The 72,089-nt window shown below is 38.4% G+C and overlaps 1 protein-coding gene and 1 pseudogene across 4 annotated transcripts; one reads left to right on the forward strand and one right to left on the reverse strand.

Moving 5' to 3' along the window:
• Positions 1-20,931: 20,931 nt before the first annotated feature.
• Positions 20,932-31,605, reverse strand: ccne1.L (cyclin E1 L homeolog). 4 transcript variants are annotated; one of them, XM_018256524.2, is made up of 12 exons: positions 31,559-31,605; positions 30,421-30,472; positions 30,224-30,311; positions 30,066-30,134; positions 28,932-29,083; positions 26,982-27,117; positions 25,291-25,437; positions 25,115-25,210; positions 24,869-25,003; positions 24,650-24,761; positions 23,201-23,358; positions 20,932-22,547 (listed from the first exon to the last, which is right to left on the reverse strand). In XM_018256524.2, the coding sequence occupies exons 2-12, from the start codon at positions 30,432-30,434 to the stop codon at positions 22,428-22,430; spliced, it is 1,227 nt and encodes a 408-aa protein (XP_018112013.1). In that variant the 5' UTR covers positions 30,435-30,472; positions 31,559-31,605; the 3' UTR covers positions 20,932-22,427.
• Positions 31,606-31,637: 32 nt separating this feature from the next.
• Positions 31,638-58,101, forward strand: LOC108714126 (annotated as a pseudogene).
• Positions 58,102-72,089: the final 13,988 nt, after the last annotated feature.

Raw genomic sequence — 72,089 nt, forward strand, 5'->3', positions numbered from 1 at the left:
GAGCAACATGTTGCTCTCCAACCCCTTGAATGTTGCTCCCAGTGGCCTCAAAGCAGGTGCTTATGAATTCCAGGCTTGGAGGCAAGTTTTGGTTTCATAAAAAACAGATGTACTGCCAAACAGAGCCTTAATGTGGATTGAAAATCCACATAGGGGCTATCAAATGGCCAATCACAGCACTTATTTGGCACCCCAAGAACATTTTTCATGCTAGTGTTGCTCCCCAACTCATTTTACTTCTGAATGTTGCTCACAGGTTCAAAAGGTTGCGGATCCCTGATATAGACCCTAGCAACCAGCTTGCTGAAATTGCAGAAACTCGAAAAACACAAATAATATAGAATGAAAACCAAATGCAAAGTGCCTCAGAATATCAGTCTCTACATCTTACTAAAGGTTAATTTAAAGATGAACAGCCCCTTTTAAAAGTTCCCCCTTGTACTTAAAAGCTCTGATGGGAATATACCAGAAGTGTACAAGATTGGTAGTGCCATATTCTTCTTGTGTGCCCCACACTCCATGCATGCACCTGCTACTAAGGAGTGATTCTGTCAGTCTGTTAACTGACCAAGCTGGTGTTTTATAGCATCATAGCTAGGCATGTGTCCTGTTTAGCACTGGTACCTTTTAGTATAAGGGGGTTATTTACTAAACCACAAATTTGTCTGGCTTTTTGGGGCAAAAACTTGAATCTGAAAATCCATAATCGCAGTCTTGTCAAGGTCATGTATAATACAATTAGAGATGTCCCAATCCCAATTGGAAGTTATCGTAGTTTGCTCTGGGTGTAGCCCGATTTTCCAATATTTTGGGCGAAAACTTGAAATAATTGATCAATTTGGGAAAAAAGTCATAAAAAAACTACGATTTGGGTTTTCGCTCGATTTTATCAGGTTTTTTCCCGATCCGATTTATTCAAGTTATTTTAACAATAAATGAGGCAAAATCAGGGATGGGTGTTTGGTCGAGCTTTTTTCATTTAAATTATGAGATTAAATAAAATATTAGTAAATAACCCCCTAAATGTACAATTTATTTTGTATTTGGTAAGCCACCATACCACTTCGATTAAACCCAATATTGTGGCTATATTTTTTTCATAGGCTGCACCTCCCTGCTTTAGATTATCAAGGGAAATATGTCTCCTGACCAGTGCAGTAGTCTAAAGGCTAATCCTCTATTGCTGTAGCTGTTTATAGGAGAGATCTCCAAGCCTAGCTTGAATAAGTATAGTGTCAACTTTATGCTAATAAACATGTATCTACATTTTTTTTATTTTAAAATGTACAGTATTTAGTAATATATTATTAAATTATTTTTACATATATGCAAGCAGGGCAACGTTGTCTAGTTTGGTTTGCTAGTTCTAGTGTCGCTGATGGCAGTAACATTGTCCCAATTATCTTCCAGACTATCAGGAGTCTAATAGTCTTCCTAGCATTATATAAAAAAAAAAAAAAAACCCTGACAGAATAATGCTAGTGCCTATAAAGCATACAAATGGGTTGGAAACAACACAAAAAAATGTGGTTCGGCAGCAAGTATAACAGGCTCTCTTGAGCAACAAAAACCAACAAGAGAGATCAGGTATTTAAAAAGCGTTAATGAGCTAGGTGTCAGAGCGAGGCTGCATCACAACACAAAGCACCTGCACATGTTTATTTATAGGAAAACTGGAAATTGGAATGCATCCAATGTAATATTTAATAATAATTATATGAAGAATAAGATAAAAAATAAAGGATAGACATTTGAATACATGAACATGAACAAAGGATAAAACATAAAGCCATGTGCAGGACTCAAGCCACCCAAGCCCTGTGCATAAGGCACACCTAAAGGTCACAGATTGCATGTCTAGATATTTCTTTAGAGCCGCAAGTGGAGCTTTCTACAAAAACCTGTTGTACTCAGCTGCTTCCATGATACAGCACATCAGACCATTTTCTGTCTCTTGGGAAGGCTAGATGAGAGAATGCATTCTTGCCTGCATTCTTTATGGTATGATTGCATTTTATAAACTTTATGGTATGATTTCACAAATATCAGGGGCCCAGTTACTCTATTTCCCCTGGCAAACTGAAAATGTGTATGCTTAGGGAAATTAAACATATTTTCCAGGAAGCTATAAGCAATTATTGGTTGGATTAGTAAATCTAACTGACAGCTTCCCTTTAACGTAGGTCCTCAATTGCTTGCTTGCATGTTGGATTTCCTTCAAGTGTACTTTCACCTATGTCTGTGGCCAAACTGTATTTATATTCAGTTAATGCTATTTAGGAACTGAACTTGTTCTTGCTTTAAACACACTGACTTTTTCCTCAGCACAATGGCTTATTTGTGGCTCACAGTAGACCATGCATTACCCATTACAGTCCCTTGTGCATTTTGGTGCCACCTGACTGGTATTTCACAAGCCTAAGTAGTAAAATACCAGCCACGGTAAAGGCCAGTACAGGTAAGGGACCTGTTATCAAGAATGTGTGGGACCTGGGGTTTTCCGGATAATGGATCTTTCCATGACTTGGATCTTCATACTTTAGGTCTGCTAGAAAATTATGTAAACATTTAATACACCCAATTGGCTGTTTTTGCTTTCAATAAGGATTAATTCTATCTTAGTCTCATATACAAGGTACAAAAAATGAAATAATTTTTAAAATTATTTATGATTATTTTGATAAAATGAAGTCTATGGGAGACGGCCTTTCTATAAATCGAAGCTTTCTGGATAACTGATTTCCGGATAATGGACCCTATACCTGTATTACAAACACATACAAGTTCAGAACCCTTGAAAACCCCTAGGGGGTTGAAATAATCTGATTTTAACAATCAATCATTTCCGAATCAAGTTTTCTTATAAATATGCTAGTGATTGAGAAAAAAAAAATCTAATCTAATTAGTTTTTTAATGTATTTTGTGTAAAAAAGAATTGGAATTATTTTTGTCACTAATTTGTCACTAAATATGAGATAGGCTTTTTTTTTACTTCTAAACTTTGCATTTTAAGAGGCACACATTTTTTTTACCATTTGGAAACCAAGGAAATCCTTTATCCAGAAAGCTCCAGATTACAGGCAGGCCATCTCCCATAAACTCTATTTCAAATAAATAATTATATCCAGTAATAATAAAACTGTACATTGTACCTGATGGTAACTAAAATGCATGAATCCATATTGGTGGCAACACAATCCTATTGTTATGTTAGTACTTTCTCCTAAGCTCTACAAACTTAGGAATTGATAAAATAGAAACATGGCTGTTTTCTCTATCATGCTCAACAGTTACGCCTATGAAAATTTTCAAAACTGCTAAATACTACAAGATTACTATGAACTCTAATGTTTAGTGAAAACATTTCTAATTTTTCCATGCAGCACTTGAAAAATGTTTATAGAATTTGTAAATGTTGTTGAAATATCTACAACTTCTTTAGATAAAAGAAAAAGGTACAGCCAATCTCATTTTTATAATTTATGATGATCCCTAAGCTTTACTTCCAAACAAAAGCCCAGACTACACTGAGCATGTGCATAGTCTTGGTCTTGCAAAGATTGTTAACAAAGTTACAAGATGACAGCCTCCTGCTGCCAACTTTGAAAGCATAAATCATTTGTTTAATTAGGCTTCTGGTGCAGTAAGTTCATGTTTATATTTAGTAAACAAAATACAGCATTTCTAGCATATTCTATTTTAGACTTTAGTTCCCCTTTAATATATTGCAGATTTAGGAATGTATATTTCTGAAGTCATAACTGGAATGCACAGACTTTATCGGGGTTATTTATCAAAGGTCGAGTTTTAGAGGTTTTTTATACCTCAAATGTTTTCTGATTTAAGAAAAAACTTAAATGGAAAAAACTTGATGCAATAACAATAAATTTGTACACTTACAGAGCATTTGTTTTTATAGATGGTGTCATTGACCCCCATTTGAAAGCTGGTAAGCGTCAAAAGAAGAAGGCAAATTATTTAAACATTATAAAAAATAAATAATGTCAACCAGTTGATAAGTTGCTTAAAAGGGGACCCATCACCCAAAAAAATTATTCCAAATCCTATTTTATCATGTTAGTCAAGCAAAATTAACTTTACTTACACTGTATAAATGATCTGAAACTCGTTTCCATCAATCTGGGAATTTATAATTATAGCAAGCAGGCAGGAGCCATTTTGTGGACACTGTTAATAGGGCAAGCCTTGCATCATCTCAGAATCTCGTTTGTGCACCAGAATGGGGGACCTGATGTCCATCCCGATGCACTGACTACACAATTAAATGGTTAAGAGAACTGGGGGAATGTGGGGAGAGCAGTGACATCTAGGAAGTGCATAATGGAAAGTGAAAGTAGTTGCCTGCTCCGCCTCTATGCCTAAGGCATAGAGGAGGGGCAGGCAATATTTGATCGACAGCTGAAATTTTTAAATGAGTTTATAACAGCTATGAACACTTTAATAAAAAAAAGAATTTGGATTTTATGTTTAATTTGAAGAGGACTTTTATTATACAGCTTTTATGTCTGGCTGACAGGTCCACTTTAATTCTATTACATACGAAATATTAACTTAAAGGTGTACCACCCCTTTAAATAATTTACTAGTTTTACCAGTGTTGCCATAGCAGCATTCATACACGACTTGCCTTATTTATAAAATCTATAAATACTTTTTATAAACTAGTTAAAATAATGACTAATATCCTAAAGCCTTAAAAATACACCCATTTTAAATTAGGCAACAAAAACAAAGACCGTCTGATATTAAGCCACCATATTTTTCAAGGATAAGTGAAGCGGGAATAAATACTGTATATAAAAAATCTCAAAATATCAGATATCTATCTTATCTTAGATAGATATGTCTTAGATATATTTCAATAAATCAGAGATCATGTGATTTTAAACCACTGCACCCCCATAAATTTAAAGGGGAAGTAAAGGGAGGATATATATACATAAATATCCTAAAACCTTAGAGAGATGTTATACAGTAAAATTTGAACTTAAGGTTCCCTTTAGGATTTCCTTAAGATGAATGTTCATTTAAAAAAATGATCTTAACATTAATGTCAATATGTAATGCTAAGGATGTAAATAATGTTATTTATTGTTTGGAAAGTTCACGCGGACACTGGTAAAACCAAAAGAAAACTGAAAGATATCATTAACGAACATGTTACAAATATTAAAGCTGTAGCCACAAATCATAGTGTCTCCAGCAATGTTAAAGAAAAGCATGTGAAAAGCCCTCAAGGTCTTTTTTGGGGGGCTAGAAATAGTATAGAAAAATAGAGAGGGGGGGATTTAGTTAGAAAACTGGTCACTCTTATATTCCTTTCCCCTCACCTGAGTGATCTTTTTTTTAAAACTTTTACTGCAACCCTACTTGCTTTGCATGGAGCAGTGGGATAAAATCTTTTCCATTCCTCTCTTTCTATCTTCTGTTAAGTTTATAGGAATGAAGCTATGCAACAGTCCCTTTTTTAAGTTTCGTGTTTTTCTAAAAATAACATCTGGTTTTGCTGGAAGGTTATTTCTAAGGTGCTTGGCTGACTCTAATACAAGTCAGTGCTTGACATTATTTTTTAAATTTCACTGGCATGGGATGCAAAGTAGTAACGAACGTACAAGTGTTTCTGGTTTTAGTTTTTTTGGGGGGCTAATTTCCCTTTTATTATATATTCTCTATCCAAATGGGGTACTTTTTCCAATGATTTCTTTATGCATTTATCTTTATAACCCTGTGAATTGATTTGAATATGTTTTTCCAATTCCAGAACACTACTTTTTTTTAATCTGTATAGCTTCCCATATGGTATATTCTTGAGCCATATAGGGTAAATTGGAGGATACATTTCTCCTCCTAATATCCATAAGTCAATTTGCATAGCTAGGTGCAAATCTCGATCCCATTTCTGTCCCACATACCCACATATAAAAGGTATATTCAAACCAATATAAATGACCAATATAAATGACACTTCCTTTAAAACAAATTCTAGTTCTAAGTAATAAGCTGTAGCTTTAGGTCCTTGTGTGTGTTTAATCAATGTGTACAATGAGTTAATGTCCAAACACATAAAAACATCTGAGGAATCCAATTCTCTTCTTGAATACCTGCATTGTTTAGGCTGAATTTCTCAGATTCAAGGGTAGCTTTATGACATATATTTGTAATATTCTGATTTCTGACAGGTTGCAGGTGATTGACTTGCCAGATAGTATGATCCTAACTGGTTGATTTCCAATATCCTTATGTATTTTTGGAAAACTATAAAAGAAACGGTATAATTGTCTCTCTTTGATAGCTCTTTCATTTTCATTTATGATCCCTTCTAATGCTGCTTCGCCTATCATTTTCTTCTTCTTTAAAAACTTTTTTTTAAATTTTCACTCATTTTAAAATTACACATTTCAATATTTATATGGGTGTACATTACTATATGTGACCAAATCATCCAGTAGCACATAGGAATAGTCAGAGTTTTGAATTTAGAAAGCTCCATATAATGATGACCACATTAGGAAGATTGACAAACTGTTGACCAGTCTATATAAAAAGTCCACAAATAAAAAGGATAGTTCTGATCTTGATAGATCATAATAAATGTATGACAAAAATTATATTGCTCTATCTCATGAACTCTGACTTATAAACCACACTTTTTTTACATAAAATATAGTCTGTTGATATTTATGTTCTCTATCAAAAGCTTGGCGTGTACATGAACTCTTGCATAGGCATAGAAAAACCACTGTGCATTAGAATAGGACCCTTTAGCGTATGCAAGTCTGACTGTAAGTCTAAGTAAGCATGTGCAGCAGCATTTATGGCAGAGCAACAAACTGAATAATAACAATATAAACAGGGGCTTGAGTCTATCTATGTAAAAAAAAGATAAATAATAAAGTAGGGGCAATGCTCTGCCCCGGAACTTCTGTGGACTGTGATCAGGTCCAGACTGGTAATCTGTAGATTGTGATAAATGCTCATACATACATACATACATGAGAATGTTTCATATATTATTAGTCTTCCATTTGTTAAAGCATGAAATGAATTCAATAGCATAAAAGTTGCAGAAATGCATAATTATCTTTACATAGTAAAAAAGACAATTTTGTACCTCATGTGTCTGTTCTTATTCGGAATGGTTTAATCTTGCCATGTATATTTTAAGAGGACTCATTAACCTTGCCAGATTTGCAGAGAAAATTAAAGTGCTGTTCATTTGACAAAAGATGTATAGTTTAGGTTCAATGCCCAGAGCATATGGTGCATAAAAATATACAGCAAACTGGAAAAATATTTCTTGTTAGAGAAATGGGAATAATGCTACTGTGTCTCTGTGACTTTCCTGGGAGTAATATCCCAGCATGCCACTCATGCACAGTAACACAAAGAAGCTAAATTGCTAAATTTACTTACCATGAACCTAAAGTGCTAGCAAGGCAGCTATAAATGGAAGGATTAAAAGTACTTCTGGGAGTGGCCATCAATGTCATTCAGGTGTTTCATGAAAAGGCATGCCCTGTCAACAGGTTTTTCAATATATGATTTATATGTATAGGTATATATGTATAAATGGGCACTGGCAGAACTATAAAGTGCCCATTTCATTGTCTCTAAATAATGTATTTTGTTATTTAAATAATACAGGAAAGGAATAATTTTGGTTGTTTTATTAAAACATTAGTATTTTCTGTTATTGCTGGAAATAATTTTAATGGGTTATCCTTTTGAGTGAAAGTTTGAAATGTTTTTGTAGGCAATTTCAACTTGATCCTTTCAAATAATGGACATTTTCCTGAAATGAATTGAATCACAAATGGTTCCCTCTTCCCCACTTTTCTATTAATTCCCCCCTTGTCCCTCATAAGTTGCAACTGGGGCTAAATGCTGGAAATTTAGTTCAGAACCAGAATTGATAACTGTAAGCTTATGATCCCTAGCATAAAGAGGAAATTCAATATTTGAATAAAAAACACATGTTAAGTACCCACAGTCAGCAGATGTAGGGTAGGGGGTCTATGTAGTGTATGGGGTATGTTTTTTTTTATTAAGTATTTTTTTCTCATTTAAAGCACTGTGGCTATAAGCTTTTAATCTATTAAAATTTTTACAGAAAAGCATCTAATTTCAACAATTTATGGCAAATATGTGGGTTTGTTGAAAAGGTAGCACAGTATTTCTACCCATGTAGATTTTGATTGATATTGGAAAATATGTAGAGAATAGGAGTAGTAATAAAGTTAATGGGCCAGACCACTGTTAAATGTCCACATTGAAACAGCTCTTTGTCGTTGTAAACCTTTGAACATTAATTTTACACATACACTTAATTATGTAGCCCTGATAAACTGTTGCTATGATAAATTATTGCAGTGTTACAAAGAAGTTATCTGAAACAATGTATGGATTTGTGAAGTGCGCAAAAGTGTTAGCTCCTTCTCTGGGACTTGTCAATCTTGCAGTGCCAAGAGTGACTTGGAAATGCAGTTTCTATGGTGTACGCAGTCAGCTCACATTACATTCTATCCGACAAGGGAAGAGGGTTTGCAAGTTTTATAGTTTGCGCCAGTTGTCAGTGAATACCCCAAAAGATTATGACACTTTCAAGCATTCTCAAAAGTGGGCAATGCACAAAAAATTTGCAATGCAATAATAGTTTAAGGAAGAGTATTACATTGCAAAATTATAATTTTGGATCTTATTTGTGCAAATTGTTTTGCTCTTTGTGATTTTTATTACATTCCCTCAATATAAGCAGTAAATAATTATGGGGAAAAATGCAACTTTAAATTCGAGTTTTTTGAGGGTAGTTTCAGTTAAAAGTCAATTTTTTTTTAGATTTATTATACCCCTAAGCTGCAAAAAGCTTGAATCTGAAAATACTGTGGCTAAAACCTGCCAAGGTCATGTAGAAGTCAATGGCAGAGGTCCCTTAAAACATTTGAAGTTGTTTTTAGTCTTCGTGGGGTGGGGGGTTTCAGTGGTTTAAGTGGTGGATCAATTCGAACTATTCTAGCTTTTTTTCGCGGATAACTCGTTCCAATCAAGTATTCCAGTTTCCAGGCCCCTCTCATTGAGCAGCAGATGGGATGGGAGGTGCCAGGCAATCAAATGAGATGCGAGAGTTCATGCCCCCTCTTTCTGTGAACAAGAAGCTCCAAGTAGAGGGAAGACAGGTGTGTGTCTCTGTGTGTGTGTGTCTGTGTATGTCTGTGTGTGTGTGTATGTGTGTCTCTGTGTGTGTGCGTGTGTCTGTGTTTCTGTGTGTGTGCGTGTGTCTGTGTTTCTGTGTGTGTGTCTCTGTGTGTGTGTCTCTGTGTGTGTGTGCCTCTGTGTCTGTGTGTGTCTCTGTGTGTGTGTGTGTGTCTGTGCGTGTATCTGTGTGTGTGGGAGTCTGTGTGTGTGTCTCTGTGTGTGTGTCTGTGTTTATCTCTGTGTGTGCGTGTGTCTCTGTATGTGTGTGTCTGTATGTGTGTGTCTGTATGTGCGTGTGTCTGTGTGGGGGTCTGTGTGTGTGTCTGTGTGTGTGTGTCTGTGTGTGTGTGTGTGTATGGGTCTGTGTGTGTGTCTGTGTGTCTCTGTTTGTGTGTGTCTCTGTTTATGTGTGTCTCTGTGTGTGCGTGTCTCTGTGTGTGCGTGTCTCTGTGTGTGCGTGTCTGTGTGTGTCTCTGTGTGTGTTTTGTGTGCCTGTGTGTGTGTTTGCACATGGGCACACATGCCCGGGCTGTTTTTTACTCCCAGTCCGGCTTTGATTGTCTTAATCAATACATAATTGGCAATGCTGCTAAGTAATGGAAAGTGATTATTGACTTTTGCCAAATTGTAATTTGCAACTTTGAAACCATACCATTATCTAGTATAGGTAAATCTAAAAAAAACAAAAACTAAAAACAACTGGACTTGTTGAGTAATCAATGAAGAAATTTCAGTACTCATCCGAGCAGCTTCTTGAGTTCAACCGACTGGTGTGGGAATAACCATCAAGTTCACAAGGGAAAATGTCATGAGACCAAACTTGACTTTTTGGACTGTTTGATATGCATCCAAGAGGGGGTTAACTTGAAGACGGAAGTATACAGGAAACCCACTCATACGGATCAATATCTGTTGTTTGATTCCCACCATCCGCTGGAATCATTAGGACTCTGCACCTCAGGGCGGAATGTGTGGCAACTGATACAAAGTCCAAACACAAACAGCAAAAACATCTTAGAGGAGCTTTGAAAGTGTGTGGCTACCCAGACTGGGCCTTTGTCAAAACAGCAGCAACCAAGCCCAACAGGAACACCAATAGAAATAACTGCCCGGAGACACATAGTAGGCGAAACATAGTCATCCCATATGTAGCTGGAGTGTCAGAGAAACTCAGGAGGATTTTCAACAAACACCACGTCCCTGTGTTCTTTAAACCTAGCAACACACTGAAACAAAAACTGGTACACCCAAAGGAACCAACACCAAAAGAAAAACAAAGCAATGTGGTATACGGAGTCCAGTGTAGTGAGGAGTGCACAGATCTATACATTGGGGAGACAAAACATCTGCTCTCCAAGTGAATGGCTCAGCATAGGAGGGCGAACTCTACAGGGCAAGACGCAGCTGTCTTTCTACACCTAAAAGACAAGGGACATTCCTTTGAAGATAGCAAGGTCCAAATCTTGGATAAAGAAGACTGCTGGTTTGAACGAGGCGTGAAAGAGGCGATTCGTGTCAAGGTGGAGAAACCATCCCTGAACAGAAGCCGGGGCCTTTGACACCACCTGTTTGCTACATACAATACTGTTCTAACATCTGTACCCCGGCGGTTTCAGAACACTTCACACATCCATTCATGCAACTCTCACAAGTAACACCTGTTTCTCGGAGTTGCATGACACATTGGATAATCACAGTAACTACACAGAATCAACACCTCTGTGAATTTCTTCAGATGTCACCTCTTTGAAGAGGTGCCATTGTGATTGGATTAGTGGAAGAGTTTATATGGCGAGAATTTCCCACACCAGTCAGTTGAACTGAAGAAGCTGCTCGGATGAGTAGTAAAATGTCTTCATTGATTACTCAGCAAGTCCAGTTGTTTTTAGATTTACCTATACTAGATATACCATGACCTGGATGAATGAAAATCTTCATAGTCAAACCATACCATTATTGCTGCCAAATAGCTTGGAAGATTCCTGAAACAGAAGTACTTATTGTAGCATAGAAACATGGGTAGGTGAGACTAAATAAATACACATATCCACCAGGAAGGTAAAAAAGAAGAAATCTCTTACTTTAGAACAGAGTTGGACTGAGGTCGTCTGGGCTCACCGGGGGTGCCACATGAATCCCACCACTGGTCCCCCGCCTCCCCTCTGCCAACCACAGGGCCATCAGCAGCAACCCCCTCCCCCCACCCGTCATTGCGTTCTTTCTGAAGCGGCAAACACAATCTAAGACAATGGGTCTGGACCAAGGCCCAACGGGTTTTTTCCAGTGTCAAGCTGGTCCAGACTGACCCTGCTTTATAAAAATGCATACAACTCTTTTTTTTTTTATCTAATGTATCTGCCAGTACAAGCACTTTGGGGAGAGAAGTCAACTGCTTCACAACTATAATCCTAAGAGAATCTCTTGCATCTGCTGGAAGCATCTATTGGATGACCAAAATAATTTGTGTAACGCTAATTTTGGTTACTGTCCCTTTAAATAATAGCTTCCTTGGCAATTCAGGGGCCCTGAGTCCCTTTTGCAAGTCGAAAAGTACTGGGAACTAGGAATCACAGCGCAGTGCCTCCACCTAGGGAGCACTGAGGAACTTACCTCAGAGGAATCCCCTAGGAAATAATAAACACACACTTTGCGGATAACAATATTTAACTTTATATAAACTGTAAAGTAGTAACTAATACACAAGTCACGCCTGTATGGGAATATAAGGGACACCACCTAAATCCTTATTAGGTTTTAACTATCTGTTCAACACAGTTCTTATAGTATCACAGTCCCACTTGTCTGGAAGGGTTAAAAGCACACAGTTCAAATTGCAATGTCCCTTTCCCCAGAGCTCTTATTCCCCTGGTAGCGCTACCTTTCCCAGAGTACCTTTTCCCTTGGAAAATAGCAGCTTCCCACGTAGCAGGCAAAATTACACAAGGCCTGTCTTCCTGTGGCAAATCCTCTCTTCAAGGGATTTACTCAGCGCTTTCTCTCAGAGGCAGATCACATTGGAATCACAAATAACTCTTCTCCAGAATCACTCTCACCAATGGCACTTTCCTCCTCTGAAGCTTTAGCAGCGTGGCAGGGTCAGACAGCCTCTTTCTGCACTCCTACACACCTCACAGATCCAGCAGGGCCTACACACACAGCTTCACAGTCGGGCACACCCTCTCCTCCCAGGATGCACTGCGGTCTCCAGCCAATCAGGTCGCTCTCCAGCCTGTTACTGGGCTGAATGATGTCACAGACAGAAAAGCAGGGGAAGGATTTTTCTTCTCCCCTACATTTGTTATAATTATTATACAGTTACCCTGTTCCTCCCTAAAGTGTTTCTTCTCCAATGGGAACAATCCATTTTGATCAGCCTTTTTTTTAACTGAGACCTTCTATTATCTTTGTCAGCTTAGTCAGTATTCTATTCTAGATGAACCGAGCCACTATAGAAGGTGGTTGAACAATTATCTTAGAGGGCAGTTAAGACAAAACTCTACAAGGATAGAAGATTATATGCACAATAGTAATATATTAGCTGAGCAATTCAAAACAATGGGTTATGATGATAAGATTAATAGGGAAGCAAGACAAACAGTAGATAATATGGATAGAGACATTACGTTGCAGAAAAATTTGTGCAATTTGTAGCTCAATTTAATAAAGATAGTTCTAGGGGCCCATTTACTTAGTTCGAGTGAAGGAATAGAATAAAAAAAAACTTCGAATTTCAAATGTTTTTTTTGGCTACTTCGACCATCGAATTGGCTACTTCGACTACGACTTCGAATCCAACTAAAAATATTCGACCATTCGATAGTCGAAGTACTGTCTCTTTGAAAAAAACTTCGACCCCCTAGTTCGCCACCTAAAACCTACCGAAGTCAATGTTAGCCTATGGGGAAGGTCCCCATAGGCTTTGCAATCTTTTTTTGGTCGAAGAGAAATCGTTCGATCGATGGATTAGAACGATTTTTCGTTCCATCGAATGAATTGCGGTAATTCATTCGACTTCGATATTCGAAGTCGAAGGATTTAACTTTGACAGTCAAATATCGAGGGTTAATTAACCCTCGTTATTCAACCATAAGTAAATTTGCCCCCTAATGTTATAAATATATTAAGAACAAATTGGCAGATTCTGCAAGAGCAGCATTGTGCTCCATCGAGGATCTGTAGCAGGGAGTAGCTACCCAAGGCTCCTAGATTGCCTTTAGTGAAGGGGCCACAGTTGGATAGAGCGCCAGGCTTAGACTCCTTCTCCCTGATCATTCCATGGAGTGGGATCCGGACCACTTAAAGGTATATCTGCCTGGTGATGTTCCTTACTGCTTGACTTCGCCTTTGGGAGTCACATTCTTCAACTGTGTCATCCAACCTGTTTCAACCTGCTCATATATTAACTGAACATTAACTACTTTTGGTCTGCTAGCCCAAGTTAGCTTTACATGAGTATATCGATAAGAGGAGGGAGTAAAATTAATGCCATCTCACATGAATAAATGGGAGAAGGATAGAACATTTTTAGAATCAAACTCAAAAATTTAGTTTAACATTAATTTATTGTAGTTTTAAAGCTCATTAAAGGGGAATGCAGGTCAAATATACATCCTTAATAGTAAATTGCTTACAAGTTTCTGGCAACCTTGTTTGGGTAGAGATAAGTGTGAATTACTTCAAGCTTTTTTATGATTAGCATTTAAATGCAGTCTTCCACTTGTGCTTTTGTACATAAACCGTTTTTTGTGGAGTGGAAGTGGAAAAGAAATACATGTGCCATAGTTGCCACGAGCCATAGTGGTTTGCAAACATCAACTACTAAGCCCATATCATTGGGGTCATAATGATCCAGTCCTGGACATTTGAATACCTAGTTCCTCTAAATACCAACATGAAATAAAGGGCAAATTCCCAAACCGGCGAAAATTCGCCAGCGACGGCTTTGCAGCCACCTGTTCACATCTGCTCCTGTGCATGTCAGGAAGACAAGAATGAAGGCAGACATGATAGAGCAGAACTGACATCCCATACACTTACCATTAATGCAGCAATATGTAGATAAGAAGTACTAACCAATGGGGGTTGGGACTTGGATGCCAGTCAGAAGCTATAGTAGACACTAATGTCAATTGTTTTCTGCTCCAATTCAGTGCCGGCAAATACTAACACAGCTCGGAACAAAGAGGACAGTGTCACAAATGTTGTGGTGTTGCAACTGTGTTCTATACAGACATGCAGCAACTGCTTTTTATATAGCCTTATTTAATACTAGTCTTATACAATCCACATGTACTCGTGTGTGTGTGTGTATTATTATTATTATGTATCAACAGAACAGAGCGAGGATGGTGTGATTTCTGCACAGAATCCTATTTACTTGGCACAAATCAGTTGTGTCTGTGGACTAAAGCCACTAGGTGAACTCGAGAATTACCACCAGGTCCAGGCTAATGGTAGTTCCATTGTACACGTGTGCAGTTTTTAACAATGTGTAACTGCATGTTATGTGGTATGTCATTTTCTTTCTCATTTGACTGTAACTGTAAGGTAATGGGGTGCCTAATTCCATCTCCCTTCAATTGTTCTTTTCTTCAAACCTTCTTTCTAGCCCCCTTACACTTTTAATTGTAAGAAGAATAAATGTATTATACAACATAAATAAATCAGATCAGTTTTAAAGCATAACAATGTTATTAAAGCAAGTGTATTTGGTATAAGGTGAGTATTGTTTTCTCTGAGCTTTCGGGAATCCTTCCACCATTGTTATGTGGCTCCTATTGAAGCTGCAGAGCCCGCCTGCTCAACACAAGTACAAGAGAGCAGTTATTGTAAGTGTGTCTGAGACTCCACCAGTAACAGCTGCCCCACATTCATGTCTCTTGCCATAAAGGGTATCGTTCCCATAGCAACAGTGTCTATACAGAGTTGAATTTTCTGATCTCACTTAGCTATGCAAATAAGATATTAAAATAAGTTGGCTATTCTGCCAATCAGTACTTCCACAAACACTCACTTTGCTTTGGTGCTGCTTTCCATCAACAGGGACTGGGCATCTTCTTAAAACACAAGAGATATACTGCAAGAGAACCTGACTCATTGTGGTTTAAAATGTTGGACAAAAAAAGTTAATCTTCCTGAGATGTTTGAAAAACAATGGAAGAATTCTTCCAAATCCCTCCCAGACAAAGTTCAAGACAAATGCCACACTGGGTTTTCTTCATGGCATCCACCTGTCACACACAAACAAGGTAGAAGTTGGCCAAAAAATGCACATGAGCCTTTTCGGCTAAAACTCTAGTAGACTATATTGGTGTTTCCTAGTCAAGCAGAGGAAAACACCACATGTGACATAACCCTAAAAGCTGTTCTGCAAAAGTTGTTCTATCAAATATTAATTTGTGGAAACTGAATAATTATATAAACAGATATTTTCATCCTGTAAGATTTTTTTCAGTGAAAAGGGTTTTTTTGATATCAGTACTACAAATACTACAGCATAAAAATATCATAGAGAAGAATAATGTGAGATGTGAAAATGAGAAAATGGGCCTAACTGTGTATATTGACAAGGGGACTTGTCACCTGAAAAAAATATTCCAAATCCTATTTTATCAAGTTACTCAAGCTAAATAAACTTTAATTACACTATATAAATTATTTGAATCTTGTTTTCTTCAGTCTGGGAATTCTTAATAATAGCAAGCATAGAAAAGCCATTTGAGAAGCCATTTTGTGGAAACTGTTATTAAAGGACCAGTAACAGTAATTTTGTTTTAAAAAATGTGTTTCTTTTTAATGAAAAAAAACACCAACACAGTTTAAACTTTTAATTTGCAAAGCTTTTATTAAGAAATTACTTACCGATTCTCTGCATGCGCTCCTCTACTGAAACGGTGACAGGGCGGCGATCAATCATGCAGCGCTCGATTTCTCCTCCCAGCCTTCTCTAGGAGATAGCCAGGGAAGAGAAATCGAGCACTGCACAATGGATCGTCGCCCTGTCGGAAGAGGAGCGCATGCAGAGAATCAGTTAGTAATTTCTTAATAAAATCTTTGCTATTTAAGTTTAAACTCTATTGGTGTTTTTTTTTTCGTTAAAAAGAAACAATTTTTTTAAAACAAAATTACGGTTACTCGCCCTTTAAGGCAAGCTTTGCATCATCTCAAAATCTTGCTTGTGCACCAGAATGACGGATCTCATGTCCATCCCCATGCGATGGCTACACAATTAAATGGTAACGAGAAAGGGGGAATGTGCCCTGATCTTTAATGAGATAATGCAGCCTAACTACACCACCCACATCCTGCTGGGAATAATCACTCCTGCTCAATTGCTTTCCCCCATCTATATCCTTACTGCATTAAACTGCAGAAACTCTGCCCTGTAAATAGCAAACTTTGGCAATGTCCATCATGTTCTGCCAATCAAATCTATTTTGATAGGACTTCCAATGCCCCCTGTGTTCAAGAGCATGGTCATTGACAAACTGTAGTTTATGCTATATTTTCTTACTATTTCTCAAGCTTTATATTGTCTACTGTTATTATTGGAGAAGAAGAGGAGCTGGTTTAGACAATGGTTATTCTCTGTGACAACTCCTTGTCACGTAGGGGGTTATTTTTCAAAGGTCAAGTTTTTTTTATACCTTGAATGAACTCACATCTCAAATGATTTAAGAAAAAAAACTAGATTCTGAGAGTTCCAGTTGCGAAACCCAAAAACTCAAATTGATCGAGTTTTCGTGGGAAAAACTCAAATGCTTCATTTGAATTTTTGGGCAAAACCCTCTGAAAAAAACGGACATCATGAAGGCTTTTAACATCTTCAAATGGTTCAAGGGACCTCTGCCACTGAATCCTACATGACATTAACATTTTTTAGATGGTGTATTATCGGAGGGTCGGAGTATAATAAATCTTGAAAAATTAGTGATTTTGTAAACCTAAAAATGTGAGTTTTGACCCAAGATGGCTGCCTTCCTTGTGTCAGAATATAAGTAATGAATAAGTAGTGAAATTTTGTTAGTGACTCAGAGCTTGCGTGTTGAAAGCACATTAAAAGAACATTACATATAAACTGTAACTAAAATATGACTATTTGTGAAACAATTATAAAACATCCACTACTGGTTAATCTTTTTTTTTTTTTTTTTTAATAAACAGAATATCCTCTCGAATAAATATACAGTATGGTTAGACTAATGTTAAAGATGAATTATGTATTCAGATCACAGATGTAGATTTTTGTGATTAAACAATCTCAGGTCTTAAAAAGACAGGCACATTGGTCTTTTATATGACAAATTAATGCCATTTGGGAAAAATTTGGAGATACACAGACAGCAACATCTGATCCATTTTTGTCAAATGAGTAGGTATGTCACATTTTTTTGTTACCAGAAAGCCGGAAAAGTCATTAATTGATGATCTATACAAGGAGGGGTGGTTTAGGCTCTGCTCATTTTTTTTATCCAGAAACTGATATTTTTCTGTCTTTGAATTCAGCACACTAGCTATGTAAATAAATGTCACCATTTAATCCAATCTATCTCCATAATTAAACTGTTCTGCATTTCAGGGTTGCAAAATAAATCTGTATTTTTTCCTATTAAGACCAGGTTAATGGAGGTGTTCACCTACACAACCAAGAAATAATAATCTTTCTGTATTGTTTCTTTGTTAATTACTTTCAGAAAAGAAAAAAGCTTTCATTAAGACTACAGAAAGAAAAATACCAGTGTTGTATAGCTAGACTACATTTGTGAATAGTTATACAGTTGTGAATAGGTTGAAGAAAATACCTCCTATCTTCACATATATCAAAGGCAAAAAAAACACTTTTTCTGCAAGTTACTTAGTTTTGACAGAACATGACACCAGTATATATATACTGTATATATAAATATGTTAGGTTGAATGTCCATACAGGTATGGGGTCCTTTATTCAGAAACACATTATCCAGAAAGCTCTGAATTACAGAATGGCCATCTCTCATAGTCTCCATTGTATCCAAATGTTCACAAATGATTTCCTTTTACTCTGTAATAATAAAACAGTACCTTGTACTTGATCCAAACTAAGATATAATTAATCCTTATTGGAAGCAAAACAATAGTTTGGGTTTGTTTAATGTTTAAATGATTTTTTTTAGTGGTCAAAGTATGAAGATCCAATTTACAGAAAAGATCCATTATCCGGAAAACCTTAGTTTTTTTTTATAGGAGTGTCTGCAAACATTATTACATACAGTTTACCCTGTAATAATAAAACAGTACCTTGTACTTGATCCAAACTAAGATATAATTAATCCTTATTGGAAGCAAAACAATAGTTTGGGTTTGTTTAATGTTTAAATGATTTTTTTTAGTGGTCAAAGTATGAAGATCCAATTTACAGAAAAGATCCATTATCCGGAAAACCTTAGTTTTTTTTTTTTATAGGAGTGTCTGCAAACATTATTACATACAGTTTACCCTGAAGGTGCAATCAGACAATATATTGAATTAGAAAACATTTTCTGTGACTCACTAATAATGTTGTTCGCAAGGTTTAAGAACCATTGGTTCATCGGAACTCAAGGGGAAAAAAAATCAAAATGTTAAGATTCTCATTTTCAGCAAGTATTGGTATGTATGTTACCTGACATTTACAGTATTTCACAAGGTATCATTCAGAAATATGTCAAAGGCTTTGGATGTTTCTAATTATGTGGCTATACAAGCTGGTCTTCCCCAAAACAAAAAGGGTTGAGTTATTTCCTCACAGTACAAGCATGCTGGATAACCACCTAATGAACTTGACTAGCAAGTTAAAATATTTGCTCAGAAGAAATGAAGTCATTCAGAAGTATGAAGAACTTTTTTGCATGTAAGAGAAATCTTTTAAGGTACCGTATGTAACCTGATGACATCAGTGGGTTGGGAAGACTGTCGGAATTGTCAGAGGTCAATACTACTTGAAGCAGTGTGATCACTTTAGAGACACAAAGGTGTGATCTGTGAAGGGGGCTTTGTACTAGAGTGGGTATGGTATGAGGATCATGGGCACGGTCTGGTACATTCAAGAGGTATTCTTTTCATTGAGACCCAATTGTACTAGTCCAGAGGACCAGTGGGCTAACAATTGGGGCCCCAGTGATTATGGATGGTAGCCATGGCTATTGGCCTATATGCACCAGCAAAATTAGCCATTATAGCACATATTAAACATTTGATGGAGGCGTTGTCACTGTATTAAAGGGGACCCATCAACCAAAAAAATTGTTCAAAATCCTATTTTATCACATTAGTCAAGCAAAATTAACTTTAATTACACAATATAAATTATTTGAATCTTGTTTCCTGGGAATTCATAATTATAACAAGCAGGCAGGAGCCATTTTGGGGACACTGTTATAAAGGCAAGCCTTGCATCATCTCAGAATCTTGTTTATGCACTAGAATGGGGGGAAAACGAATGTCCATCTCCATGCCCTGGTTACACAATTAATTGGTTAAAGGAAAACTATACCCCAAAAATGAACACTTAAGCAAGAGATAGTTCATATCATATTAAGTGACATATTAAAGAATCTCACCAAACTGGAATATATATTTAAGTAAATATTACCCTTTTACATCTCTTGCCTTGAGCCACCATTTCGTGATGGTCTGTGTGCTGTCTTAGAGATCACAGATTTTTGTGTTTGGGTGACCAGTCCACTTTAATGGGATCAGGGACATAAAACATAGAAGTTTGTATTAACATTACAGTTATAAGCAGCAACAAGGCATCCTCTTACATACCCTCTGGTCCTGCACACAGTTGGAGCTCTATTGGTCAAAGATTCATACTTACCTGGGTCTCTACACCACGAGAAACTAAATTATAAACACTTAGCATTACTACCCCCCCCGGTGCTCTCACAACCACTTAACTACTACTCACACAGAGTGCTATTCCAAGAAAGTAGATTACCCACCACTGGAAATGCCCTGACCCTCCAACCTATGACAAGGGGGTCAAATCTGTGAGTGACTTGTATAAAATCAAAAAAAGAAGCTCTGTTCACCAAAATTGGCAAATATCAGAAATATGTTGAAATGAGACAGAAATTTAACTTTTCAATGTAACCAAACAGTTTAACTTTATGCTGGCATTGTCCCCTTTCATGTATAAATATTGTATACTGTAATAGAATTGATGTAAGCTGCTGATTGCACGGTGAACCTTTTCCGTCATGCCTGTTTTATTTGTACCAATAAACCTTCCCAAGTTAAAAAACAGAACTATTTAAAGTACTTTTAAATTAGTCACCAGCTAGACTGTATAGCAGTCTAACCAAAGCTCCAACCACTATGAAGTAGTAGCTAGCTATCCTAGTTATCACAGCAGTTGTACTATTTCAGTCACTTTTTTTTTTTAAAGTTTTTATTTTTGCATTTTCATAACAAAACATACAAACACAGACATGAAAATAATACGAAGACATACACTGTGGAAGCGGAACCTGCAGTCAGAATACCATCACATATTCAACACAATCTAAGTGAGCCTCCTCATACTCCAACCAAGCTCCCCAAATGCCCTCGAACTTCTTGGGGCATCCCCTTGTTACATAAACCAGTTTCTGGTAAGGAATGATACTGTTAACCTGCATCCTCCAGAAGGCAACGGTCGGGGGGTCCACTGATTTCCAGTGTAAGAGAATAGATTTTTTTGCATAGTATAAAAGCTGTAGGTAGCAAAGTTTGACTATAGCTTTCAAACCCAGGTTGTCCATAACACCCAGGAGACAGACCAACAGGGTTCTAAAACTTGGGACATCCAAGACTAGAGAGGCGTGTTGCAGAACCCCTTCCCAGAACCCTTGAATTCTTGGGCATTCCCAAAATACATGCATAACTGTTCCTACCTCTTGGTTGCATTTATTGCATTGGTCTGAAACCATAGGATATATTTTCGCTAGTCTACACGGTGTAAGGTATACTCTGTTTAGAAACTTAGTTTGGATATACCCGTCTCTAACTGATATGGTAATATCTGGGACCTGTCTCAGTGCATCTGTCCACATCTCCTCCTCCAGGCCTGGAATATCTCTAGCCCATTTATCCCTTATTTTTATTTCAGTCACTCTTAATTTTTTTTTTCCCCCCACACAAACCTCACCTATCTGAATTACTACCAAAACTCCCATTTTTAGGTATAGGCGTGCCTGCAAACATTATTACTTACAGTATCTCCAGAAGTTGCAATAATAATATATTAGTACATCATAGACAAATAGCAGGGGACCGTTTTACCCATAAAGAGGATCACTGTACCAGAGCCCACCCCTTCAAACTAGAAGAACTTTAATTTAAAGTAACGTAGGTGGTTCTTCACAGTAAGGTTGTGGAATGCACTGCCGGGTGATGTTGTGATGGTTGATTCTATTCAATCAAATTTAATACAAAATTAGCTTGTACTCATGTGGCGTACTGTACCATTTTCTTAGATAATTGAAGTAATGCACAACCCTCTGTATCAACTTCTATACAGCACAGCATTGCAGCTGTACTGTAAATTACTCAACTGTACTGTGGCAGAAATGCCTCTATAGCTTAACTTCAGCTTGCATGGTAATTTAGTACAGACTTGCCAAAAGGCATCTCTTGTGGTCCACTGTGAGCTCTGATGGGATGTTGGACAGGCTACAGAGTCAGAGCTGCCCTTTTCACATAAATAATTTGTTATTTTGAACGTCTCGCATAGATAGATTTAAATAACCAATCATAAAGCTTTTGTTGAAGATTACATTAACATGGAAAATCAGACACCAGCTGAAAATATTAAAAAAAAACAGCTGTCTTCTAAACAGCATCTTTATTAAAAAAAAAAAAAAAAAGATAGATATGTAGCAGCATTCATTTTAAAGTTAAAAAATAAAAATAAAAAGGCAACACTCATGCCAGATTCTTTAAAAAAGAAATTGCACTTTGATTAGCTCATCTGAAGTCCAGCTACAGTCTCCCTAATATGGTAGCTCATTCTGTTTTTCTTGGCCCCGAGCAGCTGATCTCCATCAAGTAGCATCCTCCATAGCAGCATAATGATCATTTGACCTTTTCATGTTTCCTATAGCCTTTTGTTTCAAAATACTTTGTGTAAAAGTGGTGTCCAAGTAAAAAAAGTTCATAAAAGCTTACAGTCTCCATTTAAAGGACAAGTGTGATGCACAGAGTTAAAGCACTGTTAGTCTGCTCGATCAGATTTCTGTTTCTTGTTACTCTGGGGAGGAGTCAGAACACCAGTAGGTATAGGTGAGGTCCTATTCTGCTCCTCTAACAGAGCCTGGTTGATGTAAACCTTTTCCTGAATAAAAGAAAAAACCAAGATACTTTAGTTAACAATTTTTGAGCAGTTCCACGACTAGGCCTACTGCCAAGCCCAATGCCCATCCAGAAACTGGTCGTTCTACCTAACTATTTGCACAGTGAATGTCAAAATGGCCTGGCTCATGACAATTCAAGGTGGGGACTGGAAGTTTACTAAGCATGAACAAATACGCTGTCAAACAGTGATGAGAAAGGGCCTGTCCTGTTATCGGAAGCAACTTTGGGAGTTGAGTCTCCAAAGATATACAGACTCCTAATAACTTTAAATGCAAGCACTACAAATAATCAAATCAGACTTAATAGTTTCTATGAAGGAAGATATGGCAGAAGCAATTCTGTTTGGAAGAACAATACTTAAGTTAATTCTGGATATACCAGGTTCAATTAACATACCAGTTGCTTTAGGTTTTTCCAGTTTTTAGTTTATGTAGTTTAATTTTGGTTTAGAATTACCAAAGGATGTGATTTATATTTTGGCTGCTGCTTTGGCAGTAATAAAATGTTTTGTGTGTTGCGTACATAAAACTTCTTTCAATCAACATGGACCCTGATATTACAATGCTTATTAGAAGCTTCATAGTGTCAAAAGCCAGTAACTGCCCAAATGGCAGACAATAAGAGAAATCTTACCATCAGTTCCAAACAACCACTATGTGTCTGTATATTGTGTGCATCTTCTATATCAACACCTTTAAAAAAATTTAACTTTGATTTTCCACCTTCTTTTATGGCCATTGCAAAAGGAACAAGCCACTTTATGCACCCTTGTAACTCTGTCACCTTAAACCCTGAAAAAATGTAAAAGGTTAAGAGAAAATATATGATTATATGAATATATGAATAAATGACTTCTCTAAACAGTAAACTAGTTTTCAAGTACTGCTTTACTACAGCCCCATGGAAAATAGAGTGTGGAAAAAAAAACCCAATGTGATGCATTGCAATGTATTAGCCATAAATCCACCAACACCACAGCAATAACAACATGAAATGGTTATGATATTATAAATCAACTTTTTTAACAAGAGGCAAATACACTGTATCCTAGCATATGCCTTGTTTATCCCAACATCCTCCAAAGTCATTCACAGCACAAGGCCTACACACAGAGCTTCTTCCAACAAAACTGCAGGTCAAATTAGAATATTCTTGTAAAAACAATTGCAATAAAAATACTGTTGAGTACATGATTATGTAATGCAGGTATGCGCTGGAGAAGCAGAGCAGCTAAAGCATCCCCTGGTTCTCACAAGTGCCCACTTTAATGCTGTGCTGTTTATCGCTCCTAAATCTCACATACAGGTATGGGACCTGTTTTTCGGGAATGCTCAGGACAGATAAGGTTTTTTTCTGTAATTTTGATCTTCATAACTTAAAGTCTATTAAAAATGTAAACAACCCCAATAGGTTTGTTTTGCCTACAATTATATATTTTACTTGGGATCAAGTAAAGGGTACTGTTTTATTATTACAGAGAAAAAGCCTATACATTTTTAAAAATTTGAATTGATTAAGATGAAGACTAAAGGAAGATGGCCTGTAATTTGGAACTTTCTTGATGGATTTCTGGATAACAGATCCAATACCTGTATTACTTTATTGGTAAACTGTGAACATTATTAAACACAAGACTATCTTAAAAGGGCTTGTTCATCTTCCAGTTCAGCTGATTTCAGATTTTACCAGAAAGACTTATTTGCTCCCTTTTTTTTTTTTTTACTATTTTTTCAAAATTTAAAAGTTTAATGTTCCTGTCTGTGGTGAGTCAGTCTTGTAGTTTAGTGATCCAGGTACACATTCTGAACTGTTACAATTTGCTACAAGAATTAATTTCTCAGTAAAATCTGTGGCGCATTAGCAACTATTGTATCAATAGATGTCTTTAATGAAACTCATGCTTCAAGAGTGTCATCTCGACTTTAATCACGAAAAAAGAAAAAAAAAAAAGTTTTTTTTAACCCAAAAATGCAAGTTTTGACCAAATATAATAAAAAAATAACGAGTTTTTGTGGAAAACAACTCAAACCTTAAATAAATAACCCCCTTAGTGTTATGTTTATGCACAGTACACCAACATACCTGAAACTTTTTCCACTAGCTCAGGACAAGAAAAATGATACATGGCAGAAGCTGCGAGAACTCCATATGGATACTCCAGGCAACAAATATCAAGCACACACAAATCCAGCAGCTTGAAAGACAAAAATGTATACTTTTAGAAACACTAAAGCGGTATTCACATATACATTACAGAAACATGGGGGGGGGAAGAGTTCAGTTTTGTTTTTAATAGCTTACCTGCACGATCTGTATATAAATTTCCTGAGGGAACTGTGGGCGCAGGAACTGCTGCAGTTCCCTTATATACGCAACTTGCAAGAAGACATTAAACCAAGAAACTATAGTCATCGGACTTAAGCACCAACCAAGATCCTTGAAAAGAAAAAATGCTTTTTAAATACCCAGCTCATATATCTTAAAGTATAAAATCAGTATATAAAGAACAACAGAACAAAAAGCAAAAAAAAAATAACTAAGCTTTACCTTCATTATGATCAACTCCATCCTTGTAATTTCGTCTTCTGTACAGGCACCGTCTGTGATAAATGAGAACTGATGCAGCTTTGGAGGGTATATTTCCTGCATTAAAAGTAATGAAAATTACTTTACGGAAGTCCACCACCACATCCCTACTCAAAAATAAAGTAAACTTTACCAACCTCCAGCTTAGCAGCAATGAACAAAGATGTGATTCCAATAAGCTGCAGTCGACTTTTAATCACATTTTTTTGAGTCGCCATAAACCGATCAAAGAAATCTTGTGCTAGATAAAATGTTTCTCTGTGAAGTTTGTATACTTCACAAACCTGTGGGGGAAGAATACAATTATTATTTATACATATACACCTATATAATATCCAGGGTAGAGAAATCCACACAACTCAAGGCTTATTCAGAAACTGAACACCAATGTTTTGGCTGACAATACATTCAATTACTAAACCATAGAGCTTGCTGCAGACATCAAAATCCAACCAAACAAAGCAGAGGCTGGCTTCCAAGTCTTTAGCCACACCAATACACTAAGCATAACGATGAACTGGTGAATTTTGATGTGTTGGTGGTTCCTGCAGGAGATATTTCTGCAAGGAAAGGGATCACCCATAACCTCTTTTGCAAGGCCTGGGGGGGTGGCAAGGGAAGCTGTACTGCGGTACAGCACTCCCTGCACTTAATTTCCAGCAGTTTCACCCATAAACACACAACCACATCATAGTATCAAAATGAGGATAAGCTCGTACTCAATATTGCTTAGTGATTTATTCAGGCATTTTTTCCCACAAGTAACTTTTTTTGGGGGGGGGGGAGAAAGAGGGCCTGCGCCTCGCTGTCAAAGAGTACTGCCCCCAACCTCCAAAACATTATGTGCACAGTAGAAAAACTGGCAGAAATTCTGTCATGATTTTTACGGTTTACTTTTTATTTCTGAATTACACTGTTTACATTGAAAATAATTCACTCTAGCGTTTAACATTTTATTTGTGAACCAACTATGTATTATTTATCTGTAATATTTGTGTGGAGACAGCCATCTTAGTGCTTTGTGCCTGATCCTGAGCTTTGAGATGGAGCCAGTTCTTCTGGATTTTTACAAATGCAAACAAATCCTTCGGAAGCTGCTATCTACTGCCCCTTGTTTTGTGATGGGCTGCTTGGGGGATGATCTTACTCCAACTTGCAATGTAGCATTAAAGAGTGACTGAAGTTTATCAGAGCACAAGGCAAAATAAATAATAATTAAAAAATAAAAGCATTTTGGGGAAAAAAAAATGTCCCATTATCCCTGAAAGACACTAGGGAAAAAAAATAAAGTCAGGCATGGATAAAACCCCAGAAACAACAGTTTGCTTTTAACTTCTTGTTCACCAATTCTCCTGGCTAGAAAGACGTTACCTCAACTATACACAAGTCCACCAATGCCAGGAAAACAAAGTCTTAACCAAAATGCTATTAAGAAACCTAAGATGCCAGGTTCTCCTTACGGCATCAATCCGGCAGTTATAAAAGTGGAAAAAACAAGGCATTTGGCATATGTAGCTCAATACCTCTTTGCAGTCTGACATGAAAGATGAAAAGAAACTGCCTGAGATGTTATTTTTGGGTTGCAAACCACTTGGCACAATTTTTCCTTTAATGGCAGAAAGGATTACGCATGACAGGCCCTTCGCTTAAAACACCATGAGACATGACGTGAACACGAATTATGCATAGGATCCCAAGAATCAATAAAAAATATCTAGCCCTCTTTTAGAAAAGAGGAATATTCAGGAATTTTCTTACCGTCTAACGTGGTCTTATTACTTTTGAAAGCAAATTAAGGAATGGGAAAAGATAGGAAAATCGTAATCACCTCCATTAGCCAATCTAGGAGGATTGCCCTCATATTAGGTTGCAGCTGGGGATGTTTCTGAAAGAAATTCTTGTCTCTCAGGTAAATTCGGTCTTTGTTTAACATGTTCCTCCAGACATCATCCTGATTAGCCCACCTACAAAATAAGATTGTACTCTATAAAAAGATACCAATTCTGAATTGTATGCTTAAGAATGATCATTAAAAGTGGACAACATATTAAAAATAAATTTGTCTCAGAATCCCAGTACCTTTCTAAAAATCCAAACAATTTATTAAACATTCATTAAAGGTTAATAAGTCTAAAATAAAAAGTTGCTCAAAGTCGAATATATGTAATTAGACTAAATTTGGCAATAAACCATAATATCACGAAAAGCATAAATCTAATGTATCATTAGGATAAGCTTACCGCTTTCCCAGTTAGGTATGGGTGCTCATGCCCCAGACCTTCAGCATAGGGGAGTAACTCACGACAAAACAGCATTAGGCAGGCACCAATCCAGAATGTCCAACAAAAGTAGAATCCAATAGCCAAAAATGGAGTATAAAAAATATAATAAGGTATTGATGGACGTTCCGGATTGTAGACTCAATTTGGCCCCTAAAAGGTGGGTGCTACTACTGCCAAAAAATTAATTAAAAAAAAAAAACAAAAAAAAAAAAAACACAGTAGTCTAAAATAAGTTTTAATATTTAAGAACTACTATGAGAGAAAATTGCAAATTTTGCTGTATCTTTTTTGGTGCTGGATGGTCAGATAATGGAATGGTTTTTGGTAAATTTATCTGATTTTTGCCTAAAAGGATGTTAAAACACATTTTTGTGCTGCATAGCTCAAACTGGGTATACAGTGTGACAAGCAACTAAATAATCTAATGGATTGCCAATACACACACACAAACATCCATGGCAATATAAACCAAAACTTAAATCTAACAATGATTATGCGACTTACTATGATGTAGCATGTTCTGGTGAATAGTAAGCAGAAAATACAGCATAAAACAAGTTTGCTGTGGGGGCCTAGGTTAACCCCTATGAATTGGGGTTATGGTTCATTAGGGCAGAATGCAGTTTATCAGTCTGATATTTAATACTATAAAACGTTCCTTGCAGCCTTCATGAGTCTGCAAAAGAAGAATTTGTAGAGCACAAGCAATGTACAACCTAGGCTCAAGGACAGGTTCCCCACAACAATTCAGGGCCCTTCATAATGCTTTATCATGTCTTCAACAAGATTTATCAACTAACAAAGTAAACAAATTACACAATGGAATTAAAGTCATCAATGTAAGCTCAACAATGGTCAAACTAATTTCCATGTGACAGGTTTAACCTACCTGGCACTCACACAAAGGTTTCAGGTAGCATTCAGTAGTTAGGGTGATGTAGCCAGAGGGAAAATTTATAAAAAAATGGTATTGTCTTTGATAAAGGGTATCCCTTCCTGCTATTGGTTGGCATATTCCAAGCAGGTGTCAACAGCCAGCCAGGCCTTTAGTTTTGAGAGATTGGTTCTGATTGAATTGTAGAGGTCAACTGTTCCAACAGACAAAACCAATGGCCTATAAATGAACCAACTTTATGGCAAGCAACAGTAAGGCCCAGTCATGTCACAAGGAAAAGCCTGATGCTGCCATCCGAAAATATTTGCAAGCTCTAGTATTACAATGGGTAGATACAGTTTCTAAGTCTGTAAACCAACGGGGGCAACTGCTGACCAGAAAGGCAGCTTTCTTCAACTATAATTGTTGCACCCCAGAACAATCTGCCAAAGAAGTGATTTACAGTAAATAAATGGAATATTAGAAAAGACACCATGTAAAGGTTCTTAGCTATATCATATACTGCCCTTGTACTACAAGTCTGTCTGAAATATAAAAAGTTACAGATTCAATAGCACTTAGATGACACAAATGGAACAGTGAAGTTACACAAGTCATGTACCCAAGACGTGGAAGAGGAGAAACGCTGACTGGGCTGAACCGGAGAGAAGCAAAGTGTGAGTAGTTGGTAGGGTTTGGCTCGTGTTCCTCTTTTTCTGGTGTAGGAATCAATTTGTGGGGGCTTTTGCATGTCATTTCATTGCTCCATGGTCCCTAATGATGGAATAAGAGGTGTATAAAAAGCAGAAAAAACTACATCAGGAATACTATAATTAACACAGTAATGCAGGTCTTTTAAATAACTTTTTATTGACGTAGTTGTACTGTGAAATAAATAAAAACATTTTCAGAGGAAATCCATCAACTTTAAAAGTGAGATAAAGTTCAAAAGTATTGCAAACCTAAAATATTTTCAGTGACTTGTTATTTGGTTCAATGCCAGTTGCCAAGCTGTGGTACACAAAACAAAAAAAAGATCCATGGGCAAAGAATCCATTTTGGGATAGTTTAAAAATAAGGTACATTTTAAATTGAAAATACCACCTTATTTTAAAGTAGATGAGTGTCCTTTAAAAGCCAAAAAAAAAAAAAAAAAGTCAAGAAAACTGCAACATGCAGTGAAAAAAAAAAATGCAGAATCATGCACCTCCATTATTCAAATCAAGGCCACTGTATGAAACCAAAACCTAATAAGAGACTGCAAACATCCTGTAAATGAAACACCATGTGTTTTTACATTTTCTTCAAGATAGTGTATTTAATAAATGTGCAGATATTCATAGGGGCCTATGTTCTGTCTTTATTGTGGTCTGTATTAAAATGTGACAGAGCTGGATTTTACTGCACAGCTGTCTCAAACTTTAGCTGGAGTCAATTTATAATCTTTTTGACTTAACGCTATTTAATGTTGACAGTACAGCGTGAACTTTATCTGCCTGTATCAAACTGGGACAACTTGTTATCCAAGACTTCGTCCCTTATTACCAAATACTGGGGCCTACAAAATGCTACCAATGCCGTTTGATAGAAATACGCATGCCAAACAAAAACATTACTTAAAAATAGTGTGCTTAAAGAGACAATGATACATGAGGAGTCATTTCCACGTAGATGAGAAAAATTTATAAAGATAGATTAAAAAAAAAAAAAAAGTAATTATGTGAAATGCACCAATTAAGGCCCTTATGTTAATTACCCTGTCCTGATATTGTTTTTTCTTGGTCATTTCCAAGCTATCCAAGGTCTCGTCTGGGTCTTGCAAGAACTGGGAATAAACAGAATGAACAAGTTGAGGAGACTGCCAGAGCAAAGTTACTCACACACTGTGTCCAACACCCCTTTGTATGAACTTACAATAGCCACATCTGCCTTTCTCTTTCTGGAGCGCACACTACAGCTTGCTGTCCCCTCATCCTTTGTGCTTTTCTCAACTGCAGGATTGCTGCAAAAAAAAAAAAAAAAAAAAGATTAGAGAAAAATGAAGTAATGGGGAATGTGAAAGTTTCCTCTGTCTGACATGTGTTGGGTATTAGTCACCATTGCACACATACCTTATCACTGGCATTTCAGGGCTTTTTTTCAATTAAGGACAACTTTAAAGTCCTGGAATAAGAGAGTGAAGGTTATATTAAAGGTAAAACCCGGATTTAAAGGAGTAAAACGTTGGTAGAATGTGTCCCCTGCCCCCACTGAAGCTTTGGCGCCGGGAAGAAGGTGGAGGAAGGGAGGGTGGAGATGCAAAACAGGCCTGAGACTTCACTGCTTGTTCCTTTAGATAAAGTACAACATAAACACCCACAAACGTCTCACCCCGAGATCCTGTGCTTGATACAGCACCACTCAGGCAGGTTAAAGCAGTCAGAGAAGATGGCCGCACGACTTAGTAGTTAGTAGGGGGGAAGGGAACAGACATGCTCCTATTCCACCCCCAGCCTTAAAAATAGGCAATTATAATCGATTTATACATTCGCAAAAGTTCCCCCTATTACAATAACTCCCGTAAACGTTTAACCCCTTAGTACAGGCTATGAACTCTGGCACAGCCGTAAAGGACGGACGTCCACTACGCAGCCCTCCAGCTGTTGCTGTGAAGTAGAACCCCTAAACCCGTGCCTGTCCCAATGGGTTGTCGGTCAGTCTGGAAAGCGAAGAGTGGACGTGCCCGTTGTGGGCCTTGATCGGTCGCACACTTACCCACGCACTGGTTCCAATGGCGAGAAGATGGACAGCAGCAGATGGGACGAGGCGAGGGCGGATAGATTCAGTAGTGAGGGGGGCAATATAAATAGGCAGCAGCGAAGGATCAATGGGAGGACGTTGGCAAGAAAAGTAGCCGTAAGTGAGGTGCATAAAATGTATAAATATATAAATTAAGCTCCTTGGTCGCGTAAAATGAATAAATGGGATAAGGAATGTGGGGTTGCTGGGGGCGACTTTGTGCTGTGCTTGTGGGACTCTATACAACAAGATTAGGGAGAGGTGCCTGGGTGCACACCGAACCTGCAGCTGTTCCTGGCTCCGGATGGGCAGACTGAGCTGGCGGGTTCAGCCTTTATAGGACAAACGGCGGTACATTCAAACTGCAGCAGGCGCGATATCCTCCCTCCTTCGCCACCATCACCCCCTGACTCCACTCACAAATGACCCTGCCTCAAACTCAAGATAAACGAAAAACGTGCAGTTACGGACCGGAGCCGACCTTCCCTCCTCCTCCCGGGCCGGTTATAAACACAACCAGCCCAGACACCGGCAAGAGGGGGCGGGGAGACAAGTTCGGAGGGGCGTGTTGAAAGAACTAATGGGAGGGCACCCGGAAGCCGGAAGCGCCACGTGGTTTGCAGGAGCTGGATGTAAACAAGACCTAAACAAGAGGATGCGAGGTTCCTGGCAACGGCGGCTGGCTTTTTGGTAAGAATAAGTCTTATTTGAAACTAGCTTAATAGGTGCCTTCGAACATTTCTTCCATGCGTTTCTTCTGCTGGATCCTACACGCCATTTATATTTCTTGCTGTGATACAGCGCTGCCGTTTTACTAGGACATTCTGAAAGTCATCAGTACTTGTTACCTGCCCGGCGTAAATACCTTCTGCTGGTGCATTGTTGGGTGTGACAAGGGCGCGTTCTATATGCAGGTAATTCTGTGGCACAATCAGATGCACTTGTTGTCTGGTCCTGACTGGGATAATAGGCCTGGACACTCCATGTAGACTTAGGCCCAATAGTTACTGCCAATGTTATCATACAGCAGCCCCTTTGGCATTTGCCAGAACCCACAGATTGCAATCTGGGCCCACAGATTGCAATCTGGGCCTACAGATGGCTTGATTCAGGATTTTAGTTCTATTCTTGTTTGTTTGTTGTTCATTATTCTCCCCCTTACATTTAATCTAGAAAGGGTATCTCATATAAAATCAATTGTTCATATGCTTAGCATTCTGGCAAAGGTGTGAGTGTATCAAACTACTTCCTACATTCATGATCTGACATGTGGGCACAATGGAGCCACTGTCCCATGTGTAATATTCCTTTTTCACCCAGTAACAAAAAAGTGCAGCAGCCTTACCTAGAATTTCACCAGTGCACCCCTGCCAAGGGTATAACCGCAATTGCATCTTTCTACCAAGGAATATTCTATAGCAGCTGCAGCATATTGCATTTTTGTAAAAGTGGTTCTCTGAAAAACAAAGTTCAAGTTGATCTTAGTGGGAAAGGTGTTGTCTGACATTCCCAGCTATTCTGTAATTGTCAAAGGTCAATTACATAGCAAGTAGTAGAAAAAACCCTTAACAGCATAACCACTCTGTTGGCTCTTCTGCACTGGTATTGGAATGAAATGGAGTGAATATATTTGCTGCTGGGGTGTATTCGTACCTGACACTTGACTGTATATCATCATAGGAATGAAACGCCACAGTTGTGTGTGTGTGTATATATTCAATTTGTAGCAGACACCTGCAAAACCATAAGCAACGGAGACTGGTCAAAATAACAGAAGCACAAGAAAGGCTTTCTAAGCTCCTATTTTGTCTGGCACATTATTTTGGTGAAGGAGATTTTGGTATGGGAAGCTCATTTATCACTTGAGTGGTGTAAGTTGCAAACTTGGCCATGCTATTCAGAGCATTAACCTTCTTGTACCTACCACACCTAAAAGTAAATCTGTCCACAAATCCATTTCCAGTGCAAAGTTCAAGGTCTGGGAGTGCCAATATATTAAGTAATATGTTACTATGGGATGCCTAAGTTTATTCCTGGGGCCTGAACTCTTGTAAAATATTGCATACATAAGGCTTAGGACAAGTGTATGTATGTAACCGACAATGCTTAGATACACAGTTGCACATTATAGTTTCATGCCCAAGAGGAAAAAGGCATTACTATGGGTGATCTTCAATCAGTGGTAATGCAAACCCTGTGTGTATTTGGGCGGTGCTCAATCTGGAAACCTTGCTGCAAACCTTGATTTCAGTAATCCGTATATAGTAGAAAATCAGATGGCACACACTCTGGCAAATGTGCAAAAAACTTTTCAGAGAGCAGTTGAGAAAGGAGGTTGTACCTCCGAAACGTCGTGTGTGAAGCTCCATAAACTACAAATTTTTTGCACATTTGCCAGAGTGTGTGCCATCTGATTTTCTACTATATACGGATTAAAATGGGTGATGTCTGCCTTCAGCTATGCCCTACCACTGTGGTAGAGCAATGTGAAAGCTTTTCGAAATATAAAGCATTAACAAAATGTTATTAAAACTGGGTACATTTGCATAATGGCATTAACCAATCAGTGATTAACTTTTTTTCGGCCAGCTGCAGCTAGAAGGTAATTAAACGTTTTTCGGAGACTTAATTCGATATTAGTACATTTTCCTTAGAAATTAAAAGTAGTTTCAGCTAACACAATATTGCAATTTATGGATTTGAAGACCACATGGTAGGATTAAGCGTCAATGAGTCTGATACTTTTTGCAAGAAACAATTTATATCCTCTTTTGTGGTGTAATTTTAGTGCCTTGGTTGACCATATGCTGGTCCAGTTTTATGTACATGCAAATCTCAAGCAACCACACATGCACAGTTGTACGCTTTACAGTGTTGGAAACACTGTAATAGGAAGAGTAACTGTTCTAAATAGATCTTATACATTTATAAGTTTAATAGATATTGTGTTTAGTAACAAAATTTAAACAAATGTTTTATATTTTTAGAGCTTGAAGGTCTTACAACTCTTTGGAATGGCCAAGCCAGTTGTAATAAGCATGGTGCATGTAAAGGCTTTACCGTGTAAGTAGATTTTTTTCACATAAATTATGTCTCTGCATATATCTAATCCTGCTTTTCTCATTTAAAATTAGGGACTCCAGGCAGCAGATCGCCAGTGGCACAAATCATAGAAGAAGCTTTTCACGAAGCCAAGAAATGCTGGAATAATAAGGATTTGTTTTATTGCTGTCCTAAATGTTCTGGCCCACAGCAGAAATATACTTCAAGGGGAACTATCGTGAAAATGTTGTTTGTGTCCAAGATTTTTAATACCTTTGTCTTATGAAAGTGAATTTGAAAATGTCATGAATATTTTGCAAAACCATGTACTAATACATGTACTGTTTTGTTAGGATGGTATAATGGTGGAGAACATGCATGCTATCCCTTACACCTTTCATACTGGACCAGAAATCACTGCAACAATGGCTACGATTTGTACTGCTGTAAGACAAGCTTGCCCCCACCTTCCACTTGGTGTTCAGATCTTGTCCTGTGCCAACAAACAGGCTTTGGCAGTTGCTCTGGCAGCAGGTGAACAATAAAATGTTTTCTCTTTCTCCATAATCGTAGCTTGCATAGTCCTTACATAATACAGCTAAAACACTTAGCACTCAGTCTCTACTCCCCTTTTAAAAAGATGCTCTCATGAGTTTTGCTGTGTAGTTTTTAATACTTTTATTACAGTGTTTATAAACTAATTTTACCATTTAAAATGTTAATGTTAAAATTAACAATTTTTTTTGTTTTGAGCTTTAAAAATGGTATGGTGTAATAATACAGAAAAAGGCAGAACAGTATCATGCAAGTTCCTTCAGGTAACAACTGCCTCAGCTGTTCAATTTGTATCTCTACTTTCTCCTTAGGGCAAGGGCAAACTGAGTGTGGGCTCTGCTGCTCTCAGCCTGCGTACTGAAGAAGTCAGCTGGAAAACATAAAAGTAGATGTTTTAGCCAACCTCATGTATAACTATTGCAGTATGCACAAAATGTCTCTGTCTTAAATATATTGATAATGGGTTGAGTGCAGAGGACCTCTTGTAGTTGACTATATGTATTTTGTGGTCACACCCTCATTGCACCCCCGCCTAATGGTTTTAAAAAAAATAGTGGTGAGCACAACTTTCCCTTGTTTGTTATAGTTATACAGGAGCTGTGACCAGCTCCATGTTGTAGCTCCCACCCTTCCCAGCTATAGTCAGGTGATCCCACTGGTGTCTAATAAAAGGGCAGCCAAGTTTGGGAGTTTTACTTTGAAAGCAGCTAGTAAGTTGCAGGTAAAACTTAGTCCCTTTATAAAATGTATAATTAAGCAATTGAATTCTTAATGAATCAGATGAAAATTAAGCGTAGGACTGGCCATATATGGGATGACTTTGACGTAGTTGGCCAGCTTAAATATATTGCAATATATGGACAAACAATCCCTGTGTTGTTTAAAGGGTAAGGCATTTTTTAGTAGCAGTATGCACAAAATATCTCTGTCTTAAATATATTGATAATGGGTTGAGTGCAGAGGACCTCTTGTAGTTGACTTTATATACTGTATATATGTATATATATATATATATATATATATATATATATATATATATATATATATATATATATATATATATATATATATACTGTATATATATACTGTATATATACACATACATACATACATACATACATATATTTTTTTTATTTTTTTATTTTTTTTTAGTTCGTGGAGTGCACTGATGATTAAAATAACTTATGTTTGATTGGCAGCACCTAGGTAGGTAACATTGTTAATATTAACTCTATAGAGTGCAGGCCTACAGATGTTTCTAGCGCTTCTTATTGATTTAAATTGAAACTGTCTTACACAGCAAATGCAGGTTGGTCTCATTCGAGCACTTTAAACCTGTACTAGCAGTGTTGGGCAGTTCCATAATGCTGTGGTTTGTCTGCTGGCAGTTACTGGCATTTAATATGCCCCAGTACCATATCAGATATTAAATGTAAAGCACCCTGAATTACACACACAGAGCTGTGAAAGGCAGACCTCCACTCTACCACTCCATGTGTCTCAGACGTGTTATTTTTCATTTGATATTATCCAAAGCTGTGACTGGAAGATAGAGTGTTTGACCACTTCTGTATGTTTTCCTAAAGCAGCAGTCAATACCTCCACCACCATGTGATTTTGTCCTTAAAGTAAGCACACAACAGTCGTTTTGTTGCCTGAGGGAAATTGCACTCCCTCCAGATGAAAGAAAACCTTTAAAATACCTTTGCATGACACCTTACTTCCATTTGACGCAGAAGGCATTTTTCTGACATGGTCAAATTGTTAGGAAATTGGCAAATCTAGTAAGGTGCAATGCAAACGTATTTTCTGGAATTCGGTGAGAAGTGAAATTCCCAATAGGCAACAAAATGGCCCGTGTGTTCCAATCCTTAGGACAATGACAGGCAGGGCATTTCTGAATTGAAAGCAGTAGGGGCAGTTTTGTCCTTTATTTTTTTTATTTATTTATTTATTTTGCTTTAATAAAAGCCATTTTCTCCATACAAGGATGGTCCAGGAGAGATGTCAGGGAGAGCTGTTATCTGCCCATTGTTCTATTGAGCCGTTAAAAGGGATTTTTACAGTATTACAGTTTGGAAACATAAATAGTCATTTAAATCATATTTACAAAAAAAAAAAATCGGTTCATTTCAAAATAGCTACCTGCAAAGGTAGTGCTACACAAAGTCCATTCTCTGTTCCAGGCAGCAGACTCACATTGGAGGGAGGTGCAAGCAAAGATTGCTACTGGACACAACCCTTCTCTGGCCGTTTCTGCAAATTCGTTGATCCAATTGGGTGAATTGTGTCAGACAATCAGATATGCAAATTAATTTAGTTTGCTCAGTTGCAATCTATGCCTGCACTTTTGTAACTTCATTCTGACGTGGGTAGGATCTTGTACAGCCAGGGTGTCCACTATCCCGCTGGCTTGGGCAGAGAGGAGAGAACTAAGGATCTACGGAACACTAACTTTGCAGGTAGCTATTTTGAAACTAATCGATTGTTTTTTAATAAAATCAAATTGCTAATTTGATTTAAATGCTAGTATCTATATATTCACAACTGTAATAAAGGGGAACAACCCTTTATGCTTGACATCACCCCAACCTGTAGTGAAACATGAATGAGAGGCAGAAGTTTATCAGAGCACAAGTCACGCCGAGAGCGTCTGGCAAACTAAGATCATGTATAGCCCCTTGCGAAATTTCAAAATTAAATATTGAAAATTTTGTTTTTAATTAAACAGCCAAAACATTGGCTGAAATTTGTATGCTGCACAGAAATCCTAAGTTTAGGTGAGTGACAGCAGCCAGAGTGAACATGTCATGTACTCTACTTAATCAGAAAACCGCGGCATGCAGTTATTAGGGATGTTTTTAGAGCTATCGTTCTTCCTTATGGGGGGTCTGTACCTTTGGAAGTTAGTTATCTTTGACTTAGATTTTGCCTTAATCTGTACATTTTAGAACATAATTTTTCACTGTGGCATATTATTAATGAATATTCATGAAAGCAAATCTGTTATTGGTTACTATGGGTTAATGGTCTGGTGCAAGTATACCCAGTGTGTTAGTAAATGTCACCCAATAGGTCTTTAAAGCATGGAGATCTGCTGAGCTATCGTAAAGCCATTTGAGCTGAACACACTTAAAAAGAAACAGATGAGTGCATACTGCCATTCTTTCATGACTGATGTCAAAGATTCAAGTGGACCTTTGCTTGATACTTTAGTGAAGAAAATGCCTTGTCACTGAGCAGCAGTTTCATGTTTCCAAAATTTGAATGTTGAAGAACATAAACATACTATATCTATCAAGTAATTTATCAATAAAGGCTTTAATGATAATCTATTTATAATAACCCTGCATAGCTGAATACCAGTGAGTAGTACATTCTAATCATAGATTTAACCGCGGTGGTTGGGGATATATGTAGTTGTCAAGGAAATGTTTACTAGCCTTTGTGTATTCCAACAGAGACCTTAGGGCTTTTTTACAAATTCAAACTGCAGAATTGTGTGCATTTAAATGGCATTCACATACAAGTTAATACATGCTACTGTATATTTGTGTCTTGCTTCCAAACCTGGGTTAATTGTGATTTGCTGAATAAAATGGAAGGTGCATATCCGTTTGACTTGGAGACCTAAAATTAACACAAGTCTTGAGGCAGTTGTCATTGTTTTTGGGCCCTTGCACACATCTGATTTGCATCTAGCATCTCCTTGCTGTGAAAGTCTCATGTATGTTGTTAAATCACACATAAGTTGTGGCATGCTAGCATATATAATACAATTTCTGGGGGAAAAAGCTGCATTGCGCTTAAAATCCATGGCATTTGCACCTGGTGTATGGAACTTCTCTTAAGCAGCATAGTAACCTCCAAAAAAAATTGTTTTGTTTAATAAAAACTGAGCTTCTACGCAAATTGAAATACCTAAATTTATATGCATAATAAGTAATGAACAATCAATGAAATGGTTAATTACAACTTCATGTTACTGCAGATACATCTCACACATTCTTATCTTTATACATAATGCAATCTTGTGTTTTCATGCTACAGTGTTATTTTGTGAAATCTGTAATGTATTGTACATCATGACTTTAAATTTATGCGTTTCTATTTTTTGTTTTTTAAATATTAGATGCATTCTACATTAGCTTCCTTCATTGAGTGCAGATTTTTTTTGACTACTTAAATTCAGTTATGGCTTTACTTATAAAAGGGTTTGTTACAGTATGCCTAAACTATAATCTCCGTAGTCAAGGGTGCATGGGGTACATCAGGACATCATCAGTGGTTATATGGACAAAGACAATTTGGTCTTGGACTGAACTAGCAGTCCCAGAACCACTCTGTTAGAAACTTGGAGATACAGTATGTATGATCCGTACTGACTTTTCCGGTTAACTTGGTAGTGACCTGGCCACACCTTGAAAGACAAATGTACAGCTATCCTTTTCAAGCAGTTATAACATAGCAATAGCTTGTGGGCTGTTCACAGAGAGGTTACTGGGGACAGTTTTGGGCATTTCGGCACAGCATTAAAACCACCCAACTCTCCCATTAGTAAGCCTTATCCACTTCCTAATTGATAGTTTTATTTTTGGAAATAACCATTTTTCTTCCAAAAAAACATTTAGGAGCACATTTACTTAGCGTGAGTGAAGGAATAGAATAAAAAATACTTCGAATTTCGAAGTATTTTTTTGGCTACTTCGACCATCGAATTGGCTTCTTCGACCTTCGACTTCGAATCGAACGATTCGAACTAAAAATCGTTTGACTATTCGACCATTCGATAGTCGAAGTACGGTCTCTTTAAAAAGAACTTCAACCACCTACTTCGCCACCTAAAACCTACCGAGCATCAATGTTAGCCTATGGGGAAGGTCCCCATAGGCTTTCTAGCCAATTTCTGATCGAAGGAATTTCGTTTGATCGATGGATTAAAATCCTTCGAAACGTTTGATTAGAAGGATTTAATCGTTCGATCGAACAAATAGAGCTAAATCCTTCGACTTCGATATTCGAAGTCAAAGGATTTAACTTCGAGGGTCGAATATCGAGGGTTAATTAACCCTCGATATTCGACCATTCGTAAATGTGCCCCTTAATATATTCGCTGCATCAATGTAAGCAGCTGCCATCTTGGGTCCACTGACATCAATAACATGACCAAAAAGTCTTCTATGCATACATGCATGGTAAATGGGACACTGGTGATGCAAGAATAGATCACGTGCCTTGTTGCATCAGGCTGGGAATAATTATACCCAAGTGCTAATTTTCTAGTAGCCCAAAGCAAATAAATCAGGTGACCATTAAGCCAATCAGTGAGAAATAAACAAAGATTCACTGGGACGGTGTCAATTTGTTAGTGACTGTTATCATGATTAGACTTTTCCTTCTACCGTACTTCATTTGTTTCCCCTTAGGAATTGGTTAATGATAATGGGGCATTGGTGCTGAATACATCAAGATTGGGGGTCCAGGCCAAACGGTCTGTGGCCCTGTAGTTAAGTTACTGTTCACTGATGCTTCAGTCTATATGTTAGAATAAGCAAGAGAGACCTTGGAGAATGAAAGTTAGAAACAGTTGCTTTAACTTTCAACTTCAAAAGCTATTAGACTGAGCTTATTTGTAAAGTTCTTCTCTCCATGTGTTTATTAAATTGCAACTTTTGTAATTCATAATTTATTTAAAAGCTTAATAAAGACACATGCAGATTCTCCATAGGATACTGACAATGCATATATATATATACCTATTGTCTCATCGGAAAGGATTCAAAGTCTTCATATTTCAGTTTTTTTTTTCTTTTTAGTTCCAATGCTGTGGCAGCGGATGTGTCTGTGTCAGTGACTGCAATGGCGGCAGAGTTTTTCTTTGCTGATGGTTTGATAATAACCAGAACTTCATTTGGGCAAGAGGCAGATCAGAGAGATTTGAAAGGTGACGTGTTTTTTTTTTTTTTTTTGCAAAATAATATTCTGTATGTTGATAGAAAAAAATTTTTCCATATAAAAATACTTTGCTTGTCAATAAAACAGTAACTAATTATTTCAAATAAATTTATAAAATAATAACATGTAATCCCTAGGACATAATCCACATTTCTTTTTTCAAAGCAACAGCTTTTGGTGGAACAGCTGCCTAAATTTATAGGGCTATATCACGCTAATTGATGTTGATGCCCCAGTTTTTCCTGTGTACAGAAACCTGACTACATATGCACTTCCCCAAGAATATCCGTATCCTTAAATTGACAGCATTATTGAATACAAAGTGGCTGTTATCTGCTTATGAAGAAGGCTTGACATTTGGTGAGGCATTGCTAGAAGAATACATATGCAGAGACTGGTTTCTTGTCCATGCACTGTATCCCAAAACCGTAAAAACTCAATTCTACATACCCACCTTTTTTGTGGTCCCACTAATATATAATGCCTTATGGATTTCCCTGATTTTACATTTTCCTGAATTTTACACCATGTGTTCTGTAAAATTAGACTTCTACTGTATATAGGAGAGAGGCCACTAGAAGTTACAGAATGAAACATAAGGGGGGGTAAGACATGTCCGGTCTTAAAGGACCAGTTCAGCGTGATAAAAAGTGGGTAAATAGGCTGTGCAAAGTAAAAAAAAATGCTCTAATATAGTTAGTTAGCAATGCAATCTATAAAGGCTTTAGTGATTGGATAGAATAAAACAGAACACTACTTCCTGCTTTTCAGCTCTCTTAACTCCGAGAGTGGATCTTTTCCCCGATATGCCACTAACAACAGGGCTATATCGGGTAATCTGAGCGTTCAGCCCTATGTCCGAACGATCGGATTACGACGAGCGTAATGGGCTACAACGTGTCTGTCGGGAGAAAAATCAAACCTTCCCGATCGATATCGTGTCCAGATATCGATCGCAAAGACCAGTCGGAAGCCTCCATACACAGGCAGATTAGCTGTCAAATTGGTCTAAACGACTGATATCGGCAGCTTTATCTGCCCGTGTATGACCACCTTTAGTCAGTGACTATATGGGGGGCCACATTGGACATAACTGCTCAGTGAGTTTGCAATTGATCTTTTGCATGCACGTCAGATTCAAAAGCAAATGGTTATAACCCATGTGCCGCCCCCCATCTCAAGTCACTGATTTGTTACTGCCTGGTAACCAATTAGTGGAAACCAAGGAAGCCGCAAAGCAGGAAGTAGTGTTCTGGCTATTATGTTACACATCCGGTCACTCCAGCCTTTACATTTTTGGCTTACTAACTATATTAAAAACATTTTTTATTTTGAACAGCCAGTTTTTTTATTTTTACACTGATCAATTCCTTTATATAATATGTAAGAATTATTTAATAATGCTAACAAAGAAAATTGATATAATATTGTTACTTTACATTCTATCAGCAGTACATTGTGTTTGGGCATGTCAAAGAAAGAAAATATAGCTTTTAATTGACACCAGCTAAGGAAAAATGTGTGCTAATTCCTCATTCCGAGTGTACAGGTTTCCCAATAAGAGAGGTGGGCATATTTTGAATCCAGAAATAGGTAGAACAGAGCATATGTGCTGCCCTTTTGTGTCCAAGCTCTATTTTATTGTGGAACATTTGGCAGGGCCCACTTTAGCTATACAAAAGATTCTTATCTTGATGTCCTTCTATCATTCCAATAATATCCTGACCCAAAATAGCTGTCCTGCTGTGCTTCCAGGAACATATAGACAAGAGCATATTTGCATTCACACCAAGGGGCATATTTCTAAAGCTGTGTAAATCGGTGGCGTAAGAATATTATTAACACTGCCACTTTACCCTGCACATGTGTAGCCTTTCTTAAAAATGTGGCATAAGAAGATGCAATACCTTGAAAAAAGTCATGGCAAGATTGCTTTTAACACAGTGGTTTACACCACGTCTTTGCTGCCTGAATTTCAATTTATTATACTTTGTACAGAGTGGATTTTTTTTTTTTACTAGTCTAGTTAGGTTACAGGTATCATTATTCCCACAATACATGAAATTATTTACAAGTAAGGGGAAAAGTCGTACCTATAAACCTTTTAAAATATGCCCCGAAAGTTCTTTTTAAATAGCCTTAAAGGAGGAAACCCTTTCGGCGCAAAACCCCTCCCCCCTTTGCAGGCGCCATCTTCTCTCGTGCAGTCTTCTAACTGGATTGCCCGGCGTTTGGCAGCGCATGCTCAGTAGGAGCATTTGCCGGTTCAACTCTACTGCGCTTGCGCCAAAAGTCACGAAGTTGCCAAAAAAGAAATCACGTGCAGTAGAGCTAAACTGGCAAATGCTCCTACTGTGCATGCGCCGCCAAACTCCACGGGAAGAAGGTGTCTGCGAACTCCACAGGATAGGACCTGTGCCGAGGGGTAAGTAGCTACTTAGGGGCATCTGCCCGGGCGGTAGGTAGGCCTGGAGGGAGGGGGGAGGGGTTTTGCACCGAAAGGGTTTCCTTCTCCTTTAAAATTGACGCTAGGGCAACATGGATCACTTTATTAAAATAAAGCCATGGATAAATATCTATGTAACATTCAACTGGAGACACTTGGTGGTTGGTGGGCTAAATTGGCCCCTAATTTACATATGCATGTATATGTATCTATACACACTTTTTTTAATGGTTTGTTTTTATTATTTTTTTACCCCATAGAATGTCTAAAGTCTGTAAGAGTTCCAGTACTTAGGATCTGCAGTGACTCTAGAAAACATGGAGAACTACATTGATGCTAATAGCTTTATAGTTGGTAATTATTTTAAAAAAGATGGTCACTGGAGCAGTAATGTTGTATATGACAAACAAAGTAAAGCTGTTTATATAGACTATGAATCTCGGCACTTCGCTGTCTGCCTTACAAGTGAATCCGCAATCAAAGCTGCTTGATTACAGAATATAAAATAGTTTTTCAATGTAAAACTTAACTTTTCAGAAAGCATTTCTGGTTGATTATTTGTATGAATAAAGTCACAATACTTGAAACAAACATTTTCTTAATTTTTCTGCTGGGACATTCCTATTGGTATAATTGGTTATTTAAGCTATATACTTATGCAGGTACAACATTAAGCATACAGACATTTATCCTCCAGCATCACCCATTGACAGTAGAATGTACTAACGGGATCAGTGACTTTCAATGTTCATACCAAGTCACTTTTAAGAGTAATTTCATAGAGTTTGTGAAGTGATTGTAATGTGGAAAAATCTAGGATCAACGGTTTACTTGTGTTTAGGACTGTTTGATTCTTTACTGTCTCTGAAAGGAAAGTTTAACAAGATGGGTTTCCACAGGTGAACTGCCACATTCACACCTAATGGACAAAGGCAAGAACCAGCTGGAATGGTGTAATGATTGTTGTTGTTCTTATGGAAAATGTTCTCTGGAGTGACAAATCAAGCTTCAACATTTTACACAATGACTTCGGGGTTGGCAGATGCCATGGGAACATTAAGGGGCTGATTCACTAAGGGTCGAATATCAAGGGTTAATTAACCCTCGATATTCGACTGGGAATTGAAATCCTTCAACTTCGAATATCGAAGTCGAAGGATTTAGTGCAGATAGTACGATCGAAGGATTATTCCTTCGATCGAACGATAAAATCCTTCGAATCGAACGATTCGAAGGATTTAAATCCAACGATCGAAGGAATATCCTTCGATCAAAAAAAGTTAGCCAAGCCTATGGGGACCTTCCCCATAGGCTAACATTGATTTCGGTAGCTTTTAGATGGCGAACTAGGGGGTCGAAGTTTTTTTTAAAGAGACAGTACTTCGACTATCGAATAGTCGAACGATTTTTAGTTCGAATCCTTCGAGTCGTAGTCGAAGTAGCCCATTCGATGGTCGAAGTAGCCCAAAAAAAACTTCGAAATTCGAAGTTTTTTAACTTCGAATCCTTCACTCGAAATTAGTGAATCGGCCCCTATATGTGTAATGCTGACTGCAACATTATTTGGACGGGAAATAATTGTTTGAGGCTGTTTTATGGTTTGGATAAGGGCTTCTGGTTCTATTAAAGTGGCCTTCCAAACATTTTTTCAGTTGAGTTGTTTTCAGATTGTTAACCAGAAATAAAGACACTTTTCATTTGCTTTCCATTTCAAAATCTAAGTTTAATGTCCCTGTCTTTGGTGTTTGCGTCGATCAGCTCAATTATTCAGGTGCAGACTTGAAAATGTTACAAGTTTACAACATTTAGTTGATACATCTCTCTGCAGCATTTCTGTGGTATTTTAAGGCAGCTGTTAGAATTGATAAATGAAACTCAGGGATTCTGCTCAGCAGGGACAAAGATAAGTAATCAAATTTAAAATCAATTTAGAACAGTTTACAGTGTCAGCAACCCCCCCCCCCAGCTGCTTTATAGTGATGTGCTGGCCGGCCCGACCTCGCACTCTTCTTTGCGGATTGAGCTCTTCTCCTGCTCTTCCCGCCCACCACCTTCAAATGCCAGCTTCTGACACCAGTTTGCCCCGCCCCTCTTGTGCCATCATCGGCGGGTCTATAAAAGGAACCCAAAAGTCTGATGAGGACCGTATTTGAATTATTTGCCTTTTTTTTTTTCTGACTTTCCAGCTTTCAAATGGGGGCTACAAATGTATTGTTATTGCTACTTTTTATTGCTCATCTTTCTATAGAGACCCTCTCCTGTTCTTATTCCTGTCTCTTATTTAAATCAGTACATGGTTGCTAGGTTAATTTGGGCTTTGGCTGAAATTGCAAACTGGAGAGTTGCTGAATAAAAAGCTAAATAACTATAAAAAAAATAGAACAACCCCTTTAACACTTCAATATTAGAAAAACAGTCACACATGGAAAGGATGTTGGTAAACTATCTGAAAACCAACTGAAGTGAAAAAAAGTTTTGGAAGTTGAACAACCCCTTTGTAAAGACAAAAATAAAATCCAACACAAATCTCTAAACAGTCGCCGACTGCTCGACAGGGAAACAAACAAAGATGCTTGAGTTCTGCATGGCTGGGAAATTAGGTGGAGGCTCCCCCTGCTGTTCATAAGTATGATTGTTTCCCTGCAGAGCAGTTAGGGACCATCTGACAATTCCTATCCACAGCAGTAAATGAAGGGAGAATTTCACTGCATACAGTCAGGTTTCTTATCAAACCAGTACACATTTTTTAATTCAAGTATATTGGAGGTTTCTTTTTCATTAAAGAAAGTAAAAATGGGATTTTATTTTTTTGCCTTTACATGCCCTTTAGCCAGGGGCTGATCTTTTGGAGTATCACAGATTTACTGGCAGCTACATTGCCAGTACATTTTATAATACTGGCCCTGGCCTTGGCAGGTGTTTTACCGGCTAGGGTGGTAAAATATCAGCTTGGTGGCAACCCTAGATTATGTATCCATTGAGCTGGTAAGAGGGTCTATTATCTGGAAGCTCTTGATACAGAAATTTACAAAACAGGTGAATGCCATGTTCAATATAGTCCTAGTTTTTTTTTGTTTGTTTCATGATTTCCCTTTTCTTTTAAATTATAAAACAGGTCCTTGTATTTGATGAAAACTAAACTGCATGAATCCATATTGGTGGCAAAACTATTTTTTTTTTAAACTTGTTTTTATTAATTTTTCAAAGCATGTTTTACATTTCATAGACAGTTAATATGTCCAATTACTAGTAGATAGTAAACATTGATGTTAAAGTACATGCATTAAATGAAAGGAAATCAACAAGTAAATAGAGAAGGAAAGGTACATATAAATATAATTAACATAGTATTACATTTCCATAAAACTAATTCCGAGTTTAATTTACAATTTTTTTATAGGCTAACTTGGTTTACCGTAGGTAAGATGCCAAAAGCCTATTGGTACTATGACTTCTTGGGGGTGATCTTGTAATTGTTCAAGATCCTTGAAGTGTGATTTGGCTGTATTTGTTTGTTTCCTGTATCAATGAGTTACCCTTTAAGGTTTCTCTGTCATACCATGGTTGTGTTTATGAAGGTATGGGTGGTTAGGTAACTGAGCGGTGGAGGGAGACTGTTGATGTATGTGGTCCAAGTGGAAAATAATTTTTCAGCGTGGTGTACTTGTTTTGTCCTGGCTTCCAGCCAGTCCATATGAAAGACGTGATATAGTTTTTGTAAGTGTGATTGTTGGGGCTTCTGTTGAGAGCCATTGGTGAAGAATTGTCTTTCGAGACACCGCTGCCAATCGAGCAGCCAAATGTTTTTCCCCTTTATTAGGCTTGGGGTATTGACGAACAATGCTAAACAAGGCCCATTCTATAGTTGGTTGGATTGGCTTGTGTACTATCTGCATCCGATAAGAGGTTACTTCCAGCCAAAAGTTTTGTATTTTGGAGCATGACCAGAGCATATGTAGAAGATCAGCTTTAGGAGTCATGCATCGAGTGCACCTGTCTGAGGGGAGATTTCCCATTTTGAATAATTTTTCAGGCGTTAGGTATGAGTTGTGGAGGAGCTGTAACGCCATTTTTTGGTATCTGCTGTTGGTAATAGTTGTATTATGTGTGTTTGAGATTTTAGGATTTCCGTGATAGATATCTGTGGTGTAGTTGTTGCCCATTTAAATGGGTGAGATTCTGTTATATCTATGTTTATATTTGTGCGCAGTATATGATATATTTGAGCAGTTGGACGCACTGACGTTTTCTCTTTCCAGAGATTGTCTATCATGTTATCATCGTCTGTATATTTTATTATATGGATTGTTTTTCTTGCAAAATGTAATATTTGCATACTAAGGAATATTTGTGAGTTTGTAAATGGAAATTTGTCTTGTAATTCTGCTAGGGAAAGCAGGTCTCTGTTTCTTTTAATAAGGTTTCGCACATTGTATAATCCTGCATCCTGCCAAGTTTGTAGGACTGGGTTTGATGTTCCCATAGGAAATCCCTTATTTCCTACCCATGGGGTAATCAATGTTTTAGTCATAGGGATTGCCAGGTTTTATGTGTCTGAAAATAATGGGTTATCTTTTAGTGGTTGGGGGGATAGTTGAAGGTAGTGAGTGTAAAACGTCATTTAGAGTGAGACCCTCTGTTTGGGATTGGTCTAGATATGTTTTAGTAAACCAGTTTCTGTTTACTAGCCAGTCCCCTGCATATCTTAGAAATGCTGCTTCATTGTATTCTTTAATATTGGGTAGATTAACTCCCCCTAATGTTTTTGGTTGTTGTAGCTTATACATGCTGATTCTAGGGCATTTGTCCTGCCTTATAAAGGTATGGAATATGTGGTTTATGCGTTTTAAGTCAGTTGGTTTAATACAATATGTTAGCATTTGCATTGGGTGTAGTAATTTTGGAAACAGAATTATTCTGATGAAATGGATTCTGCCCAGAAAGGGGAGGTTGATGTATTTCCATTGTTGTGTGTCTTGTTGTATCAAAACAGTATTTTTAATGTTTATTAGTGGCCTTAAAGTATAGTAATCCAAATTAGGGAAATACACTTTATTCAGAAAAGCTCAGGTACCAAACAATCCAGATAAAACACTGTACACCTGTACCAGAAAAATAAAGAATGGACAACATAGGGAAAGGAAAATGAATAATCAAGAGTAGCCCTCCACAAAGTCCCCTTAAAATCCATTCTAAATACTGAAGCCAATGCAGTTTAATACAGTTAAGAAATATAAGTTCCTTTCACTCAGATGAGTAAAAAAGGTTACACAGTGTTGCTCACAGGGTAACACACAGAACGCCAAGCATTATTTGCAAGCCTTGATTCCCTCTGGTGTTCCGTCAAGTCACCACAAAAGTACTTCAATCATGGGTATGGAAATCAGAGGCAAACAGCAGAATACCTGCTAATCAGTGCTTTATTGTGCATCCACACAACATGTTTCGGGCAGCAAAAGGCTTGAAAAAGGGCCTTTTGCTGCCCGAAACATGTTGTGTGGACGCACAATAAAGCACTGATTAGCAGGTATTCTGCTGTTTGCCTCTGATTTCCATACCCATGATTGAAGTTACACAGTGTTGTTAGTGGCCAGAATATCTCACATAGTAGCCCCACTCTATAATGGAAATTTCATAGGTCAAATACTCTAGATAAAATAACATCCCTCTATACTGAACATATCTCATTATAGCGAGCCACTATTAGTGCAATTCTTTTTTTATGGAGAGAATCAAGTAAACAAAAAAAAAAGCAAGTACAAAAATGCAAATAAAATAAACAAGGGAGAGGTCAGTTCTGGCAGACGCATAACGTGCAGTATTTAAGCTCACAGGATCATCTCGAGTCACCTGGTGCTTGTTGCTTAGAGGTTCTGCATTATTTAGAATAGATTCAACACCTTCCCTGTATAAATGGAGAGGACAGAGCAGCCAGTGACAGCATTTCTAACAGTTCCCTTTTTATTTCAGACTGATTAAATGTCTGTTTAATAGTTATTCAAAAGATATTAATAGATCTTTGTATAAGTCATAGCTTTTGTTAATTCCAATTTACGTATTGGCATTTGTAAGGAACTTTACAGCAAAGCAGCAATAGAATGATAGTTTTGTAGTGTTTTATCTGATGAATGCTGTCCACACAGAGCATTATATTTTAGGTTTCTTAAGCAAACTAAAAAATTGGCAATAAGTATGGAGTGATTACACTGGTACTGTCACAGAAAAAAAAAGATCATCATCATTTGTTTTACAGTGTCAGAAAGTGAAAGAAATAGGTCTTACAATAATTTAACCAAGATTATACCACTATTTGAATATTGAACTGAATCTGAATCCTAATTTGCATATGCAAATTAGAGCCGAGAAGGAAAAAAGTGGAAAAAGAATGTTTTTGTTTTGTAACAAAAAAATACGTGATCTTCCTTACCACTGCTAATCTGAATATGCAAATTAGGATTCGTTTCGGCCAGGCAGGAGGATTTGCCAGAATCCTGCTAAAAAAGGGAGAATCCTGTCCGAATCCTGGATTCAGTGCATCTCTATTACAGAGTAAAAATAGGACCAGAGTTACACTCTAAAGGAGGGCGTGCAAGTGCAAATACAGTGTTCAAAGTGAAATTTCAGACACACTAACATGTTTTCCCCCACAATGCTGCAGGTCTGCCCCCCCACCATATTATTCCAGCTTAATTGCATCTGTTAGGGGGAGAGGCAACACACTCAATTGCAGCCAATGACACATGCAGTTGTCCTTGCACCGTGACACAAATCATATGAAATTGCACTAACAATTTCAGTGGTTAAGTTTGGGTAATTTCCAGTCAATATGATCTCTATGTGTAATTGTTTACAGGGGTGGTTCAACTTTCAGTTAGCTTTTAGCATGTTATTGACTAGCCAATGCTAAGCAACTTTTCAATTGGGCTTCATTAATTATTTGTTATAGTTTTTTAATTCTTTGCCTTTTTCTTCTGATTATTTCCAGCCAGAGGGTCACTGACCCCATCTAAAAATGAATGCTCTGTAAAGCTCCAAATTTATTGTTATTGCTACATGTTATTACTCATATTTCTTTTCAAGTCATCCCCTATTCATATTCATATCCATTTTTGCTGGCTCTTTGTTTTCATAATTTTTCGAATCCATTGCTATCTAATGCGGACAATAATGTATTGGGGAATGTTATCATATATTTCTAATTTCTCTCCACAGGAAGTGACTTGCACTGGAAAAAAAACAGTTAATACCTATAATAAAAAGCATGTTTTGGGTAGAGAACAATTTTCATTTCAGATGCAATCTGCAATAACACTCAACATGCACTAGTGTTTCCATAATAACAACCTGTAATATAATTATGATTACAGACATTGTGGTGCTACCTAGAATGATATAATTATTGAAAGGGTGCTATTATGAAACACAATTAAACCTACACTTGGAAGATAGTATTTAAAATAAATCTAATTTCACATTCAAGTCACTGAAGGCTTTTCTATACACTTATAAGTGTTGTTTTTGTACAGAGGAGGAAGAAGTAGAATTACAGTTAAATTAGAACATGGGAACATACATCCTCTGCAGTACCTTCATTTTACCCAAACATCCATACCATAGAAGCTAAATAATTCCATCTTAAATATTTCTTATTTTTATGTTGTTAATATGGTTATGTACAGGGTTGTAATGTGTTAGCTATAGTTTAGAAAAAGAAAAAAGGCGATGAAAAGAAAAGACGATGCATAAATGGATCATTGGATGGCTTAAATGTATTTATTTAAAAAATGCAAACTTTCAAGATTTACAAATAAAAAATGACTATATTTAAACAAAGTTTGCCCAGGTATACTAACCCATACCAACCAATTTGCTTTAAATAAGAGACCAGTAAATGCTACCTACTGATTGACTGCAGATGAAGGTTAGACAAGTAGCTAATTTCATACCTTTTATTACATATGCTTATTAATTTATTGTGCCTGATAAAACTATAATTTTTAAGCTGTACATCGCAAAAGATTGCATTTTTACCTTTAGCCTAATAACAATATTGCCTAATCACATAAAGCCCAATTTTTTTTAGCTTCTTTGCTTTTTATGCTTTATTATTCTGGAACTGGTAAACTAGCAGGAGTCCAGTGAATAACCAGTAGATCGTCAGTTATTAAAAATAAAGGAAATTCTTTTATTTTTCTTCCACACAATACGTCAGTCTAAATTACACCAACAGGCAATTCTTCAAACATTCAGCATTTGGCCCCATCTCTTTCAGGACTCTAGCCTCCTTGTTAGTGACAGAATTTTCAGGTATTACCTGCTAATACCAATGGGCCGCAGCTGTTCCACTGCCCTCGATGGGATCTTACTATCTCCACCTGTCCTCGGCAACCCAACGCTCCTCATTGGTGCCCCCTTGCTATTTCAGACAGGACTTTGATGGCCACAGTCCCATAGCCCTATCTTCTACTATCCTGTTTCCTATCACTTCATCTCTGACTGTTAGAGCATATACCGGAAGGCTAGTTCTACTTACCCCTAGTTGGGGCTCTTATCTGCCCTTGTTACTTTTTCCTTACTGCCTTGTACACCTAGTGCACACTATAACAGAACTCTCCTAATTCTGGCTAAGCCTACTACTTACTTGAGGGCTGGGTTCTTCTTCCCTCCATCAGGTGTTCTTCACTGGACCACACCCACCTACGAGCTGCCACACCCATGGTCATACACTGTACTGTTCACTTGACATCATTTTCATCCACCTTACACTTATATCTGTAACCTTGTTATGAGCTAAGGGGGCCCAGCCTAAAGGCCAATTAGGGAGAGATTTGGGGTGAGTGCTTATTTGTGCCCTGGGTACCCCTGGAACTATATCAGGGTGACTGTTACCCCAATGTTTCTATATATCTGTAACCTTATTATGAGCTAAGGGGCCCAGCCTAAAGGCCAGTTAGGGTGAGATTTGGGGTGAGTGTTTATGTGTGCCCTGGGTAACCCTTGAACTATAGCAGAGTGACTGTTACCCCAATTTTTCTATAAATCTGTAACCTTGTTATGAGCTAAGGGGGCCGAGCCTGAAGGTCCATTAGGGTGAGATTTGCAGTGAGAGCTTATTTGTGTCCTGGGTACTCCTGGAACTGTAGCAGGGTGACTGTTACCCCAATGTTTCTATATATCTGTAACACTGTTAAGGGGGCCCAGAGTGAAGGGTGAGATATGAAGGCATATATGCTTTATATGAACAAAATAAGATCATATTATTTGAACAAGCCAGGTGAGAGATAAGGATACCTAATCATAACAATCCCATAACTCTGTGCAGGTGTTCCTCTGACCTTGAGCTCTGGCCCTGCAGGACCCTGAGCTGGATTGAATCCACACCCGGGTCATTTTGGAGCAGACACTCCTCCAAGTGGATTAGGGTGCTGGCTCTGAATACTCCACAGCGCCCAGAACTCCTGCAGCGCCATCTCCACCATTTTGGGCTCACTGCACCAGATCCACTTCACCACCACACGCCTACCCGTGCCAATTCCAGCACTGGGTGTGGCACTCCCTTAGGGGCAGATTTATGAAAGTGTAAGTTTAGATCTCACCACAGAAGAACTCATCCACTTTCTATTTATTCCAATGGGATTTTTAGAAGCATATTTATAAATGGGTAAAATTTAGGGTTCACCATTTGATAAATGTCCTTCTAAAAATCCCATTGGAATGAATACAAAGTGGCTGAGTTTTTATATGGGAGCTCAAAACTCTAAACTTTCATAAATCTGTTCCACAATCAAATTTTTGATATGGTCACACTTCTGCCTACATCCCTTGTCCTTATCTTGCTTTAAACACCTACTAATGGTGCTCTATTTGTAAAGATAGAACTAAAAATGCTACAAATGTAGTACATAAACGTTATGTCAGAATGCTGTCACATTCTTATATTATACTTACACGATACAACTTCACACATATAGCCAGTAGGTGGCACCAGTCTGCAAGTTTATGCTTCATTGTGAACAAAAACTTAAATCCATCTTTATAACCACAGCTCATATGAAATAATAACTAAGTCCATCTAGCTAACTTTTCTGCAAAAACAAAATCCAATACTTTCTCTCTGTAACAGAATTTCTTTAAATATGTAACCTGTGCTCTTTCCCTACTTGCAATGAGAGTGGACAAGCGGAGTGCTTGGATTTAAACATTCCATTTCCCTTGTACATTTGCCATTAATTCTTATCCACATGTTTTCTTTTTATTTCTGGGTTGTACTTTATGTTCGTTTTAGGAGTTTCTCCTTTTATATCATTACTGTACATCCTTTTATTTCTGGTGAACAATCTGAAAACTGTACTGAAAAAAGGCAGACGAGCAACCCCTTTAAAAAAACCCAGAGGAGAGCTGAATCCTGTTTCATTGCTTTAAAAGTCAGACTCATAGAACAGAAAGGGATACACACTATTTTCAGTAGCAATTATATTTACAATTAACCATTTGCAAAGTCCTATAAAAGTGGTAGGGCTTTACAAAAGAAGCACTTTGGCAACTTAAAGGGCAACTATCACCAAAAAAAATTTCCCCTGCAAGTGGTGCTGGCTGATAGATCGCACACTCTGGTTGGGAACAACACTTGTTTTCCTCCATGTAAGTGCTTAGCCATGTGTGCCCCAACATGCATTGTATTGTTCCATTCATTATCAGTTAGTCTGTAAAATTTGCTAAAGTTAAAACCCCTCTCTATCTAGTTGCAAATCAATTGTTAATACCACATTAATTACTAATATCTATATTGTTCAGCTTTTCAGTTTCTAATGAATGTGAATAGTTTCAATAAATATTTAAAGAAACCAAATTGTGATTCGTTATTGCGTGATGATGTTAGACAACAGACGGTGATTACCCTGTTAGGTACTTTGTGCCGTTAAGTAATGATTATAAATTGCTTATAGTATACTAAATTAAGTGAATATAAATTACTTAAACGATTTAAATTAATTAATTAAAGTGGTAGTGTCGATTTTATTCTAAATTCATGATTAAAATAGCAAAATGAATTGAAATAACAATAAAAGTGCCTGCACAGATCCGGGTAATAAATTAATTAAAACAGAATTACCACAATTTAATTAAGAAAAGTGACTGAATTCATTACAAAACACTTGCTGAACAAAAATGAATAAAAAACAGGGGTTTGCACACCTCAGCCTAGGTGTTTGAAAGTGAAAAGGTTAATTAAAAAAGTCGTATCAATATGTCCACACAAAGACCAGCATTGAAGAAAAGGATGGAAAATGAGAGTAATAGAAGTGGAGAAGTCCCAAGAACTAACTGCCTAAATTTTTTCTAAATTCTGGGACCCCACAAGTGGGAGATAGTAGGTCACTGGGGACTGTAGTCTCAAGATTACCTTGCTAGCTCTTTGATTTTTTCTAATCTTCCCTAAAAAACTACAAATCCCACAGTGGCATTTGATTGCAGTATAGAAGTTAAGAGAAAGCAGAAACAATGCGGTCTTAAAAAACTTGGAATAACAATTCCTGTTCTAGGTTGCCTCCTCTGATTCCTAACCGAATATGGGCAATTGAACTTAAAAGAAAAAAAGAAAAAAAAATTCTCAATATATTAATTTATTCCTAGAAAAATATTTCATTTTACACGAGAATCCAACTGATTTGGATAGCCTCATGGCTAAAAACACAGAAATATATGTTTACCCCCCCCCCCCAAAACCATATCTAAAATGGATACCCATGCCTTTCTGCTCCAAACTACTGAGTCGCAAGGCTTTCCCAAAATTGGCGGTTTTGGTGAAATACCTGAAAATTGCCTCAAAGCTTCAAATTTCCAATATCATATCGCCCATGTAGCATTACATACCAAGAAAAAGCCCCCTAAATATGATTGGCAGCAGTCATCCAAACAGTTTGAAGCCCATTGCGCATAGGTTTATCAAAGTATCTGGCATACAGAGACACCAAAATGAAGTTAGTGCATACAAATTGTCCCAGAAGTCACAATAAACACATTTACTGCATATTTTGCGGGGTATAAACACAAAACAATACATTGACTCCCCAAAACCATATATTTTTGGAAAGTATATTCATCCGAAACTAAACTGGTTAACCATGCCATTCTACTCGTAATGCTTTCCCAAATTTATCGGTTTAGATGAAATACCTGAAAATCATTTTACAGCTTCTACTTAGATTCTATGTTCTTATGCACTTAAAGCATTCATTTAAAAAAAATGTGTTGTGCTCAGCAATGCAAACATTATAGATAATGTGTGTTGTCTAGTAAGTATATCACCCAGTATTAATATCAAACAATTTATCAACCACAGCATCTATTATATTAAAGATCCTTGGGCCAATGGGTAATTTTTACCACTGGTGTATTAATACCAGCAGAGAAAAGCCAATCTTCTGGCTTCCACATCTCTACGAGTATTCACTTACAGGCATGGGATCAGCCTGTTAGCGACACACAGATCGCATATTTGGGTGGAAACATTGTATGTATTTTCGTAGCAATATTTGCTCTGTGTGATTGCTTACAGGCTGATTCTAGCTGGGAGGTGCAAAGGGCAGTGAATCATTTTTACACCACTGGTGTAAATATGCCAGCAGAGAAAACAACCAGTCTGCCATTGGTCTGTACACAAGACTAATACCCTTATATGAAAACACAGTTAGCCTTACTTTGGACTGTGGGTTGTGAGTCTGATACACAAAAATAAGTTGCAGCTGATAAATCCACCATTGGTGAAAGTAAAGATAGTGCTGATTATAATTTTAGGATAAAAGTCCTGCTTCATTGATTCATATAGCACATACTTAACACACCTAGGACAAACTCAGAAAGAAACTGTAGTCTGTACATCCCGAAGACTTGTACTGTTTGCTGTGAGCCCTGACCTGCATAAGCAGACATTGTGGTTTTAATTTATTACAGTGTCTAGACCAGTTCTAACACTCACATTTAATTCTTTAAAAATACAGAATTTTGGTTCACCCTGGAAGTTTTCTGGTTCGGTGCTGAATGGGTGTTTAAACACACAGGGCAGGTTCATGCATTCCACTGCACTTAAGGCATGTGTTAAATTATCTTATTCTGCTCTGTTGGTCTGTACCTATGGGAGTGGACATCAGTGCTGCATATTGAAAACTGGTCTTTCTGTGCTAAACACCATTGTCTGTTTCCATTGTTACACAAGGTACAATGGTACAGTGCTGCCATGGCGTGGAATGTAAAAAACTACACCTGACGGGAAGTTCATGCTTAAATACTCCTATAAATGATACTTACATACTTACAAGGACTGGAACTGTACCAGTATCACTTAGAATTCTAAGCAGTACTCTGGTTAATGGCACACGGACGGTATATTTTGTTACCCACTCTAAATCTCATCAAGCAGGAGACTTTGGTCCATATATTTACCTTATTCTATACATATACAGCTTTTGCACAATATCCTGTGTACATCAGCCCACCACACTGAAAACTCTATACAAAACTGGAGGTAAATAGTAAAGCTAAATAGTGTAATGTGTGAAATAATGCGTTGGACTCCCCTTGAAACTTAAAATAAAAGTGTACACGTTTATATTTTAACCCTTCTAACTCTTTAATAGCAAAATATATTAAACTTTATTCCCTGTATGTAAAGATGCTAAATTTGCCCAGGTGCAAGTAACCATTATCAACCAACAGGACAGGGCCAAGCCCACCGGACGCCCTAGACTACTTTGCCAGCAACCTTGTTCCCCATGTGTATGATTCATTGGTCAAACTTTAAAAAACAAGGGAAAGTTGTGCTCCCCACTATTTTTTAAAACCATTAGGCGGGGGTGCAATAAGACTGTGACCACAAAATACATATAGTCAAATACAAGAGTCCTCTGCACTCAACCCATTATCAATATATTTAAGACAGCGACATTTTGTGCATACTGCTACTAAAAAATGCCTTACCCTTTAAACAAAACAGGGATTGTTTGTCCATATATTGCAATATATTTAAGCTGGCCAACTACGTCAAAGTCATCCCATATCTGGCCAGTCCTATGCTCAATTTAATCTGATTCATTAAGAATTCTATTGCTTCATTATACATTTTACTAGTCCCTTTGTAAAATGCAATTATAATTTTAAAGCATGAAATATTTGTCTGCTCAATGTACAGAACATGAGTATAAATACTACTATATCAGCCCTAAAAATAAAGCTGCTCTTACAGACAGGTAGTAACTAAGATAATAAATTTATTTGTTTACAGGAGGTGCAGTCGGAGGAGCAATGGGAGCATGGATGTCAAGTGGACAGTTCAAGCCTATCCCTCAGATTATTATGGAACTTCCCCCTGTGCAGCAACAAAGGCTATGTGATGATGTTTATGCTATCATCAGAAATTTGGACTGAATTGATGCAACTCATCTCATCATGCTTGTCATGGGCAATGTTTCATTAAAACAGAACGTGGTAGCAGCTCTCATTAACTATGTGACTAAGGAACTGCAATCTGAAATTCAGTATGGGGATTAGAGTGCCTATGGAGTTTACTCAGACGGAGAAGATGAAATACCAATCAGAGTGTGGTGAATTGAAGAAGAAGATAACCTGTTTGATCATTACTATAGGATGAATCATTGCTGCTCATATAATTTAAATGCCCTCTGGCGTGGGAATAAAAAAAATATATTTTAGGATCTTTTTTCCCCAAGGGTGTTGTTTTTTTAAAAAGAATAATCACTATAAATATTGATTGATGGTTGCTTTTGAAGATTTGCAGTTAGACATGGAATTGTAATGATAGGAATGTGGGTTGCATATGATTTTTATCAAAATCGCTGATTGCACATGGGTTTATGATATGATATTGGCATTAACGGGGGCAGATTTATCAAGGGTTGAATTTCAAAGTAAAAAATACTTCGAAATTCGACCATCGAATTAAAATACTTCGAATTCGAATATCGAATTCAAACTTTTTTCATCTGATTTGTGTATTCACTGGTCGAAGTAAAATCGTACGATTTTAACGTACGATCGAACGATTTTACTTTGACTTCAAAAAACGTAGAAATATGCTGTAGAAGGTCCTCATAGGCTAACATAGCACTTCGGCATGTTTAATTTGGCGAAGTATTCTAGTCAAAGTTTTTTTAAAGAGACAGTACTTCGATTATCGAATAGTCGAATATTGAAGTATTTTACTTTGAATCGAAGTCGAAGCCGTAGTATCCTATTCGATGGGCGAAGTATCCAAAATATTATTTAGAATTTTTTTACTTAGAAAATTCCCTCTAATTCACTTCGACCCTTGATAAATCTGCCCCTTGATTGATGAAGATGCAGTTCATGCTGCAGACCTCAAGACTTCAAAGCAGAAATGAGCCTCATGATCCTTCATAACTGCATTTCAAATAAAACCTGTTCCCATGTATTGGTTTGTTATTAAAAAAAAACATTTAATGTGATATTATTTTTGAAAAATTCAGCTCTGCTCTGCAATCTAGTTTTTGGGAAAAACAAAAGCTACGCATCTGGCTAAAGTCAATATTATGTTTTCTTGACTTCTTTTATGTCTTAGTACAGTACGAATGAAATCAGTGGGGATGCCAAGTGTTAGGCACCCCCTAGTAATTAAAGTTGAGTACTTCCTACCCTGAGCTGACAAATCTTTCTTCAAAAAACTGCATTGGCCTTGGGTGCTTTTCCTGTGAACACCATGTTGCCATTTTCTTTCAATGTCCCAGGCATCGCCTGTACCTATTAGTCTATGTATAGTAAAGAAATTAGCAAAGAAGTTCTGTACTGCATGCAGAGGTTGCGCTGGACACAACCCTTGATGAATATTTAAAAAGGGCTGTCTGTGGTCTGGCTACAATCTGCACCTTACAGCAGAAATAAACAGGTCCCCTCAGTGCCAACACCCTCATGAATACAATGCTGCCAAACACAGGCACTGTTTTATTAATGGGTCAAATGCACGCCTCTGCACTATTTTTTGAAGCACAGAGATGATCTATTTACACCCTTTTTAGGAGGGACAGAGGGATTAAAAAGGGTGGAGCAGTGTGTTTGTATGTAAAGCCTGAATTAAAGCCATGCGCTAAAGAAATAACAATAGCTGGCACTGGTGAGGGTGTAGAATCACTCTGGGTAGAGATTTTGACTGGGCAAAAGGTAACAAAAAGAATTATCATTGGCGTATGCTATAAACCACCTCGTATAAGTGTCGAGTATGAAGCCCAGCTACTCTTGCAGATACAAGCGGCTTCACAGCTGGGTCAAGATGTTGCTATAGGTGACTTCAATTATCCAGACATTGACTGGGGTAATGGGGTTGCTAAGACAGAAAAAGCTAGTAGGTTTGTAAATATGCTGAATGACAACTTTTTATTCCAGCTTGTTCAAGAACCTACTAGGAATAACTCTCTTTTGGACCTTGTAATAACTAACAATACTGAACTCATCTCTAACATTTGTATGGGTGAGCATTTAGGGAATAGTGATCATAACATGGTCTCCTTTGAGATTCTGTTGCAGAGGCAATTCTATAAGGGAGTAACTAAAACACTAAATTTCAGACATGCAAACTTTGACAGTATAAGGGCATCTCTGCAACATATTAAGTGGGAAATGCTTTTCACAGGGTTAAACACAGAACAAAAATGGGAAGTCTTTAAAATGCTACTTAATAAATATACTTGTCAGTATATTCCACTTGTAAGCAAGGAACGTCGTTGCAAAGCAAAACCTTTTTGGTTCAATAGAAGCGTTGGTGTTGAGGTGGGTAAGAAAAGACGTGCTTTTAAGGCATTCAAGTTAGCTGGTACAGCCGAAACATTTATAAGGTACAAGGAGGCCAATAAATCATGCAAAGAAGCTATAAGGCAAGCTAAAATTTATATAGAAAAGGATATTGCAGCAAGCAGTAAAATATGTTAATAGTAAAAAAATGAAGCAGGAAGGTGTGGGACCCTTACTATCAGAGGGGGGTCAGCTGGTTGATGAAAACAAAATAAAAGCGCAGATTCTGAACTCATATTTTTCATCTGTCTACACAAATGAGGAACCAGTAAGTGAAGGTTTCCTTCTTAATAGTACCAATTCTAGTAATACAACTAATGATGCGTGGTTCACACATGAAGAAATTCAAAACAGACTAGAACATGTTAAGATTAACAAAGGTCCGGGGCCAGATGGTATTCATCCCAGGGTAATTAGCGAGCTCAGCTCTGTGATTGCCAAACCTCTTTACTTCATTTTTCAGGATTCATTGAGATCTGGCATAGTGCCGAGAGACTGGCGAATTGCTAATGTGGTGCCTCTATTCAAAAAAGGATCCCGTTCTAAGCCTCAAAACTATAGGCCAGTTAGTCTGACGTCAGTGGTAGGAAAGCTTTTCGAAGGGTTAATAAAGTATAAGATACTGGACTTCATAGCAAATCATAATACTATGAGTTTGTGCCAGCATGGTTTTATGAGTAATAGATCTTGCCAGACTAACTTAATTTCTTTTTATAAGAAGGTAAGTAGAGACCTCGATTCTGGGATGGCAGTGGATGTGATTTACTTAGACTTTGCTAAAGCATTTGATACAGTGCCACACAAAAGGTTACTGGTTAAATTAAGGAATGTTGGCCTGGAACATAGTATTTGTACCTGGATAGAGAACTGGCTAAAAGATAGACTACAAAGAGTGGTGGTAAATGGTACATTGTTGTTAGTGGAGTACCGCAGGGCTCTGTACTAGGTCCCTTGCTTTTCAACTTGTTTATTAATGACCTGGAGGTGGGCATTGAAAGTACTGTTTCTATTTTTGCAGATGATACTAAATTGTGCAGAACTATAGGTTCCATGCAGGATGCTGCCACTTTGCAGAGTGATTTGTCTAAATTGGAAAACTGGGCAGCAAACTGGAAAACGAGGTTCAATGTTGATAAATGCAAGGTTATGCACTTTGGCAAAAATAATATAAATGCAAGTTATACACTAAATGCCAGTGTGTTGGGAGTTTCCTTAAATGAGAAAGATCTAGGGGTCTTTGTAGATAACACGTTGTCTAATTCTGGGCAGTGTCATTCTGTGGCTACTAAAGCAAATAAAGTTCTGTCTTGCATAAAAAAGGGCATTAACTCAAGGGATGAAAACATAATTATGCCTCTTTATAGCAACAAAATGAAGATGACTGTGTATTGGGGTAGTTCAGGCTCTCTATCTCAGCAGGACACCCCCGCTCCAGGTGCAACAAATGATCCAATAGCTCAATAGAACTGAGAGAAAGCACGCAATGCAGATTAACTGCTAAGTGATTTATTTTTCACAACATGTTTCAGGCTGCACGCCCTTTATCAAGTGTAAAATAAACTGATTATTTAAAAGTTTGTGAATAATCAGTTTGTTTTACACTTGATAAAGGGCGTGCAGCCTGAAACATGTTGTGAAAAATAAATCACTTAGCAGTTAATCTGCATTGCGTGCTTTCTCTCAGTTCTATTGAGCTATTGGATCATATGCCTCTTTATAGCTCCCTGATAAGGTCTCATCTGGAGTATGCAGTGCAGTTTTGGACTCCAGTCCTTAAGAGGGATATAAATGAGCTGGAGAGAGTTCAGAGACGTGCAACTAAATTGGTTAGAGGGATGCAAGACTTAAATTATGAGGGTAGACTGTCAAGGTTGGGGTTGTTTTCTCTGGAAAAAAGGCGCTTGCGAGGGGACATGATTACATTTTACAAGTACATTAGAGGGCATTATAGACAAATAGCAGGGGACCTTTTAACCCATATAGTGGATCACCATACCAGAGGCCACCCCTTTAGACTAGAAGAAAAGAACTTTCATTTGAAGCAACGTAGGGGGTTCTTCACAGTCAGGACAGTGAGGTTGTGGAATGGACTGCCGGGTGAGGTTGTGATGGCTGATTCAGTTAATGCCTTTAAGAATGGCTTGGATGATTTTTTGGACAGACATAATATCAAAGTGTATTATGATACTAAGCTCTATAGTTAGTATGGGTATGGGTATATAGAATTTAATTAAATGTAGGGAGGGGTGTGTGTATGGATGCTGGGTTTTCATTTGGAGGGGTTGAACTTGATGGACTTTGTCTTTTTTTCAACCCAATTTAACTATGTAACTAACTATGTAACTATCTGCAGGACAAAGTGCAAACACATGGTGATCTGAGCCTCTTTCTTTGCACTTGGCACCCTTCCCTGCAGGTAGTAAATGACCCCTAGTCATGTTTTACTGGTATCTCATTCTGTGCAAATGCATAAATTCAAACATTCAATTCTATTGTTTCTTACTACAGGAATATATTGCGTTACTTTCTTTAGCTTTATGGTTTTATTGCTATGTTGCATAAAGGTACCAATATGGTTTTAACAGATACAGAAAAGGCAAATGTGCTAAATCAGTTCTTTTCTTCAGATATAGAGGAGTCTGAGTTCCCAGGCTCACTTCATAGCTGCACTGATGGCTCAGCTCAATCTAGTCTGTGGTTGACTCAGGATATGGTTCATAAAGCTTTAATAAAAACTAATGTAAACAAGGCTCCAGGGCCTGATGTCATACACCCCCGGGTTTTAAGAGAGCTTAGTTTAGTTTGAGACTGGCCCCTATTTCTGATTTTCTCAGATTTGCTTTCATCTGGTATGGTACCTATGGATTGGAGAAAAGCTGATGTCATTCCAATATTTAAAAAAGGATTACAATCTCAGCCTGGCAATTAAAAGTCTAGGCTAAAAAGTTTGACGGCTAATTATTTGTGGCGGGCAAATTATTTGAAGGTGTGTTAAGGGATCACATTCAAGAATGGTATTATGATCAGCAATCAGCATGGTTTTATAAAGGATAGGTCATGTCAGACAAATTTGATTGCTTTTAATGATATGTTAAGTAAGATTCTGGACAGTGGGGGGGCAGTAGATGTGATTTGGATTTTGCCTAAGCGTTTGATACTGTGCCCCACAAACTACTGGTTTCTAAACTAATGTCTATTGGGCTTAATGAAGTTGTTTGCACATGGATAGGAAACTGGCTACAAGATAGGGTTCAGAAGATGGTCGTTAATGGTACATTCTCTGCTTGAAGTAAGGTTCTTACTGGGGTCCCTCAGGGCTCGGAATGGTGTCCACTTTTATTTAACTTGTCCATTAATGACTTAGGGGAGGGTATTGTAAGTAATGTATCAGTGTTTACAGATGACACAAAACTATCCAGCCCAATAAATTCCATCCAGGATGTGGCATCCTTGCAACACGATCTTGACACACTGGCAATCTGGGCAGCTAAGTGGCAAATGAGACTCAATGTTGATAAATGTAAAGTTATGCGCCTGGGATGTAAAAATATCCAAGTCACTTATACCCTTAATGGGACTGCACTAGGCAAATTCGTTATGGAAAAGGACCTTGGAGTCCTTGCAGATGAGAAACTTGGCCGTAGCAAGCAATGCCAGTCAGCAGCATCAAGGGCAAATAAAGTCTTGAGCTGTATTAACCCTTTCCCTGTCAGCCGTTTTGACCTATGTGCGAACATCTACTGCCAAGCCGTTTTTAGGCATTTTGTACTCTTTCACTTTAAGGGCCTTTCCTGGGGGGGGGGGGGGGTATTTTAGTTTACCCAAGAAAACAATATATTGTTTTTTTAGGACAATCTGAGCTTTCAAAATATGCAAGAATTGTGGTGCAATTCTACTTCTGTAAAAAAATATAGGCTTCAAAGTGTCTAATAAAATGAAAAAAAATCATGTTTCAACAAAGAACAATCACATATATCAGAAACATCATTTATTTTATGTATTTTGTGGAAAGGTCTATTTCTCCTGAATGCGGCAATACCAAATATATATAGTTTTATATAGGTTGATTGCAAAGAGGGGGCTGGCGTTAACGTGCCTGTAATGGAAAGCAGCGTCCTTGCTCAAAAAAATGGCTGTTTGCAGTACCCATTGTTTAAAAGGGTACTGCCCCTTTTTCTTACAGGGGTTACCCGTAAGATGCCCCCCCTGCCCCTCTTGGGGCATGCCTTGCATCAGCTCACAGTGGACCTTGGTCAATTGTTTAACAAAGACAGGCTTCTGAAGATAGCTTGAAAAAAACATTTGAGAAGCTGATTAGCAAAGGCAGCTTTCGTCGCTTTACAGATAGGGATGTAGCAAACTGTTCGCCGGCGAACTAGTTCGCGCGAACTTCGACTGTTCGCGTCCGCCGAATGTTCGCGAACGTCGCACGACGTTCGCCAATAGGCGTTCGCGTCAAAAATCGTTTGACCATTCGACCATTCGATCGCTAAATCGAAGGATTTTCGTTCGAATCGAACGATCGAAGCCATTGGATTGAATGAAATCATTCGATCGAATGGCTTCGATCGTTCGATTCGAACGAAAATCGTTCGATCGAACGATTAAAATCCTTCGATCGTTCGAATCGAACGATTTGCGGATGTTCGAAGTTCGCGAACAGTTCGCGAACTGTTCGCATTTTTTGCCGGTGTTCGCGAACGGCGTTCGCGAACACATAAACGGCAGTTCGCTACATCCCTATTTACAGAATCGTAAATATCAGTTACTCATTAATACAGCTCGAAAAAATTAAAAAGTCAACTACCGCATAGGCTCGAACCAGGGCCATTTCAGGAAGAAACCAGGCAATTTGCTGCATGCTCCATAGAATAGACTTGTAAGGAGTCAACTTTTGGCTTAATCTAAAGTAGCAGTCACTCTTGAATACAGCCTGAAGAAAATGAAAACCTTCAAAGTTCCACACCGGGATTTGAACTCAGGACTCCTCGGGGAAATATTGAGTGGTTTAGCTGCTGAGCCTCTGGGACGGTTCCTGTAGGGTGCAGTTCCAGATGACCATAACAATCCAATGTCCTCTGGGGCTGATTCATTGACTGCCAGTACCGGCAGTCCATTTTCCACCCAGCACAGTCAATATTAACCCTGGGTACCTCACGAATGGGGGCTCCCGAATGGTCAAGTGGTTGCCGGTAAGAACCCCCCCCTGCCCTCTTTGTGGCATGCTTTGCATCAGCTCGCAGTGAACCTTAGTCAATTGTTTAACAAAGACAGGTTTCTGTGGATAGCTTGAAAAAAAACATTTGAGAAGCTGATTAGCAAAGGCTGCTTTTGGCACTTTACCAAATTGTAAATATCAGTTACTCATTAATGCAGCCTGAAAAAAAATAAACAGGCAACTTCCGAACAGGCTCAAACCCAGGCCATGTGGGGGAAGAAACCAGGCAATTTGCTGCATGTGTCATAAAACAGACGTGTGGGGAGGCTGTTTTTTTCTGACTCTTAAGTAGCAGTCACTCTTGAATGCAGCCTGAAGAAAATGACAACCCTCAAAGGTGGTGAAAATATCCACATCGGGATTTGAACTCACGTCTCCTCATAGAAACAACAAGCAATTTAGCCGCTGAGCCACGAGATGCTTCCTGTGTGGAATAGTTCCAGATAACCGTAACAACCCAATGTCCTAAAGTAGCAGTCACTCTTGAATGCAGCCTGAAGAAAATGACAACCCTCAAAGGTCGTGGAAAGTAGCCACTACTGGATTTGAACTCAGGTCTTCTCGGGGAAACAAGTGATTTAGCTGATGAGCCACTGAGATGATTCCAGTGTGGAACAGTTCCAGATGACCATAACAACCCAATGTCCTAAAGTAGCAGTCAGTCTTGAACGCAGCCTGAAGAAAATGATAACCCTCAAAGGTCAGTGAAAGTATCCACACCAGGATGTGAACTCAAGTCACCTCGGTGAAACAACAAGCAATTTAGCTGCTGAGCCACCGTGATGGTTCCTGTGTGGAACAGTTCCAGATGACCGTAACAACCCAATGTCCTAAAGTAGCAGTCACTCTTGAATGCAGCCTAAAGAAAATGACAACTCTCAAAGTTCCATTGACTGGCAGTACCGGCAGTCCATCATTTGTCATTTTCTTCAGGCTGCATTCAAGAGTCACTGATACTTAGTCAGCCTCCCCACACGTCTGTTTTATGACACATGCAGCAAATTGCCTGATTTCTTCCCCCAAATGGCCTGGGTTTGAGCCTGTTTGGAAGTTGCCTGTTTTTTTTCAGGCTGCATTAATGAGTAACTGATATTTACAATTTGGTAAAGCAGAAAAAGCAGCCTTTGCTGATCAGTTTCTCAAATGTTTTTTTTTCAAGCTACAGAAACCTGTCTTTGTTAAACAATTGACTAAGGTTCACTGCAAACTGATGCAAGGCATGCCCCAAAGAGGGCAGGGGGGGTTCTTACCGGCAACCACTTGACCATTTGGGGGCCGACATTCGCGAGGTACCCAGGGTTAATATTGACTGTATGCACTTGAGAAAGGGCAACACTTGCCCGAAACATGTCGTGTAAAGCAGCATGAATAATAAATAATCACAAGCAGTTAATCTGCGTTTGAGTGCTCTCCTATCTTGCAGTTTTTAGTTAATATTGACTGTGCTGAGCGGAAAATGGACTGCCGGTACTGGCAGTCAATGAATCAGCCCAAGAGGACATTGGGTTGTTATGGTCATCTGGAACTGCTCCCTACAGGAAACGTCCCGGTAGCTCAGCAGCTAAACTGCTCGATGTTTCCTTGAGGAGTTCCGAGTTTGAATCCCGGTGTGGAACTTTGAAGGTTTTCATTTTCTTCAGGCTGCATTCAAGAGTGACTGCTGCTACTAAGATGTATAGTAAGTTAGTTTGTGGGATGAACTGCTGTTCCTGGTAGGTGTTTGTATATACGTCGGAATTGTGGATCCAGTCTTTTATATGTCTCATATTTACTGCCATGTTGTATTGTTTGACATTGGGGAAGTTGAGGCCTCAGTTTAACGTGTTTTGTTGAAGTTTTTTCAGACTAATTCGCGCCTTTTTTCCATTCCAGATGAAATTCCTAAATAGTTTGTAAAGTGTTTGTGTGTCCTTATCTTTTACTAGTAGGGGAAGACTCTGTAATTTATATAGGAGCCTGGGGAATGCTACCATTTTAAGCAAATTGGCCCTTCCCATGGCAGAAAGGTGATACGTTTGCCAGCCTTTTATATATTGTGTTATTTCCCCTATGCTGCATGTGATGTTGCGGGCATAGAGCTCATGTGGCCTTTTCGGTATTCGAATACCCAGATACGTAATTTCGTCCTTAGCCCACGTAAGATTGTACTTATTACCCCATCGAGGTTTCCCCCTGGTTCCTAATGGCATTATCACCAATTTTGTCACATTGATGCAATAGCCCGAGGCCAAACCGTATTGGTGAATAGTGGAAAGGATGTGGGGTAAAGCTTGTTTTGGGTTCGCTATATATAGGAGGAGATCATCCGCAAAGGCTGTGATTTTGGTTTCGTGGTTCCCCACTTTAATGCCGCGGAAGGTGGCCATATCTTGAAGGATTCTTAAAAGGGGGTCTAGCGTTAGATTGAATAGCAAGGGTGATAGTGTGCAGCCCTGCCACGTACCTCTGTGTATATTAATGGGGTCCGTTATGATGCCATTAATAAGTAGCCTAGTTTGGGCATCAACATACAAATTACGTATGTAAGTCCCAAAGACCTCTCCCAAGTTTCTACACCGCAATATTTGGAACAGAAAGGGCCACAGTATTTTGTCGAATGCCTTTTCCGCGTCAAGGCTGAGAAGGACATTTCTTGTGTTCTGGTGTTGTGTAGTGATTAAAGTTGCTGCTATCGCAGTCTGAATTCCCTTGGTTGAATGTCGATGGCGCACAAAGCCCAATTGGTGATGTGTTAAAAGGACAGGTAATAGCAATTGAAGTCTTTGAGCAACAATCTTTGACAAAATTTTAAGGTCGACATTCAACAAGGAGATTGGGCGATAGGAATTCAATTGGGTAGGGTCCTTCTGAGGCTTAGGGAGTAATGTGATAATTTGGACCTGGGTTTAATGAGAGCAGCTAGGAGTTTCCCCATCTTGTTCCCCCACCTATAGAATTTGTATTTGGAATATTCTAGATTCTGTTTGGCTTTAGACGTGGTGTAAGTCTCAAGGAGTTGCTTAGCTTCCATGTACTTTTCTTTTGAGGCTGGTGTTGGTGTGAGTAAGTAAGTTTTGTGTGTTTGCTTAACAGTGTTCAGCATTTGGTGGAATTTAGTACTTTCCTCTCTACGTAGTTTGGCCGTGTGGGATATAATGTGTCCTCTCATTATTGCTTTTGTGGTGTTCCACAACAGTACTGGTTCGTCCCAATGTTCTATATTATCGTCAATCATGTTGTGCCAGTGATTTACCAACAGTGTGCGAAAAGATTCTGTTTGGGCTAAATAGGTGGGGAAGGTCCAGCCTTTGCATTGTGAGTGTGGTCTGGCTAGTTGTAAGCTAACATGGATCGGGGCATGGTCGGAGAGTACAATTTCATCTATCTCCGCTTCATGGACACGAAAGAAAAGGTGTTCGGACATGAGTAAGTAGTCTATCCAGGAGTGCATGTCATGTGCTTTAGAATGATAACTATATTGTCTCTCAGTAGTATGTAATAATCTCCACGGGTCTACTAAGGCCAATTGGTCCTCTAGTTGTACAATGTCACCTCTAGCATTACTATTATGTTTAGTGGGTGGTCCAGTTCTGTCAATGGTAGGGTCCCTTAGAGCATTGAAATCGCCACCCACTATTAGGTTTGAAGCCTGGATTCCCAGTAGTTTCTGCGAAAGTGGTGCATAGAATGATTTGTTAGGGCCATTCGGGGCATATATATTGGCTATAGTGTATTCTGTACCCAATATTTCTATGCGGGTTATCAGATGGCGACCGTCCTGATCTGCAATGGAGTCCCGTATTTGGTACGGTAGTGGCGTACAAATTAGGGTGGCTACACCCCTTTGTTTAGAGGAATAAGACGCTGATAGACATTCGTGGATCCATGGTGCTTTGAGTGTGCATATGTCCCCCAATTTCCAGTGAGTCTCTTGAATTAATACAATATCTGGTTTCAATTTCTTGAGATGCTCCAGGACTGTTTTTCTCTTTATTGGAGTATTTAGTCCTCCCACATTCCAGGAAATGATCTTAATATGTTTTTGTGTCCTTGTGTGTATCGTAGTTGCATTAGTGTTACCTGAGTCTGTCATGTTTCGTCTGTCAAGGGACGTGGTAGTCGAAAATCTGTACCATCGTGGGTCCACCCGTCCCAGCCATCGGGCAGTCCCTGGGCAGTTCGCTTCCGGCAGTAAAGCAGCAGCATTACGTGAGACATAGACCAAAGAGTATATAAAACAGTTAGCATCATTGAGATCATCATAAACAAGAAGTAAACAATAAAGTATTTCCTAAACCTGCTCAATTTTAACATAACTTTTTCTTTGTTTTCCTTTCCAAGGAAAGAATGCTCACTCCCACTTTGTGGGAAGGTGAGATGTAAGTGTTTTGTCATTCGTTAAATCACCTTCAGGGTATCCTATGTTCCTCCTGCCCATTCTCCTGAGGTAATCCCAGTTGTTCCCTGGATGCCTGAGGGGTAAGAAAAAGCTGGGGTTGCCCATTCAGGACAACTCTTAGTTTCGCCGGGTATAGTAAGGAGAATCTGACATTATTCTGGAAGAGATGTCTACATATGGGAGTAAATTCCCTTCTTTTTTGCGAAACCGTATCTGAAAAATCTTGGAAGATTAATATTTTCTGACCTTGGACCTGTACATCTCTGATTTTTCTGTATGCCTGCAGCACCAGTTCCTTATCAACGTAATTCAGGAATTTGGCTATGACTAGTCAGGAGCCGTTTCTGTTTTGGGGCTTTTCACCCCCTAATCTGTGTGCGCGTTCAATACCATTGTCAGCCAGGTCATGTGGAAGCTGCAAAGCTGGACAAAGTTCAGTACATATATAGTTCGCCAGGTCTACAGCTTGAATTGATTCTGGTATACCTATAAAGCGTAAATTGTTTCTACGTGAACGATTTTCCAAATCGTCTACTTTTTCTTGTAGTTCTTGTATCAATTGTGTCTGCAGACTAATGTGTGTTTGTGCTGTGTTCAGCTGGTCCTCTGTGTCACTGACCCTTTGCTCCACGGTGTTTAATCGCTGTGTATTCGACTCTATTTTACTCAGAGTGGAGTTAATGGTTTGTTGTAATGAGTCAAATTTGTGATCAAAGTATGGGGTAAGGAGCTGGAACATTTCCTGTGCGTTAGAAATTGTAGGTCGATCGTTATGGTCCGCCTCTGTATCAGGGATGGGGGAGGATGGGGGGTCCTGTGATTTTTGTGGACTGTCAAACTTTTGGGATTTGTTCCTATTGCGCCCCATTTTTGTTTGCAATGTTTTATCTAAGTATTTTTCCATAAGGTTATAGGGGCTTCGGAACGGCTTCCTATTCTGTGTAGGAGATTTGTGACTCTGTATCCTACGTCTTGGCTATCTCTTGTGTAAGCCTCCCTATTGTTTTGATTCAGCTCAGTACTGACTGTCTTTGGAGGGATACCTTCTCTGGCAGGAGAATATGTGGGCAGGAGCTATACCCGATTTATAGTGACATTACACAGTTATTGCATACAATAGATAAAACTTATACCACAATCCAAATACCCTTGGTTTCATGAAAACATATGGGAGGGGAAAATTTTTTTTTTGTTACAATAGGGCCATATCAAAAATATTGTGGGGGTCCCTTCAAACGTGCCGGTGCCGTCACGTGTTCAACAGTTCCAAGAAGTATTAGAATTTCTAAGGGCATGGCCGCAGCATGGGATTGAGGTTAGGATTCTAACCGTTGTCAAAAAGTCAAGAATGTCCCGAGTCCCTGGAGCACCAGTAGTATTTCCTTTACGGTGGTTGATTATGACCTGTAACAAATAGGAATATTCATTGTTTGGAAAGAGGGCCTCAGTGAACTCAAGTAATGGGGATAATTGGCCTTGCAGTCGGGTCCGTTGGAAGAAAGAAAAAAAAAACACCGGTAAGAGGGAGAAAGTCAGGTTGGTGCCCTCTAGATAACTATGCCTGCGAGGAGGCAGGGTAGATTGTAGCGATCAGTTAGCGACAGAGTTTCTAGGCGGGTCTGTATGAAAACATTAGGGGGTCCTCCACGACACAAACTTGAAATGACCTGTCTCGTCTATTATGAGGAACAGCCTGTATATTGGCTAGAGGAAAAAAAACAAAAAAAAACCCGCCCTGGGTATGACCAGTGGGTCAGCCGGACACCATGTATGAGTTGCAACTTCTAGTATGCCGTTAGACCATTGAACCAAGTGTGGCCGATGAAAGCTTTGGTGTCCTGGGGAGGGGCTGCTCGCCACTGACGTCAACAGTATTCACTGCTCAGTGCCAACCAGGCCTACGTAGAAGATGGAGGCCTTGCGTTGCAGTTGGTAGTTAATGGAGCAAAATGGCGGGTTCCCTTGTGTACTTATAAGAAATCCACTCCAATGCCCCCTGGGTGTGGTCTTCCCCTGCACCCCGTCTTACCCGCTAATAAACAGTGTATAGTGGTGGGGAATGAATGTTCCAGCTTTGTCCGGTAGTTATGGTGTGTTGCTCTATATTGCTTATAGCAAGACACACTGCGCTAGATCCCCCTTAAATCGTTGCCCGTACCCCTTATTCCCTCACTGGTAAGCCTGGTGGTGGGCTTTACTGGAGCTGATAGACCCAGGCGTTTAGAAAGAGGGGGGGGTAGGAAGGCTTATTGCTTCAGAACCATGGGAGTACGTAGCTCACTGTCCAGGGTTAGAATTCCCAGGGGTAATGGTTGCCCAATATGCCAGCACTGAGGCGGCTTACTCACTGTTCTGGACGTCCCTTGCTACAGCCACGTGGCACGGTACCGCCGAGCAGAGTGGGAATAGAGTACCAGAGATAGTCGTCCTCCCTCTTCTGTCTGTTGACCTCAATAGTCAGCGCTAGTAGCGTTCCGGTGCACCGTCGCGGAAGTGGTGAGTCCTCAACCACTGTATTCAGATGGCGTCCTACGTTGCTAGGGAGCGCGTTGGTCCGGCAGCCTTGTGGCTCGGTTCTCACTCCCGCGTC

The sequence above is a fragment of the Xenopus laevis genome, chromosome 4L (genome assembly GCF_017654675.1).
Source record: "Xenopus laevis strain J_2021 chromosome 4L, Xenopus_laevis_v10.1, whole genome shotgun sequence".
Classification (NCBI taxonomy): domain Eukaryota; kingdom Metazoa; phylum Chordata; class Amphibia; order Anura; family Pipidae; genus Xenopus; species Xenopus laevis.

Excerpts from the sequence above, each read along its gene's own strand:
- ccne1.L (XM_018256524.2), bottom strand. Across the intron at positions 27,118-28,931 it reads TCTCCTCTTCCACGTCTTGG|GTGGGCTAATCAGGATGATG; the intron begins GTACATGACTTG and ends CTTATTTTGTAG. Across the intron at positions 25,438-26,981 it reads TCCTAGATTGGCTAATGGAG|GTTTGTGAAGTATACAAACT; the intron begins GTGATTACGATT and ends CTTCCCCCACAG.